The sequence below is a fragment of the Manis pentadactyla genome, chromosome X (assembly GCF_030020395.1).
Source record: "Manis pentadactyla isolate mManPen7 chromosome X, mManPen7.hap1, whole genome shotgun sequence".
Lineage (NCBI taxonomy): Eukaryota > Metazoa > Chordata > Mammalia > Pholidota > Manidae > Manis > Manis pentadactyla.
In genome coordinates, this window is record NC_080038.1 from 99,450,628 (window position 1) to 99,522,716 (window position 72,089).

Below are 72,089 nucleotides of genomic sequence, written 5' to 3' on the forward strand. Positions count from 1 at the left end.
CAAATAAAGGAAACCTCATTTAAAATGCAGTCAGGAATCCCTGAAGGGGTAACTCTCACACACTACCGCTTACTATAGGAAGCATACCTCACATTCCCTAAAAGGAAGAAGTTTACTTTACATACTCCAGCAGGAGGAAGGAAGAATTTCTTCCTGTCCAGCCACAACCCAGCCGATGAGAACTCAGTAAGAAAGTCCCTCCCAGCTTCCTCCTTTCCGCTTTAAAAGCAAGTCCTTCTCTTCTGTTCTCTAGACATGCCTATGGTTTGCCATAGTTTGCTTGTCCTGAATTGCAATTCCTCTGCTATTTGCAAGTAAGTTCATCTTGCTGGCAAAATAACTACCTCTTTGTTTTTCAAGGTCAACAGTTAATATATTTAGATCCATCTGATTCTTTTGTTGGATATATAATATTCCAATTTGGCCTAGATTTTATATTACTTATTCTATTCTCTCTAATGGCAATGTGTTTTCAGTTGTATTTTATTTGTTTTATTAGGAAATCCACAAAATGAATAATCTGTGGCAATGGTCAATGTCATCTCGGAGCACAGCAGAGAGATATCAATACATGCTGAAAGAATCACACACCCAATTCACATATGTACAAGTTGTTTACTATATAAGACTCACTTCCAGAGAGAGGAAGTAACATGAACTTCTGAACCCCAAAACTCCATGCTGGAGCTACTTACAGTTACAGGGGCTCCAGTCCTTCAGGTTATAGGGAAAGAAAGGGATGAAAGATACTATTTAAAGAAAGTTGGCCTTTTGAACTCTGGACTAATTGTGAGTTTTATGGAGAAAACTATTAAGGGACTATTGAATTAAGACAATTCTCTGTGGTGTTAAACATAGTCCCTGCAAAAAAGCCAAGAAGAGGAGACTAGGAATCAGGAAAGTTTTACTGAAAGGAAATGAGCTAGTGAGTTGCAGAACTGACATTCAAGCACTCAAACATCTTTCTGTATATTTTTTTGATTTGGAAGCACTGCTGTGAATGATCCTAATATGAAGATTGCCATATAAAATTCCTGAAAATCAATTAATTTGAATTCATAAAAAGAACAATTCTTGTTTTGTTAGCATGTTCCATGAAATATTTATTGTGCATCTGAAATTCAGCTTTAACTAGACATTCTGTAATTTTATTTGCTAAACCTGGCAATCCTACCAACATTTATCCTCTATGTTTAACTGTAAGACTGGAATGTGTGTCTTGGTTTCCTTTTCCATTTACTCCTTACTATAAAAAAAGTTTTGAAGCCTTGGGACTTGCCTGGGACATACCCTATGGATCCCAGGAGGTTTGAGATGGATTCTTCTTGCTTTTGAGTCCCTCAACTGACCGCAGAGGAGTCCCTTCTATACCTGTTAATAGGAGGTAGAACTGTGTCCTATGACAACTCAGTCTCTCTAACCTGAATAAACATATATTACAGAAACTGTGTGTGAGAAAGGAGAAAGGAAAATTAGTCTATACCATTTTGTCCTGGAACTGGAAGTCAGTTTATCTTTTTTGGAATCAGTTTCTTCATACTAGCATTTTAATAAACATTTGTCCAAAATTTAGCCCAGGAAGCTCTTCAGTGGCTGGTTTCCCTGATCTTTTTATCTGGAAGGTTAATATTCACTAAATTTTCTCCTCCCCATGCTGTTCTAAAAGTACCAGCCATCCTTGTATATGGCCTCAATGCACTCCTGAGTTCTGTAATCAGGTATTTCCATTATCAACAAGGATCTTGGTGGAGGGAAAATCTCATTCTACCTTATTACTCAGGTTCTGCTTCTTCATTAGTCATCTCTGTGTCCAGATTCTAACATTTTCTGCTCTATCTCCTTTATTCATTCATTAGCACTGAGCTATGATGCAAGGCTTTGAATTTGATAATAAAAGTGCAATAGAAAGAATATAGTAATCTTGTGAACCAGGTCATCTCAAGCTAATGAGTGTTTTGCACTGATTTTGAACTGTATGGATTTTGAAATCCCTTTTAGCACAAGTATCTGTTATTTCAGGGTCTAAGGTGATCCTAAATAGATATTGAAACCAGTGTTTCTGTGTCTGACAGGAAACCCAGAATTGATTAACCATCCTTTTCTTCCACTTTAACTCATTGTTTCAAAATTCTTTAATTTTACTCCAATGGTAAATTTAGGGGAGATTGCTGAAATAATCACTTCTAATATTTTATTCATTTATTCATTGCATTGATTCTGTGGATGACTTTGTACTTCACAGTTTCCTCCGAAAGCTAATGTAAAACTGTTATTCTGATAGTCTGTGGCAGTTTCTATGACGACTGGAATAAACTATCAAATGGTCAGAGGTAGAAACAGTTAGCAAGGATATTCATGGGCAGAAAGAATGGCAGATATGCATCTATAACAGGTTGAAGTCAACCATCACTCTGTAATTATGTATCTTTGTATGTGTGAGTTTGAGAAAGTGACTTATTTTATTGGAGTTATTTTATTAACTGGGTCTGATCCCCCCTGTAATTTGGGAGAGACTGTCAGCTCCTCTTGAGGACTGTGGTAAAGAGGTGAGTCACCAGTTACTTATTCAGTTCCCTTGTCTGTGTTCCTTAAAATAACCTGACACCTGTGCAGGTAAAGCCTATTTATCCGTTATTTCTTTCAATTACATTCTGTTGGTGGATATAGAGTAAACTTTAGAAGACCCCAGAGAGGATTAAATTAATTTATGATTTAAAAAATACATGCAATATTTTTAAGGTCAACATTATGTATTAAAAGGTCGCCTGACAAAATGGGCATAACTTACCAAAAAAAGTGAATGTAAGTAAAGATCTAAATTCTCCTTAAATCATCCTATGTGGGCATACCTCAGAGATATTGTGGTTTGTTCCAGACCACTGCAATAAAGTGAATATTGCAAAAAAGTGAGTCAAATGAATTTTTTGTTTTTCCACTGCATATAAAAGTTATGTCTACATTATACTCTAGTCTATTAAGTGTGTAGTAGCACTATGTCTGGAAAAAAACAATGTAAATACCTTCATTAAAAATATTATATTGCTAAAAATGTGTAACCATCATCTGAGTTTTTAGCAAGTTGCAATCTTTTGCTGGTGGAGGATCTTGCCTCAGTGTTGATGACTGCCAAACTATCAGAGTGGTGGTTGCTGAAGGTTAGGATGGCTGTGGCAATTTCTTAAAATAAGACTACAATAAAGTTTGCTGTATTGATTGACTCTTCCTTTCATGAATGATTTCTTTCATTAATGAACTTCTCTTTTAGTATAATAAAGAAATTTCCTTACTCATTATTTTTTGGCAATACTCCATTCCAGTGCCTTTAAATTTCCCCTGCTACATAGTACAAGAAGTTCTAAAGTAATAGCTTGGGATTCTGGTGATGTGAATTTGAGATAAAAGTGAAAAAAAATGAATTTCAGTCTATGAGTGTTGGTGTTCATGAGAGTCATTTTAAGAAATGTGCATTTACTAAGACAGAACTCCATACGAGGATTCCTTTCCTTACCTGGGTAAGTGATTATGAGAACATAGCTTCCAAAACATTTCTATAGACCTTGACTATCAATTGGATAACTGAAAACTACTTTTTGATTAGCGATTTTATTTGAACCTAAGCAATTGTGGAAAATGAAGCATTTTTGTTAAAAGCACAGGGATTAAAAACTCCTAGTTTGTACATTTTATTACTTTAAAAAACTTTATTTCCTTGTAGTAAGAATACTTAACATGAGAGCAACACTCTTAACAAAATTTTAACTGTACAATGCATTATTATTGACTATCAGTACAATGGTATATAGCAAATCTCTAGAGCATCTTCATCTTACTTAACTGAAACTTTATGCCTGTGGACTAATAACTTGACATTTCCCCTCCTCCCAGACCCTGGAGACTACCATTTCACTCTTTGATTCTATGCATTTGATTATTTTAGCTATCTCTTGTAAGTGGAATCATATAGTATTTGTCTTTCTGAGACTGGCTTTTTTCCACTTAGCATAATGTTCTCAAGGTTCATGCATGTTGTCATATATTGCAGAATTTCCTTCATATTAAAAGCAGATAGTATTCAATTGTGTATATATGTATATCACATTTTCTCTATTCCTTCATCTGTTGGTAGACAATTAGGTTGTTTCCACATGTGGCTGTGGAGAATAGCATTACCATGAACATGTGAGTGCTAAATATCTCTTCATGATCCTGATTCAATTCTTTCAGATAAGTACTTAGAATAGGATTACTGTTATTTCTATACTTGTATTTTTTGAGTAACATCATGCTGTTTTCCATAATGGCTGCACCATTTTGCATACCACCAATAATGTGCAAGAATTCTAGTTCTCCATATCCTTGCTAACATTTATTATCTTTTGTTTTCTTAATAGCCAATCTGATAGGTGTAAAGTGATATCTCACTGTTGTTTTGATTTACATTTTACTGATGATTAGTAACATTGAGCATCTTTGCATATACCTGTTGTCATCCCATTCTCTTCTGGCCTGCAAAGTTTTTACTGGAAAATCTCCTTATATTCTTATGGGCCTTCCCTTGTATGTAAAAAGTCACTTCTATTGCTGCCTTCATAATTATCACTTTGACTTTTGACAATTTGATTATAATGTGTCTCACTGTGGATTTCTTTGGTTTCATTTTATTTGGGCTCCTTTAGATTTCTTGGATGTAGATATCCATTTCTCATTCAAAATTTGGGAAGTTTTCAGTCATTATTTCTTTGAACAAACTTTACAGTCCTATCTCTCTCTATCTTACATCTGGTTCTCCCATAAGGCATAGTTTGTGTGATAGTATCTCATAAGCTTTCTCATTCTTTTAAATTATTTTCTTCTTTTTGCTCCTCTGACTAAATTATTTACAACTGCTTATCTTTGTATTCTCTGATCCTTTCTTCTGCTTGAACTAATCTCCTATTGATTCCTCTAGTGAATTTTTCAGTTCAATTATTGTGCTGTTCAGCTTCATGAATTCTGTTTGATATTTTTAAATGTTTTCTCTTTATTAAAATTTTCACTTTGTTCATGTATTGTTCTCTTGGACTTGGTGAGCAACATTATGACAGCTAATTTGAATGCTTGGTCAGTCTCTATAAATCATGATTCTCAATTTCATTAGGGTTAGTTTCTGGGGATTTATCTTGTTCCTTTGGAACATCTTTGCCTGACTCTTCATTTTCCTCGATTCTCTATATCAATGTCTGTGCATTAGACAAAGCAGGCCCCTCTCCCAGTCTTCACGGACTGACCTCTCACAGGAGAAGACTCCACCTATCAGTCTGGCCAGGGATCCTGGGGCTCTCTAGAAACTCTTTGCTTCCTCAAGGAGAGGCAGGCAGCTGTGTTTTCGTCTGCTCACTTGGTGCTCAGAAAGGGAAGGATCTATGATCTTCATCAGTATAAACTGCTATTCTCTCCCAGGTGGCTAGACTGAGCTAGAACCACCAGAGCTCCAAGACTGGAAAGTCAGATGCCATTTCTTTGGGAAGCTCTGGAATAGATAGAGTGTTGGATGCATGAATCAACTCCTTCCTTCCCAAGGGGAAGGTGAGAGCTGAGATTTTTCATTCACTCACTTGATGCTAAGCAGTGGGGAGGATCTTTGGCATCTAATAGTCTAAACTATCATTTTCATTCTCCCCCAGGTGGCTAGACTGTTTCAGACCCTTCAGAGGTCTAAGACTAGAAAGACAAAATCCTGTCTTCTGGGGATCCCCTGAGAAAAGCTGGGGTACTGAACACATGAACCAACTTCTTCCCTCCCCTGGGAGAAGTTGAGAACTAGGTGGTGTCTTCCTGATCATATGATGCTACACCAAAGGAAACTGAAATGAGGTTGTTCTCAATCTGCCTGCTGGCTTCAGTGAGTCTGGTTCCATGTTCAAACAAGGTGTGGGAGCATTTTATTCAGTTTCTACATTTATCACAAAGGGAATTTGTCCATGAATTGTTGCTGAATTAGTGTGTTTGCAAGGGGAAGGAGGGTATAAGACTCTCTAAACCACCACCTTGCTGATGTAACTTCTGGAAATTTCATTTCTTAATGATCATTAAAGATATGAATTTATGGGTTGTGAATTAGACAATATTAATATTTGTTCTTTATATTAACTTGATTTTGTATAAACATTACACCAGGTTGTAGAAGATCTGGAATAAATATTTGGATATTTGTAACAGCCAAAAATTTCTGAGATTTGGGGATACTTTAACAGGTTAGGTGTTGTTTAGTGCATGTAATAATGGTCAAAGAGAACAGAGGGAGAAATGAATAAATAAGAAAGTAAAAAAGAAAGAAAGGGGAAAGAAAGAAAGAAAGGAAAAAAGAGAGAGATTCCTATGGGTAAAGAAAATGACATTACTGGAAGTTTACATACAAACTTGGTAGTAGAGACTATATTGAGAGGAGGCCATTGGATGCTGTGCTAGTTCACTTAAACATTTTTTATTTAAGAGATTTTCCTATTATTTTTTTATATTAAGCATGCATCATTTTTTATCAGAAAAAAACAGATTTTTATATCTCAAAGGTATATGGAAAATACACCATCCACATGATCACACTTTCTAGGTGGTATTTATATATGATGAAATATGTTCAAATCTGGTGTAGAACTAAAAAAAATAGAATTTTCTTTTAGTTGTAGAAAAGAAGAGACTCAAATATTGACAATAATATTTTTATCTCATTATTATTACATTATCTGGTATTTTTAATGAGTATTCCTATGGGAGATACCTGCCTTCTTTGGTGGTTGACTATCCCGAGTTCAGATTTGGGTGCTCCACATCTCACCTGTGTGATCTTGGAACATAGCAGCTCTCCCCCAACCCCCTTTGTGCCTATTTCCTCAGATTCTGGATAGTTCTCATTTTGCCATTCTTCTTTGTTTTACCAGTCTTAAGAGGTAAAAGTACAGGATGTTTTTGCATTCCTTTATTATTGAAGAAGGTAACTTTAACTGTTAACTGACCATTGTCTTATTAATGTTTCCTCATGAAAATGAGGTTGTGCAATAAATCTAATTTTTCTTGTCTATGCAGTGTGTAAAAAAGTTTAAATAAACATCTAACTATTTATCTGCTGGCAATTTAAATGCTGACACTTGAAGCCCAGCATTTCTAGACTGAAGTCTAATGTTTCCATGGACTATGGTCAACTCCCTATTACCAGAAATAACTTTGGACTTTTTAAACATTTTTATTCATCCATGATATTCCTGATGAAACACAATGCACTTTTCTGACTTCTAATCAATCCTTGCATTAAAGAGATGTTGATATTTTGTCTATTTGTCAGAAAGGAGATGAGGAATCAAAGCAGCTAAGGAAAATGTTCATAGCCATATATTGCTTAAGTAGCAGAGCCACACTCAAACCTCATCTAGCTTTCCAAATGATTCGGTGATTGGAAAGCTTACCTATGGAACTACCTAGTTAACGCCATGTGAGCCTTGCATTCCTCTGTATCTGGAGAGTTTGACATCTCTGCCTTCTCCTATCATGGTGTTTATTCAGAGTATCCTGAGAGCTTGTGGGCATTCCACCCACATCAACCGACTTTCCCTCATGACAGCCTGTTATAACAATAGTATCGCTGATCACAACTTATGTATTCTTCAAAGGAAAAAACCCTTTCCCATATATTGCTTTGGCCCTGTGTTCCTCATAGTGCCATCACAATGTCAAGTTCTGACATTTTATCTTCCACTTCATTCATTCATTTGTAGCAATATGAGTCACATGTGAGACTTTGTGGCCTGGTACAATACTCATGCTCTAACGATAAATTTAACATGTCATGAAAAGCATTTGTTCATCTTGTGCCTTAAGTGCCAATGAAGTTTCTTATTGACTGGGGTTGCAGTGACTTATGCCTGGAGGTTGAGGTAATAAAGCAGTGTTAGACACTGACTGGGCCTTCTGTGCATCAAAGTCTGCTACCAAAATTCCCATGACACAGCTTTAGTAGAACTGAGTGTGTGTTTCTGTTGGCCACTTGAAACAAACACCCATAACCCTCCTGAGGCACTCACTGAAGGGCATCTCCAGTGCCTCCTCCCCATTCTTGAGTCCAGGGACCAACCATGGCAATTGAGTATTGGAGGTAATTTTGGAGTTTTGTGGATTTTGGCATCCCTTCAGAACCAAGCATGTGGTATTGTTGGATCCAAGTTAATCCTGACAGTGCATCTGATGAGAAATATGAGCTTATAAACAATCCTAAGTTTTCTGCGTGATTCCTTATTTAAAAAGTTTATTCCCTGACATACCTACTATTTAAAGGTTGTATGTTCCTTGATGTGATTTTTGTTCATTCATTTGTGAAAGTGGTATAAGTTAAAGTGGCTCATTTCTTAATTATGAATCTGACTCAGAGTGAATGTATATATTCCAATTTCCATATAATGCTATGCTAATGCAGGAAATTTGGTAACACTTTGGTTTTTATGACAACTGTCTATGCTGTTGTTTCCTAGTAGACAGATCTGATAGAATTACAGGCAGAAAAGGTGTAAAATCTGCATCAATTACAGGCCTATTCGAAGTCTATCATCATAGTGTGTATGTATCTGTTTGTGTTTGGGGTTTGAGGGTGTTTAATCCTTCCTGTTTTGTGGGAGACACTGGCAGTTCTTGCTAACAGGAGTCTGAAGAGTCCAAGTCACCAGCCAGGGTTTTTCCTTCCTTGATTCTGTGAACTAAGATGATAGGACCCCTAGGCTAGGTGGGCAATTTGATATATTTTTCATAAAACAGAGGTCTCTGCACTTTTCAAACAAGCACCCTTATTTAAGAAAGCTTTCTTCTAGTACTTTAAAGCTGTGTCATATGTTATTAAATATCTAAATAAAATAATCATTTCACACTTGAAGAAACATACACAAACTTGAAGCTATAACACAGAAATTGGCAAACTTTTCAGTAAAGAGCCAGATATTAAATACTTTATATTTTGGAGCCATACAAGTCTCTATCCCAATTCCTCAATTCTGTCATTGTAACAGGACAGCAGCTGTAGACAATAAGACAAAAAATGAGAGTAGCTATGTTCCAATAAAATTGACTTTTTTAAAAGAGGTAGCAGGCCAGATACAACCATCAGGCCTGAGTCTACTGACCCGTTATATAGGATTTGATTTTAAATATTTGAAAAAATCGAGTATCTTTTTGGGCTCCAATACATCATCATCTTGCTTACTGCTGACATAGCTGAGCATCACTTTGGAAACCCATTCTGTAAAGGAATATTTATGTCTTTTCCTACCAGTAATTTATATCTCAATATGGCTTCTCTTTACCTGTAGCATAAAGTACAAGTCCCTCCCTTACCAAATACTGTTTTATGACAGCTTGGGTGCCTGCTAGTGGATACTGTTGATGATGCAGTTAGTTAATTCATTTTATCAATCATGTTTTGAAAGAGATGCATAACTTATTGCTGAATTCCTTGAACAAAATATGATTTAAGAGGAAGCAGATGGTAGGAAAAGGATAGATATCTGAATCTCTTAGCTCAGCTTTCCTTAGAGTGTGCAGAGGTGCTGTGTACAGGATTCTGACATCCCTGTTTATCCTTTACCACTTGTTTGGGTCTGATCATGGAAAACACCACAGAGATACAGGAAATCAAGAGGAGAGAGAAACAGGTTGCATTTCCTTTCTGATCACTTTTGTTATCAGTCTCATCCCAACAAAAGCCCTTCCACCCAGTGTGCCATGTGGTTTCCACAGTTTGCAAATGTTCTTCTAATTCCAGGGACATTGGACTTCACATCCTCTCAGAAAATATGCCCAATGTCATTAATTACTAGGGAAATGCAAATGAAAGCCACATTGTCATATTACTTCATACCTATTAAATGGCTGTTATTAAAAAAAACAGAAAATATCAAGCATTGGCAAGAATGTGGACAAACTGGAATCCTTGTGCACTGCTGGTGGGAATGTAAACTGGGGCAGGTGTTATGGAAAACAGTATGGTGGATCATCAAAAAATTATACATAATTTTTAAATTATAAAACTATATATAAGATTTAAGATAGAATTAATAATTAAATAATGTCCTATTTTTATAGAATTAAATATAATTTTACAAATGAAAAATAAGATCCAGCAATTCTACTTCTGGATATATACCCAAAAGAACTGAAGTTCCATGTTTGCAGCAACATTATTTCATAATAGCCAAAATGTGGAACTAATGCATGTCAATTGTGAGATGAATTAATAAACAGAATGTGATATGTATATATAATGTAAAATTATCCAGCCTTAAAAAGAAAGGAGATTCTGACACATGCTATAATAATGCTGAGTCCTGTAGATGTTATTCTAAGTGAAATGAGCCAGTCACAAAAAGACTCATAATGTATGATTCCACATTTATGAGTAGTCAAATTCATAGAGACAGTAAGTAAAATGATGGTTTCCAGGGGCTGGATAGAGGACAAAATGGGCAGTTACTATTTAATGGGTGCAGAGTTGCAGTTTTAGAGGTTGAAAAAAATTCTGGAGATGGATGGCGGTGATAGTTGCACAATATGAATGTACTTAATGCCACTGATCTGTACACTTACAAATGGTTAAAGTGGTAAATTTTATGATATATATATTTTATCACAATTAAAAATATTCAATTGCTTAAAGTATAGGCCTCCAGCTTGGACCTGCATATCTTCATTCCTATATTGTGGTGTGGTTTAAAATATCTTGTTTCCCAACATCAACTGTGACTTTTTATAGCTGTAGAGCAAGGGGAAAATAAATTGTACCACAGAATTTCAACATAAAATGATTGCAAAAATATATTTGGTAAAATGGGAACAGTCTTACCCAATATTACATGATTTGAGATAGATCTAGTTCTGTGAGCTGGAGCTCTTGACTCTCCTTCCAACTGCTGACTAGCAGAGCTTTTAACTTGCTCAGCACTTCTGAAGTGCAATGCTCCTACAGGGCTCAAATTTTTACTTTGCACATCTCTATGTCTAGGTACTTTGCACATCTAATGTCAATCCATAAAATACAAAGTGGGAAGGAAATCAAACCAGTTAAACAGGTTGATTAATAATTTTCCCCACCCCATGTCTAGAATATATGGTATTTTGAAAGAGAAATGATAACTTAATCTCATCCACATTGTAGATATAATGTTTATTTTCCTCTTTCTGCTGCATGTTGAAATATTTCTATGTTGTGTTATTTAGTTCATGCTAGTCCATTCCTATCTCACAACAATGTGTACTACTGTTTTTCTATTAGCATCCTTTTTGGACACATAGATTTAATAGCACAGTGTGTATGTGTGTGTGTGTGTGTGTGTGTGTGTGTGTGTGTGTGTGTGACTATGTGTTTGTGTGAAACCAAACTGAGATCTTTGATATTAATGTATCTTTTATTTTAACACAACATTAAATCAGCTTACAAAGTCTATAAAATATGTAGAAACATATACAAAGACAGCACATTATAGATGTTCACTGTTAATATAAGGGTGCATATGCTTCAAACACATTTCCTATGCATCTGTATACACATATATGCATATATTACATAAAACTGAGTATCTTCCCTCGATAATAGTTGATACTTTTTCATGTAAATAAATATTTTTAACATCATTTTTAGTGAATCTTTTAAAAAAATTTCCTGAATGTATTTTTTTTTTATTTCAAGCAGTGCAGAAAACCACTATGTGAAAGATAAAATTGTTTTCTTGATCTCCCTTGCGACCTTCCCACTCAGATATACCATGTTAATTGGTTGACATATATTTTCCAACTTTCTGTTTACATTGTAGAAATATGTATTATAATTCACTTGTATATTTTAGCTTATACATTATCAAGTTTATGTGTTGAAAAACATTTTGTTTCATAATGTAAAAATTATTTCCATGATAAGTGCATATATGTATGTGCATGTTGGTTTACACATACTCATATTTATAATTTGGAATATGGAATGGTATTTAAACATATGTATCTTGGCAATAATTCCTCAAGCATTTTTCTTGGATGGGGTGCATTATCATGCAGATTAGAGGCCTCTCAGTGAACTCAGAGACAAATTAGTTTTCAAACTACAGGTGTCATCTGAGGACACAGCAAAAAAGGCAGAGGGAAAACTAGTGAATCAGTCACTTCAGGCTCTTCTCAACAGGATTTGTAAGCTTGTTTCACGTCGGATTGATCTGCCTCCAAACTAATACCTCCCCACACCTCAACAAGCACACACACACACACACGCACACACACACGCACCATGCTCACAATAGGCCTGATATATTGATGCTTATATCCCATGCTCACTGCCTGTACACATTTCTGCAAATATTTCTGTTTCCACTATAAATGTTATTTCAGCTTCACTTATGTACTTATTATGTAAGTACTCGTGGGGAAATATTTAAAATTAAATATATTTATATAAAGCATCACTATTCCAATCATTCAGGAATGTGTGTTATGAATATTTGAGTCCACATGCCCCAGACTTTTTATTGCATGTATCCTTATGTTTATATAAGATATGAAAAAGGCATTTGAAAAATTATGCAACCTATTTTAATATTTGTTTACATTCACATTTGCTTATATCTTTTAAAGTGTTAAACACTTCACTGGAGTAATTTCAACATGTAATTGAAATATCAATTATGGTTATTTTCTGATACAAAAGCAATGCATGCTTGAGAGAAAGAATCAGAAGGGAAGTATGTTAAATAAAAATGTTCATTTAACTATTCCCTTACCACATGTTTGACCTTTTATATATAATCTCACAGATATTTTTATTTTCATATTTTGTCCTAATAATAATACCGCTCTCTTCTCTTGGTCTAGAAGGAAAAATAGATACACACAGAGAGAGAAACACAAAGGAAAATAAAGATATATAAATATTAATCCTCTTTTGCACATCAGTACCAATGCCATATAACATTGAAACACAGCATACTAACTTTTTAAATAAATTCAATTTTTCACAGGTCCTTAAATATATAAAACTGTATCTGATATTTCACTTTAGAATTGAGCCAAACACCACCTGAACAGTGTGAATACACAATGAGATTAAAACAAAAGGGAAATACTATACTCGACAACCCTGAAATCTATAACATCATTTAGATCAAGAAGTAAATAAATTTTTCAGCTGAGTTGTTTAATTTTTTGAAGTTCCTGTTTTTAACTTCTCTTCTATGACATTTTCTCTTTAAAGAATCAAAAAAATTAAATGCAAATTAACTTTTTTCTCCAATCAACAGCCATGGATTGTGGAGGAATTATTTTGAAAACTCTAATTTGTTAACTCTTTTCTCAAGTGAGGACCTAAATCACTTGTGAGGAAAAAAATACAATCTTCAGCAAGGAATTCTCTCAAAATGAGGGTACTTGTCTTGATAAGCCTCACTACATCATTATCTACAAGCAGTAATTCATTTCCTCTCATATTCACCCCAGTGGTCCTTCCCTACAATTACTAGTTATTTAGTCTAGTTTCTTGTAAGCTCTAGGCTTTATAATTTTAAAGCTTCCAAAAAAAGTAGTTTTATAAAATATGAGCCACAACTTTCCTCTGTCAAAATAAAGACAGTTTATAAAATTAGTTTTATTAGGAAAATACATTCTTGCCTATTTTTGTACCTTTCTATTTAGATTAAATTTGGCATATACTTTCATATGTACTTCAAAAGAACATGTATTATTTCATTGGGTTAGTAGTAAATCTTTAGAACAACTGGCCAAGAATTTCTGCCTTAAGAATTATTCTCTTACATTGTTCACTAGTTCATGTATTTCTTCAGAGAGGTCATGCCTAATTTTAGGAGGGTTGTTTTTTGTACATAGCACTGAAATGGCAACTATTACAAACAGAAAACTCACAAAATTGCCCTCAGTGTGCTAATTAGAAATAAAAGTTAGACTTATTTCTCATTTTTCAAATTATATCATATGACCATAAATATGCATACACACATTTAACTTAACAAACGTTCAGTACTGAATCTCTGACTCTCAACATTTCCCTAAACAAATAACCAGTCACAAAATGTATTCTTCAGGTACACACCTTAGAAGAGATCTCCTAGTTAGAAAAGGGAAAACACGTGCACTTCAGAGAAAGAACTCTACAAAACTCATGGTTTAGTTTTGGGATATTATTCTAAGACTAGAGTGAATATCCTCCCTTTCAAAGCCCATTTCTTTACAAAAATCAGGTGTTTCTCCAGTCCAGTAAGCTAATTTTCTTTCAGAAGTGCTCTTTTAACCTTTCAACCCCTATTACCTTGACACAAGAAAGGCATTCAGTATCTACTTTAATTGTAATAACATTATGCATAGTGTTTTGGGTTTAAAAGTCAAGGATAACTTATTTTCCTGAAGATGAGACCTCCATAATAACTAATAGCCAAGTGAGAAAACTAGGAGTATCTTTCAGAACCTATTGATTTCCTTGTGTTATGCACAAGGATAAGGAGTTGCCCATGTTTACCTTGTAAGTTATTGCCTTGTAGTTCATTGCAGCAACAATGACAAATTTGTATGTAAGCAAAGTGCTATCCATGGGACAGACTAAAAAATTGATAGTGTAAGCCATCAAGAATATATTATTTATCCATTACAAAGACTGATGTAGGTCTAAATGCACTGATGTAGAGGAAAAATTGAGGTTAGTGTAGTCAATCAAGTTAGAGAACAATAAAGTACAAACTATACAGGTTATGTAAAATCCACACACATAGAGAACAATGTTATATATGCGTACCTTAGGACAAAAATGGGACAACATCTTGAATGGTAAACAGAAATCTGATAACATGGTTACACATGACACAAAAGAGTAACAAGGATGGAAATGGCTGATAAAGGTAGACTTGATTTTCCCTTAGCATATTGTAAAAAATTACAGAGAGTATACATTACAGACATACACACCTAAATATAACTTAACAGAGACTTTGAAAAGATATGAAATGAAATATCAGATATAAGTGATTAAAAAGAAAGCAACCATAGCAAAATGGTGCCATATAAAGAGAATGTAAGGAAAATACCTTTGAGAAGTTCGTAGGCTGATATTCTATACTGATCGAAAGAAATATTCTTTATTAAAATTTATATACTTAATCATATAAAAGATATCCAAGGAGTCTCAGAAGAGAGTCTAGGAAAGTCAGAATATTGGAAATAACAATAACTGAGAATTTTCTAAACTAATGAACAATATCAAATGGAATATTCAAAATGTGCTAAAAAAATACCTAACATAACAGTCACATACTTACCCAGACATATGCAATCACCCCAACACACACACACACACACACACACACACACACACACACACACACAGGCCAATTATAGTAAAACTCTTAGAAAGCAAAGGCAAAGGCAAAAACTTAAAAAGGAAGGGACAAAAGCAAAAACAAACATAATTAATAAGCAGGGGCCTTCTTTTCTTTTCTTTTAGTCAGAGTTAACATGACAGCATTGCTTTGAGGCTGACAAAGGCATAAAAGAAACAATAAGGTAACATGGAAAACAATAGTAGGAAGGAGCCAGGACATCTAAGTTTGGACAAACCAGGAAGATATAGAGTGGTTCTGAGAACTCAGAAACTTAGAGGATGGGTCCTTCAGACCCAGAACACAGATTCTGAAGAAAGGGGACTGCCCAGCTAGAAGTGGTTTCTAAGGAAGATCAGAGGCGAGATCCCTGAAACCTGAGACACCTATGTCTGATGATGGTGACCTGCTCTCTGCTCATGCCAAAGCATCAGGATCTCAGTGGAAACCACCCTAAAAGCTGAGTCCCAGAGCTCAAGAGAGAGTTCACCAATGTGCTGGTGGTGGTCTTTCTGAGGGGACCCAATGTGGAAAGTCCTTCAAGTTTGGAAAACTTTATTTTGGACATTCTGCCGCTACTGAAATCATATCGCCTTGTTTTAGTTTTATTTTATGTTGAGGCCTTTATTCAGCTGATATTGAAAGGAACAGGAACAGAGAGGAAGGCACATTCTGCTTCTCCTTCCTCCACACTTCTTGTCTCCCTTTGGTAAACCTGACTGGCAGAGCTTAATGGGGATCAGGCTGGTAAAGGCAAAACGGGCTTGACAGACTCCCAGTCTAGTATGAAACAGAATATAAGACATGGAGCCAAGAGACTTAGATATCCTTTAGATATATTTAGTTATGCTTAGATAATCTGCTTCTTCCTAAAGCACATATCCTGACAAATAATATAATAGCAAGTCTTTTAGATGCTATGTATTTCTTTTGAAACATAATAAATACATAAGAAATAACTGTAACATCAGCAACATCCCCTTTCTAAGATGCAAAACCAAGAGCCAAAACCTTTATTAAGGAGCTTGTACTTTATGCTTGTATAATAAATGGAGAGCTACTTACAGATTTCAGTTAGTGGTGTGATGGCAGGAAACTTGTTTATTTCCTTTGCTGAGAATAAAAATAATGTTTATTGAGGATGTTTATTAATTTGTGTGTCAGTGATAAATGATGAGCACAATATCGTAAGTGCCGCCTGCTGACCAGAGTGTGGCTTTCAATATTTATGCAGGGGGTAAAAAGAAAAACAAAACACTTGTAGTGAGGAATTCTCTTAAAATGTGACCACTTCTCTTAATGCCACCCTACCTTGAAAACATGTCAAAGACTCAGAAATAGGCACAAGAGATTACCAGGGCCTTACAGTGGAATGTTGGGCTATGGTTAATGGGCCCCCCACGGATTAGGTCATTCTATAGAGGTATGGCTTTTTAATTGCCTTTGGTTGATTAGACTACTTTACCAATCTTTAAGTGACAGAAATTGACATGTACAAAACTGATAATGTTGTTTCCTCTCCATAGCAATGCAAATGATTTCTATTCTTGGCAATGCACATACAAGTTGCCTTATAGAAAAACAATACTGGTTAACTCAATTCTTATTTGAAAAGTGTTTAATAGTTTACTGGTTCCCCTATTAATTATCGAGATAAGTAATTTGGATAAATGTTCTTTTAATGATAGCATGAGAGTGTCAGCATCACAGAGCAGTATAAGATTTGATGCTATGAGGACTTATATATCTTTAGATAGTACCTACTTCTTTCTAGAGCACATATCCTGATGACAAATGCAACAGTAAATGCTTTAAATGCTCTTTCTTTTGAAACACAATAAATAACTATAACATCAGCAACAACCACTTCTGAAACCACCAAAGCAAAAATCAAAACCTTTTTTAAGGAGCTTGTACCTTATGCTTATATGATAAATGGGAAGCCATTGACAGATTTAAATTAGTGGTGTGGTGATAGTACATTTGTCTTTTAAAAGAGTCTTTCTTAATCCATGTGTCAGCTAATCAAAATAGCACTATGTCAACCCTAAAGTTCCACAAAGTCACATTAGAGCTTCCACCCCTACTCATTTAATCTTACCATATGTTGACTTCAAATTTTCTCTCCCATAAAGTATACACAATGATTTCCTGCTAGAAGTAGATATAAAATAAGTATAGTACATCCTTAAGGTTACAAGCAGAAATCTTTTTAAAATAGGAGTGTAAGATCAGAAATATTTGGAGATCTCTGCTTTAAAGAATTCAGATCACAATGCCCTCGCACAACAGGTGTCATCTTAGAACACACAAACACAGAAAGGTGACTCATCACCTCAGGGTCTCTTCAGTAGGAACTTCCAGCTTCTTCAGTAAAACAGGAGGGCTTATAGCTTCTAATCATCAACTGAATATCTCACTTTCCCAAAACATACATACATAAAAATGCATACAGCCATACATTCTCAGTGATAGTAGACACCTATTAGGCTCCATATTTCTGCTACTAGTCCAGCCTGTAAATATCCTTGTTAAATGTTTCTGCCTCCAGTATAAAATGGCACATCTCAGTTGTCATAGAAATCAAAATATCATCAGAACATTCTTTTTGGTGTAAGCTTTCTAAGGAAACCAGGAAATGCACATACATCCTCAGAAAAAGCGTTGCTCTTGAGCTCACTTATACCATGCTCAATCTAATGAATGAATGAATGAATGGAATATTTGAGAAAATATCTGAAGTTCTCCACTGAATAGACATTTAGAGAAAGAAGTGCAGTTCCCCTGTTAAAGACACAGACTCATGTTCCAGTTTCTGTTACAAACCACTTTTCAGGCTGCCGTAACATGAGAAGAAGAGGTGCATTTGTGCAGGGGGAAGCCTCTAGATTGTTGGTCACTTTAAAATGATCTTCAGGGGATAATGCATCTGGATGTCAGGGGAATGCAAACTAGAATATCAGGTTTTGCCAGAGTCATAGAAAACTAGGCTTACATTTATACAAAATGTGTGTTATTGGGTCCTGAGGACCAAATGGTTCCTGAGAAGAGAAACGACCCCACAAAGCACACTTGCCCTAGGGCAACAGGGAGATAAAGGTAAATATCTCACATTTGGGAATTGGCTCTGCCTGCTTAATGCTGAACCCATACTGTCTGTGAATATTGTGCTTAGAGGTAGGTTTCTAATAACCATGTTAAGATTTTTAAAAATTTGTAAAATTGATAATTGCACAAAATTATCATCGGGGTACACAAGAACACACAATTTCTGTCATACACATTCATGTCAGAGATAGAACTGTGCTATGATGCAACACTTTCTCCCATAGTAAGCTTAAAATGGATGCCTGTGAGGTCAGTCCTGGGCAGTTATGTGCATAAAGGCCCTACGGAAAGGAGGAGTGTAGTTCTGGTTTCCAGCATTTCTAGGTTTCCTAGTCTAAAATCTCCCACCATGGCCTACTTATTAGCTACCTAGAAGATGCCATTGAATGCTGAATTGGCCAGTAATGTAGAGAATCAGCTCTCATGAACTGATTCAAGCCAGCTTCAGCACACGACTCGATCTACATACCCTAGAGCAAAACAAAGTCATCCTGCTCTATGTGGGATCCACAAGAGAAGGGCCATGATGGATTAGAGATAAACCAGTGTTCAAACTACATGAACGACTTCAACAAGCTCTTAAGACATAGGAAATGGAGATAGTTATCAAGACCCACAGTCCAGCCTGTCTAGTTTCTATCTAGTTTTGCAAATAGTGGGATGTTTTCGTGGTCACTCATTATAAATCAGAGACTTTCAGAAAGATAAATGAAGGTTTGAGTGTCAACTCTGCCACTCATCAACCTTATGACTTTCAGCATGCTGCTTAAACACCCTGTTGCCTAGTTCCCATTTTGGTGAAACAAAATGATAATGTCTCTACCTTCAAAAGGTTGATCAAAAGTTCACTGAAGAAAATGAAAACTTTGTTTCATAAAGCATGTTCTTTTTATTGAAGCAAAAAAATAGTTTAACATTTCTTTTTTAAACAAATAATTTAAAAGTTCTTAGCATTATTTTCTAATTTTCAATTACTGACAAACATAAGGCACTTAAAACCTTTGTGGGGTTTTCATAACAAAAAGTTTGAGAACAACTGTTTTTGTAGAATTCAGGAAGGTGGCCATAAATCTGCATCATACAGTCTCACAAGCTGACTTTCAATTCATCAACTCTCACCATTTCTCTCCAAAAAAATACAACACATGTATGGTTTCAGCATGCAAAGTGCCTTCTGCATTGTCAGGTAGTGAGAAATTAGGTCTACTACATTCCTCATGTCTATGTGCAGCCTACACGAATGCTCAGAGGATCTGTCTTCAGTTAATGATAAGGAGGCATGAGCATCTGTAATCCATTTCAGTGGCATTTTCCCCCAAAATTGTGTCATTCAATGCATGTTATTCTAGAATTTTCTTTTTTCATGCAACTTAACATCATTCCATATCACTACATAGCATTCTACCTCACTTTGTATACACTGCATTATTATTTAATTGGATTATGAATTTATATATGTTTGTATTGTGCCCCATGTTGTATTGTAAGCATCTTTTTCAAAAAGTATATTTAATACCTCTCTGTTCTGAGGAATCAAAGGAATATAGATAAGTGCCACCTGCTGACCAGACTGGTATTCTGCACAGTGAGACTGAAAGGAAAACACCTAGGAACTGTAGGGCAACTAGAGGCAAGCTTCAGAGGTAAGACTGTCCAGCCCATGGGATATTCCACTGTCACCTAATGACAAAGCTAGTCTGTATGCCTCTGTGTCTTCCCCTCAGAACAATGTGCTGTGTATCACAATGGCAGATATTATTTCTTTTTTTGTCCCTCTTCATAGGAATGCTTATTGAAAATTCTAACAATGGATTAAAAGGTTCAGTGTAAACTATATGTGTCTATTCCTCCGGGTTTTGTTCTATCCATACATACAGTTTTATAAACTCTATGAATACCCTTTAAAACAATTCCACAGCATATTTTCACATTCCTTGGAATTCTCATTTGTCTAATCTTAATATGAATCACTTTGATGAGGTACATTCCACAAACCCTAGAAATAATAATTTGAGTTATTTTTCTACTGAAAAAGTAATATATTTCTCATTATAAATAATAGGTAAATCTTTTAAGTAAAACCATTAAACTTCCCTGTCACCTCATTCTTTGTTTCTGTCTCAATATATCCTCTGCTGCTAAATTCATACACACCTTTAGAATAACATGATGATTTTAGGATACTGAGCATCATCCAACCAGTTTTACTCTATCTCCAGTTTCTCAGAGAAACAAGTATCTAGTACTTCAACTTATCTTGGAATAAAATATCTAAGCCTGTGAGATAAGAATTCACAATTAAATCAACATGAAGGGCAAATATTAGTACTAGAAATTTTCCCACACTAACTCCACAGTCTAGAGGATGATCAAGCAATGAAATTCTGAAATGAGTATTTTACATTTTCTAATATATTTTATAACATTGAATTTTGCCACCTTTGCTCTTAGTTAAAAATTGAATTCCTATACAATAAATTAGACTTTCAGTCATGTAAGAAGTATCCATGCCTCTCCAATATACAAATTTGGAAATTAGATTCTGATAATCCCTTTTTCAAGCATTGGTTTTAGATATGTCAAAGACTTAGTATAATAACCACGGGATTACTGGGGGCACTTTCAGTGGAATGTTGAGCATTGGCCAGTGGGCCCTATAGGAGTATCCCATTGTACATAGGTAAGCCCCTTTCATTGTCTTTGATTGATTAGGCTACTTTTCCACTCTGTAAGAGACAAAAGTTAACTTGTGGAAAACTTATAGTAATGCCAATGTTTCCTGTCCATTCCAATGTAAATGATTCCTATTCCTGCCAATGCACATATATTTTGTCCTATGGAAAATAATGTCAGAAACCAAAATTCAAATTTGAAAGGTTTTTTGTAGTTTGTTATTAATTATGGAGTTAAAGAAGTGGCAAAAGTGAACACCCTTGTCTTATTTTTTATCTTAAAGGGAAAGTTTTCAGTCTGTCACAGTTAAGGCTGCTATTAGCTTTGGGGTCTTTTTAAATGCCCTCTATTACATTAAGGAAGCTTCCTTTGATTTCTAGCTTGTTGAGTTTTATTTATCATGAAAGGGTGTTGAATTTTGTCAAACACTTTCATTCATCAACTGAGATGATTATGTGGTTTTTTCCCTTCATTTTACTAATATAATGTGTTACACTGTTGTCTCACCCTCACATTCCTAGGAGAAATCCCAATTTACAGTGGTGTATGGTCCTTTTAATAAAATGCTAGAATGGCTTTGCTACTATTTTGGAGAGTACTCTTTCATCTATATTCATAAGGGTTATTGATCTGTAGTTTTCTTTTCTTGTAATGTCTTTGTCAGTCTTTTGTATCTGGGTGATACTGGTCTCATAGCATGAATTAGGAAGTGTTTTTTCCTCTTCTGATTTTCAAGGTGTTTGAGGAGAATTGGTGTTAATTTTCCTTAAATGTTTGCTAGAACTCACCATCAAGCCACTTGTTTTGAGCTTTTCTTTGTTGGAATTTTTTAAAATTACTGATGAAATCCCATTATATTTATAGTACTGTTCAGATTTTCTATTCTTGAATCAGTTTTGTTTGCATATTTCTACAAATCTGTCTATTTCATCTAGGTTATCTAATTTATTAGAATACAATGGTTAACAGCATTCACCAATAATCCATCAGTAATTTCAATCTAATCTTTTTTTGGCCATTATAGCTAACAGTTTGTCAGTTTTATTAATATTTTAAAAGAAATAATATTGGCTTTGTTCATTCTATTTTTTCTCTGTTTTGTAAATATCCACTTAAATCTCTATTATTTCATTGCTTCTATTGGGATGGGACTTAGTTTGCTCTTCTTTTTCTGGTTTCTTAAGGTAAAAAGTCAGGATATTGATCTGAGATCTTTCTTTTTTAATATATGTGCTTATGGCTATAAATATCCATCTGAGCACTGATTTTGCTGCATCCCACAAGTCTTGGTACATTGTTTTCATTTTCATTTGTCTCAAATTATTTTCTAGTTTCCCTTGTGATTCTTTTTTGACTCATTGGTTTTCTTTAAAGAGTGTGTCTATCACTTCACATATTTGTGAATTAACATGATTCCCTTCCATTTTTTATTTCTAATTTCATTCCATTTTGGTCAGGGAACACACTTTACATAATTTTAATCTTTCTGAATTTATTGAGAGTTTTTTAGTGGCCTAACATATGGTCTCTTCCTGGAGAATTTTCCATATGTACTTGAAAATTATGTGTATTCTGCTCTTGGTAGGTAAAATGTTCTATACATGTCTTAGTCTACTTGTTTTATAGTTTGGTTTAAATCATCTATCTTCTTGTTTATCTTCTGTCTACTGGTTCTGTCCATTATTAAAAGTGGGGTGTTCTTGATGTTTTTGTGTCTATTATTATAAAACTATTTCTTTAGTTTTTGTCAATTTTTTTTGCTTTGTATTTGTTAGAGCTCAATTATTAGATGCATATATGTTTATAATTGTTATATCTTCTTGATGCATTGATCTTTTTTTTTTTTAATTATTTTTTATTGAAGGGTAGTTGATGCACAGTATTACATTACATTAGTTTCAAGTGTACAACACAGTGGTAGAACATTTATATACATAATTCTAGGTTCCAGCTATCACCCTACCAAGCTGTTACAATATCTTGACTATATTCCTTATGCTATACATTACATCCCAGTTACTTATTTATTTTACCATTGGAAGTCTGTCCTTTTTTTTTTTTTTTTGTGAGGGCATCTCTCATATTTATTGATCAAATGGTTGTTAACGACAATAAAATTCTGTATAGGGGAGTCAATGCTCAATGTACAATCATTAATCCACCCCAAGCCTAATTTTCGTCAGTCTCCAATCTTCTGAGGCATAACAAACAAGTTCTTACATGTAGAACAAATTCTTACATAATGAATAAGTTACATGGTGAACAGTACAAGGGCAGTCATCACAGAAACTTTTGGTTTTGCTCATGCATTATGAACTCTAAACAGTCAGTTCAAATATGAATACTCATTTGGTTTTTATACTTGATTTATATGTGGATACCACATTTCTCTCTTTATTATTATTATTTTTAATAAAATGCTGAAGTGGTAGGTAGATACAAGATAAAGGTAGAAAACATAGTTTAGTGTTGTAAGAGAGCAAATGTAGATGATCAGGTGTGTGCCTGTAGACTATGTGTTAATCCAAGCTAGACAAGGGCAATAAAACATCCACGTATGCAGAAGATTTCTCTCAGAACAGGGGGGGTGAGGTTCTAAGCCTCACCTCTGTTGATCCCCAATTTCTCACCTGATGGCCCCCCTGCGACTGTGCCTGTCTTAGGTTGTTCCTCCCTTGAGGAATCTTACCCGTCTCTGGCTAACCAGTCATCTTCCGGGGCCATACAGGGAAATGTAGAGTTGGTAAGTGAGAGGGAAGCCTTATTGTTTGAAAAGGTTAGCTTTTTACTTCTTTGCATATTTATGCCCTGTGGCTTCTATGCCCAGCATTTGTCTTGAGGTATCTTTACCACTTGGAGGAGTTATGATACTCGGTAAATTTGATATGAGGCACGAATTCTATTTAAGGGTTGTAATTAGGAAGGAAGAAGAAAAGCTATAGAAGTAGCAGGCAGAAGAAAACATGGGAAGATTGATTATTTCTTTGACATATCTTCTTGTAGAGTAACTTCAGCATGTATAGGTTTTAAGCTACTACTTAAATTGCGCACACACATTAACATAATAGGAGTATAGTTACATAACCAAAGCATATCTGTAATTACCAGCCGTCTCCAGTGAAACCAAGAAAACCATTAAGGCACCTTAGGCATTTGTGAAAACTTATCTATGATATGGTGGATATTGTCCAACTGAACTTGAACAGTCTGAGAGAAATCAGACAAATTAAAACAACCCATTCCTGGGGACTGTTCACATGCCATATGTTCTTTTAACAGTAAATAGTCTGTAGTTGTAAGAGTTTGGAGCGCTACAATTTGCACTTCTCCAAATTCTTGGTTGAGTTCCAACAGTATAGATCCAGTCAAATTTGTTGTTTTACTGTATGCACAGGCCAGCTTAGATATCTCCTTCCTCATTCCCATGGCAAGTCCAGGAACTGGTGGGATGAGTGCATCTACAGCTGTAGCAGTGCGTGGATCTTTGTTGGGGTTTTTTGATGATCATCTTCTGGCATGAGTCTTCCAGAGAGTGCAGATGTTGGAAGTTCTTTTTCATATCGTATCTTAGTTCATTTTCGGGGTAGCCCAATTAGGCTTTGATCCTCTGTATAAACACAAACAGACCCTTTGCCTACACTTTTATATGCCCTTTATACCCTTGTGTAGAACTCGTTGGAGGTTACCACACAGGAACTGCCCTTTTTTTTTTTTTTTTGCTTTGTTTTTGGTATCACTAATCTACACTTACATGACGAATATTATGTTTACTAGGCTCTCCCCTATACCAGGTCTCCCCTATAAACCCCTTTACAGTCATTGTCCATCAGCATAGCAAAATGTTGTAGAATCACTACTTGCCTTCTCTGTGTTGTACAGCCCTCCCTTTTCTCCTACCCCCCCATGTATGTTAATCTTAATACCCCCCTACTTCTCCCCCCCTTATCCCTCCCTACCCACCCATCCTCCCCAGTCCCTTTCCCTTTGGTACCTGTTAGTCCATTCTTGAGTTCTGTGATTCTGCTGCTGTTTTGTTCCTTCAGTTTTTCCTTTGTTCTTATATTCCACAGATAAGTGAAATCATTTGGTATTTCTCTTTCTCCGCTTGGCTTGTTTCACTGAGCATAATACCCTCCAGCTCCATCCATGTTGCTGCAAATGATTGGATTTGCCCTTTTCTTATGGCTGAGTAGTATTCCATTGTGTATATGTACCACATCTTCTTTATCCATTCATCTATTGATGGACATTTAGGTTGCTTCCAATTCTTGGCTATTGTAAATAGTGCTGCAATAAACATAGGGGTGCATCTGTCTTTCTCAAACTTGATTGCTGCGTTCTTAGGGTAAATTCCTAGGAGTGCAATTCCTGGGTCAAATGGTAAGTCTGTTTTGAGCATTTTGATATACCTCCATACTGCTTTCCACAATGGTTGAACTAACTTACATTCCCACCAGCAGTGTAGGAGGGTTCCCCTTTCTCCACAGCCTCTGCCAACATTTGTTGTTGTTTGTCTTTTGGATGGCAGCCATCCTTACTGGTGTGAGGTGATACCTCATTGTAGTTTTAATTTGCATTTCTCTGATAATTAGCGATGTGGAGCATCTTTTCATGTGTCTGTTGGCCATCTGTATTTCTTTTTTGGAGAACTGTCTGTTCAGTTCCTCTGCCCATTTTTTAATTGGGTTGTTTGTTTTTTGTTTGTTGAGGCATGTGAGCTCCTTATATATTCTGGACGTCAAGCCTTTATTGGATGTGTCATTTTCAAATATATTCTCCCATACTGTAGGGATCCTTCTTGTTCTATTGATGGTGTCTTTTGCTGTACAGAAGCTTTTCAGCTTAATATAGTCCCACTTACTCATTTTTGCTGTTGTTTTCCTTGCCCGGGGAGATATGTTCAAGAAGAGGTCACTCATGTTTATGTCTAAGAGGTTTTCGCCTATGTTTTCTTCCAAGAGTTTAATGGTTTCATGGCTTACATTCAGGTCTTTGATCCATTTTGAGTTTACTTTTGTATATGGGGTTAGACAATGGTCCAGTTTCATTCTCCTACATGTAGCTGTCCAGTTTTGCCAGCACCACCTGTTGAAGAGACTGTCATTTCGCCATTGTATGTCCATGGCTCCTTTATCAAATATTAATTGACCATATATGTCTGGGTTAATGTCTGGATTCTCTAGTCTGTTCCATTGGTCTGTGGCTCTGCTCTTGTGCCAGTACCAAATTGTCTTGATTACTATGGCTTTATAGTAGAGCTTGAAGTTGGGGAGTGAGATCCCCCCTACTTTATTCTTCTTTCTCAGGATTGCTTTGGCTATTCAGGGTCTTTGGTGTTTCCATATGAATTTTTGAATTATTTGTTCCAGTTCATTGAAGAATGTTGCTGGTAGTTTCATAGGGATTGCATCAAATCTGTATATTGCTTTGGGCAGGATGGCCATTTTGACGATATTAATTCTTCCTAGCCACGAGCATGGGATGAGTTTCCATCTGTTAGTGTCCCCTTTAATTTCTCTTAAGAGTGACTTGTAGTTTTCAGAGTATAAGTCTTTCACTTCTTTGGTTAGGTTTATTCCTAGGTATTTTATTTTTTTTGATGCAATTGTGAATGGAGTTTTTTTCCTGATTTCTCTTTCTGTTGGTTCCTTGTTAGTATATAGGAAAGCCACAGATTTCTGTGTGTTGATTTTGTATCCTGCAACTTTGCTGTATTCCGATATCAGTTCTAGTAGTTTTGGGGTGGAGTCTTTAGGGTTTTTTATGTACAGTATCATGTCATCTGCAAATAGTGACAGTTTAACTTCTTCTTTACCAATCTGGATTCCTTGTATTTCTTTATTTTGTCTGATTGCCGTGGCTAGGACCTGCAGTACTATGTTAAATAACAGTGGAGAGAGTGGGCATCCCTGTCTAGTTCCCGATCTCAGCGGAAATGCTTTCAGCTTCTCGCTGTTCAATATAATGTTGGCTGTGGGTTTATCATAGATGGCCTTTATTATGTTGAGGTACTTGCCCTCTATTCCCATTTTGCTGAGAGTTTTTAACATGAATGGATGTTGAACTTTGTCAAATGCTTTTTCAGCATCTATGGAGATGATCATGTGGTTTTTGTCTTTCTTTTTGTTGATGTGGTGGATGATGTTGATGGACTTTCGAATGTTGTACCATCCTTGCATCCCTGGGATGAATCCCACTTGGTCATGGTGTATGATCCTTTTGATGTATTTTTGAATTCGGTTTGCTAATATTTTGTTGAGTATTTTTGCATCTACGTTCATCAGGGATATTGGTCTGTAGTTTTCTTTTTTGGTGGGGTCTTTGCCTGGTTTTGGTATTAGGGTGATGTTAGCTTCATAGAATGAGTTTGGGAGTATCCCCTCCTCCTCTATTTTTTGGAAAACTTTAAGGAGAATGGGTATTATGTCTTCCCTGTATGTCTGATAAAATTCCGAGGTAAATCCATCTGGCCCGGGGGTTTTGTTCTTTGGTAGTTTTTTGATTACTGCTTCAATTTCGTTGCTGGTAATTGGTCTGTTTAGATTTTCTGTTTCTTCCTGGGTCAATCTTGGAAGGTTATATTTTTCTAGGAAGTCGTCCATTTCTCCTAGGTTTCCCAGCTTGTTAGCATATAGGTTTTCATAGTATTCTCCAATAATTCTTTGCATTTCCGTGGGGTCCGTCGTGATTTTTCCTTTCTCGTTTCTGATACTGTTGATTTGTGTTGACTCTCTTTTCTTCTTAATAAGTCTGGCTAGAGGCTTATCTATTTTGTTTATTTTCTCGAAGAACCAGCTCTTGGTTTCATTGATTTTTTGCTATTGTTTTATTCTTCTCAATTTTATTTATTTCTTCTCTGATCTTTATTATGTCCCTCCTTCTGCTGACCTTAGGCCTCATCTGTTCTTCTTTTTCCAATTTCGATAATTGTGACATTAGACCATTCATTTGGGATTGCTCTTCCTTTTTTAAATATGCTTGGATTGCTATATACTTTCCTCTTAAGACTGCTTTTGCTGTGTCCCACAGAAGTTGGGGCTTAGTGTTGTTGTTGTCATTTGTTTCCATATATTGCTGGATCTCCATTTTGATTTGGTCATTGATCCATTGATTATTTAGGAGCGTGTTGTTAAGCCTCCATGTGTTCGTGAGCCTCTTTGCTTTCTTTGTACAGTTTATTTCTAGTTTTATGCCTTTGTGGTCTGAAAAGTTGGTTGGTAGGATTTCAATCTTTTGGAATTTTCTGAGGCTCTTTTTGTGGCCTAGTATGTGGTCTATTCTGGAGAATGTTCCATGTGCACTTGAGAAGAATGTATATCCCGCTGCTTTTGGATGTAGAGTTCTATAGATGTCTATTAGGTCCATCTGCTCTACTGTGTTGTTCAGTGCTTCCGTGTCCTTACTTATTTTCTGCCCAGTGGATCTATCCTTTGGGGTGAGTGGTGTGTTGAAGTCTCCTAGAATGAATGCATTGCAGTCTATATCCCCCTTTAGTTCTGTTAGTATTTGTTTCACATATGCTGGTGCTCCTGTGTTGGGTGCATATGTATTTAGAATGGTTATATCCTCTTGTTTGACTGAGCCCTTTATCATTATGTAGTGTCCTTCTTTATCTCTTGTTACTTTCTTTGTTTTGAAGTCTATTTTGTCTGATATTAGTACTGCAACCCCTGCTTTCTTCTCACTGTTGTTTGCTTGAAATATGTTTTTCCATCCCTTGACTTTTAGTCTGTACATGTCTTTGGGTTTGAGGTGAGTTTCTTGTAAGCAGCATATAGATGGGTCTTGCTTTTTTATCCATTCTGTTACTCTGTGTCTTTTGATTGGTGCATTCAACCCATTAACATTTAGGGTGACTATTGAAAGATATGTACTTATTGCCATTGCAGGCTTTAAATTCGTGGTTACCAAAGGTTCAAGGTTAGCCTCTTTAGTATCTTACTGCCTAACTTAGCTCGCTTATTGAGCTGTTATATACACTGTCTGGAGATTCTTTTCTTCTCTCCCTTCTTGTTCCTCCTCCTCGATTCTTCATATGTTGGGTGTTTTGTGCTGTGCTCTTTCTAGGAGTGCTCCCATCTAGAGCAGTCCCTGTAAGATGTTCTGTAGAGGTGGTTTGTGGAAAGCAAATTCCCTCAGCTTTTGTTTGTCTGGGAATTGTTTAATCCCACCGTCATATTTGAATGATAGTCGTGCTGGATATAGTATCCTTGGTTCAAGGCCCTTCTGTTTCATTGTATTAAATATATCATGCCATTCTCTTCTGGCCTGTAGGGTTTCTGTTGAGAAATCTGATGTTAGCCTGATGGGTTTCCCTTTATAGGTGACCTTTTTCTCTCTAGCTGCCTTTAACACTCTTTCCTTGTCCTTGATCTTTGCCATTTTAATTATTATGTGTCTTGGTGTTGCCCTTCTTGGATCCTTTCTGTTGGGGGTTCTGTGTATTTCCGTGGTCTGTTCGATTACTTCCTCCCCCAGTGTGGGGAAGTTTTCAGCAATTATTTCTTCTAAGATACTTTCCATCTCTTTTCCTCTCTCTTCTTCTTCTGGGACCCCTATAATACGGATATTGTTCCTTTTGGATTGGTCACACAGTTCTCTTAATATTGTTTCATTCCTGGAGATTCTTTTGTCTCTCTCTATGTCACCTTCTATGCGTTCCTGTTCTCTGATTTCAATTCCATCAATGGCCTCTTGCATTCTATCCATTCTGCTTATAAACCCTTCCAGAGTTTGTTTCATTTCTGCGATCTCCTTTCTGGCATCTGTGATCTCCTTCCGGACTTCATCCCATTTCTCTTGCGTATTTCTCTGCATCTCTGTCAGCATGTTTATGATTCTTATTTTGAATTCTTTTTCAGGGAGACTGGTTAGGTCTGTCTCCTTCTCTGGTGTTGTCTCTGTGATCTTTGTCTGCCTGTAGCTTTGCCTTTTCATGGTGATAGGAATAGTCTGCAGAACTGGGACGAGTGACGGCTGGAAGGACTTCCTTTCTTGTTGGTTTGTGGCCCTCCTCTCCTGGGAGAACAGCGGCCTCTAGTGGCTTGTGCTGCGCAGCTGCGCGCAGACAGGGTTCCTGCTTCCTGCCCGGCTGCTATGGAGTTAATCTCCGCTGTTGCTGTGGGCGTGGCCTGGCTCGGGCAGCTACTCCAAAATGGTGGAGTCGCGTTGGAGCAGGAGCTGCTGGGAGGCTATTTATCTCCGTAAGGGGCCTCCCTGCTCCCTGCAGCCCAGGGGTTAGGGTGCCCAGAGATCCCGGATTCCCTACCTCTGGATTAAGTGACCCGCCCTGCCCCTTTAAGACTTCCAAAAAGCACCCGCCAAAACAAAACAACGCCCACCAAAAAAAAAGAAAAAAAAATTTTTTTAATTAAAAAAAAAAAAAGTTTTTAATTAAAAAAAAAAAGGTGGTCGTTCGTTTTTCTTTATTCTCCGATGCCAGCCTCAGGCCTCTGCTCACCGGTCTTTCTGCCCTGTTTCCCTAGTATTGGGGTCCCTATCCCTTTAAAACTCCCAAAAAGTGCTCGCCAAAACAAAACAGCAAAAAAGCAAAAAAAAAAAATGGTCGCGCGCTTTTCTTATGCCCTCTGTCGCCCAGCCTCCAGTGCCTGCTCACTGTTCTTGCTGCCCTGTTTTCCTAGTATCGAGCGCCCTGCACTCTGGCCCGGATGGCGGGGGCTGGGTGCTCGGCAGCCCTGTGCTCCGTCTCCCTCCCTCTCTGCCTGCTCTTCTCCCGCCGGGAGTTGGGGGGAGGGGCGCTCGGCTCCCGCGGGGCCGGGGCTTGTATCTTACCCCCTTCGCGAGGCGCTGGGTTCTCTCAGGTGCGAATGTGGTCTGGATATTGTCCTGTGTCCTCTGGTCTTTATTCTGGGAAGGGTTGTCTTTGTTATATTTTCATAGATATATGTTGTTTTGGGAGATTTACGCTGCTCTACTCACGCCGCCATCTTCTGCCCCTCCCCATTGATCTTTTTATTATTGTATGATGTCTCTGTCTCTTATGAGAATTTTTGTCTTACAATGTATTTTTTTTTTTGAGAGGGCATCTCTCATATTTATTGATCATATGGTTGTTAACAACAATAAAATTCTGTATAGGGGACTCAATGCACAATCATTAATCAACCCCAAGCCTAATTCTCAACAGTCTCCAATCTTCTGAAGCATAACGAACAAGTTTTTACATGGTGAACAAGTTCTTACATAGTGAGTAAGTTCTTACATGGTGAACAGTGCAAGGGCAGTCATCACAGAAACTTTTGGTTTTGATCACGCATCATGAACTATGAACAATCAGGTCAATTATGATTATTCGTTTGATTTTTATACTTGATTTATATGTGAATCTCACATTTCTCTCTTATTATTATTATTATTATTATTATTATTTTTAATAAAATGCTGAAGTGGTAGGTAGATGCAAGATAAAGGTAGAAAACATAGTTTAGTGCTGTAAGAGGGCAAATGTAGATGATCAGGTGTGTGACTATAGACTAAGTATTAATCACAATGTATTTTTTCTGATATTATTAGAGTAAATCCTACTTTTTGTTGGTTACCATTTTCATGAAACATCTTTTTCCATCCTTTTACTTTCAACCAATTTGTGTCTTTGGATCTCCGAAGGTTATATGTAGATAGCATATAATTACCTCCAATACTCAATCACCACAGTTGACTCTTGGACTCAAGAATGGGGAGGAGGCACTGGAGATGCCCTTCAGTGAGTGCCTCAGGAGGGTTATGGGTGTTTGTTTCAAGTGGCCAACAGAAACACACACTCAATTCTACTAAAGCTGTGTCATGGGAATTTTGGTAGCAGACCTTGATGCACAGAAGGCCCAGTCAGTGCCTAACACTGCTTTATTACCTCAACCTCCAGGCATAAGTCACTGCAACCCCAGTCAATAAGAAACTTCCTTGGCACTTTAGGCACAAGATGAACAAATGCTTTTCATGACACATTAAATTTATCGTTAGAGCATGAGTATTGTACCAGGCCACAAAGTCTCACATGTGACTCATATTGCTACAAATGAATGAGTGAAGTGGAAGATAAAATGTCAGAACTTGACATTGTGATGGCACTATGAGGAACACAGGGCCAAAGCAATATATGGGAAAGGGTTTTTTTCCTTTGAACAATACATAAGTTGTGATCAGAGATACTCTTGTTATAACAGGCTGTCATGAGGGAAAGTCGGTTAATGTGGGTGGAATGCCCACAAGCTCTCAGGATACTCTGAATAAACACCATGATAGGAGAAGGCAGAGATGTCAAACTCTCCAGATACAGAGGAATGCAAGGCTCACATGAGTTAATATCTGGGCCCAAACAGACAGATTAATATATGGAAAAATATGTATGAAGACAATAGTGAGAAAGAAAAGAGTCCTGACAAGAGATTGAACTCCCATAGACTTCCCTGTGGTTGGCAGTCACTGAGAAATTAATCTGAATCGGTAACATTTTGGAATCTGCTTTCTTCAGGCAATGCTAGAATTTACACATTTGCCAGTAATAAGAAGGTTCAGTTGTATGACTCTTACAGATAGGATAAGTTAAGAATCTTAAAGAGAAATCTAATGAGGATTGATAAGGAGCACAATAATTTATCAATGTACACAAATATACGGTTTCTGCCACATATATTCAGTTTAGACAGACACAACGGCTCTGTGATACAGTTCATCTCAGAATTAAACAAAAAGAAAGCTCCCTTTGTGGTTAACCCTGAGGTTTTTTTTTTAAGAAGCCACCATGCTTTTCCTAGGATACACAGGAGTAAGGCCACAATGGACAGTCATGCCTGTATATATGTGAAACAAAGTCTGCAATAATTTCTGTATAGGAGAAAACCAAAGCATGCATCATGACCCACATTCCAGCCATTATATTTTCTCATGGATTAAAATTAGGTGGTTCCATGAGTAAGCTTTCCAATCACAGAATCATTAAGAAAAGTAGATGAGGTTTGAGTGTGGCTCTGCTGCTTAAGCAGTATATGGCTGTATGCTTTTCTCTTAGCTACTGTTACCTAGTTTCCTTTTCTGACAAATAGACCAACAATCAATATCTTTTCCTTGCAAGGATTGATTAGAGGTCAAACGTGCACTGTATTTCGTCTGGAATATCAAAGATAAATAAAGGTGTCAAAAATGTCCAAAGTTATTTCTGTTAATATAGAGACCCCTCTTCACCTAGTCCATGAGAAAGTCAAATTTCAGCCTAGAAATGCTGGTACTATCACCAGCATTTAAATTGCCAGCATATAAATATTTAGATATCTATCTAAACTTTGTCACAAATTGCCTGGGGAAGAAAAATGAAATTTATCACACACCCTCATACCTAAAATAAGGAAACATTAAAAAGACAATGGTCAGTGAATAATAAAACTTACCTTCCTCAATAATAATATAAAGAATGCAAATGCAAAAAGCACTCCATATTTTCACCTCTTAAAATTGATGAAACAAAAGAATGGCAAAACACAGGATTGTCCAAGGTCTGAGGAAACAGGCACCTGAAAGTTGCTGTTTCCCAAGGTTACAAAGGTGGGACGTGAAGCACCCAAATCTGAACTCAGGTTACTCAACCACAGAAGCAGTCAGATATCTTTCCCCAGTATTCATCACCATAGGAATGCTCACTGAGAATGCTAAAAAATAATAATAAAAAGGTAAAAATATTATTGTCATCGAGTCTCTCTACTTCCCGATATTTTCCTCTTTGTCTTTTTATTTCCACAACTGAAAGAAAAGTCTCTAAGGGTTTTAGTTCTACACCATATTTCAACATACTTTATCGTTAATTTTTTTATTATTTAGAAAGTGTATGTTGTGTTGATGCTTTACTTTCCACATACATTCAATATATAAATGTCAGGGTTTTTTTTTTAATAAAAATGATGCATGCTTAATATAAACAAATAATTGGAAAATGTTTTCATTAATATCTAAATTTAGCACAGTACCCAATAGCCCCTTCTCAATATATCCCTATTACCAAGTTTGCATATAAACTTCCAGTAATGTTGTTTCATTTTTTACATGCATAGGAATCTCACTCTCATTCCTCCCTCCCTCTCTCTCTTTCTCCCTCTATCTTTCCTCCCACCACATTCTCTTTCTCCTTTTCCTCCTCTGTTTCTTTCACACACACACACACACACACACACACACACACACACACACACTCTTAACCCTTTTTGTTCTCTTTGATGATTAGTGCATGAAACTCAACAATACCCACCTATGTCAAACTATCCCCAAATTCTCAGTTTGGTCACTTTCACAAATAACCAAGTATCTCAATTTAACCTGACATAAATTATCTTCCATGTGTTGTATGTTAAAATACATAATCTGTTTCACACTCATGCTCAATCATTTGCTCTAAGGACTCAAGGAAATTAAAAAGCTGATATGCCAGTTACAGTTTATTACAGTGAAAATTCAAGTCAAATAGGTTAAAATATGCAAAGAGAAGAGGTACACAGGGTGAAGTCAAGGAGAAACCAGGCTCAATCTTCCAAGTGTCCCTTCCTAATGGATTTTCACAAGGACATGCTCAAATTCCTCTAGCAACAAAGTGAGACAACACATGTGAAGTGTTGCCAATGAAGGACCTTCATCTGAAACTTGGTGTCCAGAGATTATCGGGTAGTCACACAGGCACGTTGATAGACCTTACCTACCCAGATCCCCATTCCTCTTCTTATTCCCAAATCAGAAGAGACCTTCATGGGTATAGTTTCTTACAGTGAAAGAAAACAGATTAAATCAGCAATAGAAAAAGGTACATGGGGAAAAACGCAAGAGAAACCAGAGGCAAGCTTCCAAGTATCCCTTCCCAGAGGAGTCACGGGCAGATTCACCTAATTTTAATAGAAATGACATGTGCTAACCAGGCAAGTTAACTTGAGCTTTGGAGACTTTTAATGAAGATCAGTCATATAACCATGCAGTGCCTGTGTGACTGATCACAGCCACTCAAGATTCCAGTCCAGTAACCAGAGCAAAAACAGGAATTCACAATAAATCACATTGTTAGGATTAACTTAACTGGTCAGATAGGTACAGCATGGTCCAAAGACTCAGACATCAGTCCAGACTCAGATTCGGTCCAGAAGATAGAAGATAGGCTGTTCTTCAAAATGTGCACGGTTTGAACAACCCAGGATTGCTGAGTTAACCCTTTATGGCCAATAATAAAACTAACATAAGGAAAAATGTTAATCATTCCAAATCCATATTTAAAAAATTAAAGACTTTCCAAGGATTATCAAGATATAAAACATCCAAATGAGGAGTTTTTAATTCTCAAGGCTTTAACAAAAATAATGATACATTTTCTACCATTTCTCTTAGGTTGGAAACAAAATCGCTAAAGAAAAAATAATTTTCTGTTATCCAATAAGTGGGCATGCCTTACAAAAAAGTATTAATTTGTAAGTTATATTCTAATAATCCCTACCCAGGTGGCTAGTCAACATATACCTAAAAGAAAAGAAATCCTAGGCATGGAGTTCTCTCTAATAAGAATATATTTTTTAAATGACCCCTATGAATGCAAGAAAAGATATACACATATGCAATAAGGACATGAAAATCAGCTCGATATCATGTCACTAGAGAAATGCAAAGAAAACCACCATGTGAAGCCAACGCACACTCACAAGGATGAGTATAATGGACTTCTTTTGTCAAATGGAAATTAAAACAAATTGACCAGGATGTGGAAAAATTGGAACCCTTGCACAGTATAGTGGGAATGTGAAATTCTTCAGTTACAGTGGAAAGTAGTTTGGCAGTTCCTTGGAAGTTAAACGTATAATTACCGTATGACTGACTCAGCAGTTCCACTCTTAGGTATAGACCCAAAAGAATCTAAAGCATTTGTTCAAACAAAAATGTGTACACAAATGTTCATAGCAGCTCTGCTGACAGTAACCAAACCAAACAGGGGAAACCTCCCAAGTGTTCATCAACTGATGAAAAAGTACACAAAAGTGGTATATCTGTACAGTGGAATATCATTCAGCCATAAAAAGGAATGAAATATGGATACATGCAACACCATGGATGAAACATGAAACCATTATGCTAAGTGAGAGAGGCCAGACACAAAAGGTCACATATATTGTATGATTTCATTGGTATCAAATATCCAGAATAGGTAAATCTCTAGAGATAGTACATTAGTGGTTTCCAGAGCCTGGGGGCAGGGGAGGGGAAAGTGGGATGGCGTTTCCTTTCGGGGTGATGATAGACTTTGGAACTAGACACAGGTGATGGCTGCAAGACATTGCAAACACACTAAATGCCCCTGACATGTACCCTTTAAAATGGTGAATTTATGTTATGTGAATTTTACCACAAGAAAAAAAGACGCTGATAGGGTTTACACCTGTACGAACAGATTGTGAATTAACTTCAAAATCTGTTAAAATGCACTATTTAGGAAACCTTTTTGTTCTTGATTGACACTGGGGCTCAAGTTATGGTAATACTTGAGTATCTCACTAAATTTTAAAAGGAAGACCCCGTAACCTTAGAGGAGGTACTGAATAGCCTTTCCTTATGGGTTGGAGTACTACCTTGACTCAACTGCCCCTGGTTATAGCACCCATTGTCCTAAAATATCCTACAGTGCACCCATTGTCCTAAAATATCCCACAGTGGCCACAGGCACTCTGACACAGTGGGTAATGATGTTAAATTAAGTCTTTGCCACTTATAAATTGGCTTGACCAAACGGGACCCACCAGATGAACTCCACTGAAAATACTTACTTTGGGCTACGGAAGAATAAACAGTGCCCCAAGGGATTGAAACCCATTATGTAAGTTCTTCATAGAGAAGAGGTGATTATACCCACTACTTTTCTATTTCACCTTCCCGAAGGGACTGTAAGGATTAAAATCGAACATGTAGGTCATGCAGAGAATGGGCGATTTAACCCACTTCTCCTCCATTTAACCTTTCCCAATTTGACCTGTTATTAAACTACAAAAGAATGAGTGACATCTCAGTACAGATTATGACAGACTTAATACCTCAATACCATTAAGATCCCACACCCAGAGTTACTGAAAGTACTGCCTCCAAACAATCAGCAACTGGTAAAGGCTTTGCTATGATAGATTTGGCTCATGTGTTCTGTTCAGTGCCTATAGCAACAGGACCTCCACTGCAGTGTCACTTCACCTTCACTTCGGAAGGGACGTGATGCACATTTACCTGGCTACGCACAGGGTACCTGGGCAGCCCTCAGGTAGGGCTAGGCCACGGCACCTCGGTTAAATTCCTGAAGATTATTTGGTAGACCAAGGGCTGCTCCCTCACTAACACTACCAAGATGAGTTACTGACCCTCTTGGCACCCACAATGTTAAAACAAACCCAACATTTGATAGACCTTTGTGGGCTCAGTGGGCAAGTCCTCATTTGCAAATGTTACATAAGCCCATTTTAAATGACGCTGCTATTTAAAAACTGGCCCACCTTGAAAGGGCCCCCTACAAGCAAAAGGCACCAGAATTTTTCCAGATACCAAAACAGCAGTCGCTCCTGGTAGGGACTCCTGGAGAGTCCTTTACTGTTGAGGTTTCAGCAGCCTCCTCTTATGCCTTCTGGAATCTCTGACCCTCCTGTGATGACCATAAGTTGTCCATGGGATTCTGTGGGAAGAAAGAAAACACTGCTCAGCCCCAGGATACAAGACATTAGAGGGGCCATGTTGCCCACATATTGAGCTCTCCTGACATTAGAAGTGCTCACAGGCCTGGGCCTGTGACGCTCAGTAGCCAGTTGCCCATTAGGCCCTGGGTGATAGTCGCAGCACCCTCGCAAGTTGGGCGAAGCCACTGAGGCCTCCTTGTTACAGATGGAGGCAAACCTGGGCCCTCTGGCATATCCATCCCACTAGCAGGAGGGCTTGACCTTCCCCAGCATCATTCCCTTGCCACATGCCACAGTGTTGGACGAGTTCACCTTCTCTCTGACCCCTTGGCAACCAGGGGAGCCCCTTGGGACCAGCTGAGTGAACAGCAATGGGTGTTCCTCCATTCTGTGCCTGGAATCGTCACCATCACTCTGGTTACCAGTGATGGAGCTCTCATCCCTCAATCAGGACATCTCTACTATGATGGGTCTCTGGGACCCGAGGGTCAGTCAGTACAGTTGATGGAACTTTAGGCAGTCATCTCAGCACTGGATGTCCTGGCCAATAGTCAGCCCCAACAGCACATTTTTACAGATTGTCAGGCCATTGTCATGGGGCTGGCCGTCTGGTCCAGCCTATGGCAGTAACAACAGTCCCTTGTCCAGGATGGTCCCCTTTGGGGCAAAGAACTCTGGGACTCTCTCGCCCCACAGACTTCCAAAATATAAGTCAAAGTCACACATATGAGACCTCACCAAGACACTCCATATCCTTTGCAGTTCCAGAAATTATTGATAGTGACTGAGGCATTCATCTCACTGCTCAGGATACAGAACGCTGGGCTATCGAGCAGGCAGGTAGTGGACCTTTCGCCTCTCTATCTGGCCTCAGGCGGCAGGACTCAGAGTTCCATAATGGCTTGCTTCAACAAGGACAAATTCAGTTAAAGGAAAATGGCACATTTCAGCCACAGCCCCATGTCAGGGGTGGACTGTAAGCAAGTGCCTGACTCCATGTCTTGAGATTTGCCTGCTGAGGGCTCTTTAGCCTCAGTCCTCCCTCTTTCCAATGCCCCACATCTGGATGGATACACAAAAAAGCCCACGTGTTCTCTCCTTCTGCACACTGACTGGGAGGGAGGAGGGGCAAACTACACAAGCCCCTGCCAGCACACAGGAACCCTTGTGTTGCCCCATCCACTGACCAGAGTGAAACTCCCAACCCGGTCTCCTTACTGTCTCTCTCAGGCCTTTTTTTTTTTTTTTTTTGGAGGAGTCTGCAATACCCTCTCTTAAAGAGGCTCATTATGTAAGCAATACACTTTTTGTATCCGCTTGATAGTGTGTGTGTGTGTTGTCGTCACTTGGGGCATCTGAGCCAAATTTTGAATAGGGGTGCGTAATGATCCCCAGAGTTGCCACAACAGCTTCTCTCACCATCATTCTAGCAGCACACTTGCCGAATGTGTTCTTTCCATCCCTGAAACTTCAGGGTGGATCCCAAGAAGGTGTACCGCCTGTAAGGCACAAAGTTTTTGTTTTACTGAACTGCAAGTTATAACTAACACCCAGTCTCGCCTCTGTGCTCGGTGACAATGGTAACTGGAATTAGCATAAAATGTCTGCTGGTGTCTTCTTAGTTTTAGGAATCTTTACACGTGAAGTGTTGGCTAGGTGGACCTGAGTACGACAAAACCTCTCAGACTGCCGACTGAGAAATCTTCCTGGCAAGTCTGTCCTTTTAAAGTCTTCCATGCGTCCACTCGGGCTGCCACAAGGAAACGCCATAGACAGGGTGTCTTAAATAACAGACACTCATTTCACACAGTTCTGCAGTTGGGGAAGCCCAAGCTCAGGGGTAACAGCATGCTCAGGTTCTTCGTGAGGATCCTCATCCTGGCTTGCAGACAATGCCTTCTTTCTGTGACTTCACTGTGTGGAGGGGGCGGGGGGAGGGTGGAGAGCAAGCTCTCTGGTCTATTCTTTAAGGGCACTCATCCCACAATGTGGACCCCATCCTCACGACCTCATCAAAGCCTGATTACCTACCAAAGACCCCATGTCCAAATACCACCACATTGTGGGCAAGGTTTTCAGCACATGGCTATCGAGGGCACACAATTCACTCCCTAGTATGTGCACAGCCCAGTACTGTAAAAACTTCTCTCTTTTTCTTTATTCGCCATTTACAGTCTTGGGTTGGGAAGCATGCGTGAACCACCCTCCAGCTCCAACTTTAGTACTTCTTCCACTCTCCATTCTCACAGCATCCATTTCAACTTTGTATGTTCTTTTCTAAGTAGCTTGAATAACGTTTAAACATCCAAATTCTCCTTCTCTCTTTTGAGAGTTTTTTTTTTTTTAACCATGCTGATATTTGGTCTATACACTTTTGTTTCCTTCCTGAAATAACTGTGTCTCTGCTGGCATGAACCCTCCCAAGGTGGAAATTGGGGAAAAAAAGCACACTTGGCAGATGTCCACTACATGGCCATTTAGAGAACAAGTTCATCCCCCTGTACAGGATGCACTTAAAGTCACCTTTCAGTTCTAGGATTCTGTCTCTTAACAAATAGTACATTAGAGATTTAATCGTCTCTTCTCAGTTCATTGCTTATGGTATGCTTTAAATATATAGGCCATTTATCTGGTCTTATAATACAACTAGGGTTCATACTTTCACAAAAGATATAATAAATTCACCAATTTCACATCTGATATTCAGCTTTTATTTTAGCCAAAATCACAGAATATCAATACTTTGAGTATTATTAATAGAGCAGTAGTTCTCAACCTTTACTCTGTTCCTGCATATCTGACAGACAGGATGTATTCTTGCTAGTTGCTCTCTGTGGCAACAAGCCCCCTTAGGAAGGGCAGGGAGACTGAATACGTTGCTTCTCTAGGGTGGGTCCGAATTCCAGGGAATGTGGGTGGGTCTCCCTCAGATGATTTTGAGAGGCTACCTCCTCCCAGCAAGGTTCTATAAGAATCACTGGGTCCAATACCATGCATCTTAATTCTCCAGATTTTATCTTTGTATTAGAGAGCTAAATACTTGGATTATATAACAATAATCAAGGTGAAAATATACTCCTTTACAGAAATGCTATACTATGAGTTGAATACTGATTATATTGAAAAAATATATAATAAGTTTGATGCAAGAACCAATCTGAGGAGCATTTCCGTATATTTAAAAGGGAAACTGTAATGGAAAAACTTTAACACATTTGTTATTCTATGCTATTTGTACAATAACCTCGTATAGTAAGTTTAGACTTGAGTTTTGTTAGAGGAGAAAAACAAAAGGTCGCCTATATGTGAGTGTTTGTTTTCTCTGCAAGAGAAGATTATGTTCAGAGACTCAGGAGACATGATTCCTAATCATGGCCTGGCTTCTACTTGGCCGGGGAGTAGGAATGGAAGATATCCAAGGTTTTTTTAACTTTAAAATTAAATACTTCCTCAGGAAAAATCCCCTTTCTTCCTTTCTGTCAGAAAGTTCACAAGAAAATTACCGACAGGTGGTAGGAATTTGATGATTTACAAGTACCTAGTAACACCTACTTTTTCAGTTTCCTTAGAAATGTTCTGTTTTGTTTTATCCATATGTGGCTTGTGACTTACTGTCTTTTATCCCTGTAAACCCTCTTAAGTCCTTGCAAACCGGTAGGATATAAAAGAGCAAAGTTCTAACATGGATTCCAGCTCGTTGGCCAGAATCACAAGTGTGTCTTCTTCACATTTGATTCTTGCTTTTGGGTGATGCAACAGCCAAAGCTACAAAGGTTTACAATTACTTGTAAGATAGCTGAGATGTTTAATGGATTAGTAACATGTTAAAAAGAAGAAAAATATCCAATTCTTTTTCCAGATGAACTCATGATTTCCATGGTTACTTTTTGTGAAGTATGGGAAATCTTTACTATAATCTTTGTTTCCTAGATATAAAACTATGATTGATAAACTACCCAAAAAGAATAAGTTATGCAGTCTAGTAAAAGGAAGCATTTGAAACTTAGATCTGAGACTGTCTAACAGAGTCAGCGGGATTCATACTTCCCATAAATTATAAACGTGTTTGCAATCACATGTATGTACATATTTATGTGTAAAGAGGTGGGGAAGAGGAAGTGGGAGAGACTAAAGAGAAAAAAGGAAACTACATAAAGGTCAAGTAATTTATTCTAGTACCTTAGATGTAAAAATCTATGAAATAAGTTTTCTTTCAGGCATTAAATTAATTTGCTAATGACTTTTTCTCATTCTTTCATTTTAAGACAACAAGACCTTATTTTAAAATACAAATACAAATAAAAACTTTTCCTTCACTCTGAAAATCACTCATTTTGGCTAAGATTTTATTTTAGAATTAATTTTTGTCTATATTTTTCTTTCCTTAGAAGCAAACTTAAAAATTATATATAGGTTTAAGAATGCATTGACTCCTTTAAATTTCTCTAAGTTCTATAACTACTTCTTAGTTTTGAACCCCAGAGGAAATCAGTTTATTTTCCCTTATCAGACAGGGAAGCTTCTGCAATAGTTTCTTTCTATTCTTCCTGAGTAACTTAAGACTTTTGTTCAAATTCTCAATTCAGGGGCTAAACAGACCTCTGTACATGGAAGCTTCTCTTGATGAGTACCCCTTTCTCTTTAGCCACATTACCCTTCAATAGTTCAAATGACTGAGAAAGAGGCAGAGAATATGGGCAAGAAAGTGATGGTTTCTAAAGGCGAACAGAATCAGTTTTCGAAGTAGTCAGGTAGTGGTGGGGAAAGTTCCCTTGGTTTCCATTCTCCCCAAATACTTTCCAAAGACTTGACAATTAGAGCTTAATGTATTCCAGAATTAGTTTGAGCCAAACAGGAGCTCTCCTTCACTATAATTTTTTTTTGGGGGGGGACGGGCACTTAAACTCTTAAAGCAAAATAGCATCATCTATATTTAAAGTATTAAATTAATAATACTCAAAGATAAGAACAGTTAAGTTACCTAGGATGGTTACTTCAAAATGTCCAAGGCTTCGGGCGCTCTTAAATTCATCAAGTGTTGGGAGCCTTCCTTCTGGTGGTATATATTTTGCAGGCTGAGAATTATACTGCTGATTGAGAAAGTTTCTGTGTTCAAAAATAAATTTCCATGGAATACTTTCAGGATAAACAAAGCTGTAATGTAGGTGTTGAATTAAGCCAAACTTTTTCTCTCTCCATAGCTGACCTTCCCACTTATCACTTATAGTTTTCCTGGCTTTCCTGGCTTTCCCTGGGGTACCAGTGCTTGCGCTTTCTCGACCTGTTAAAGACACAGTGAGATAGACACAATTAACCTATAAACCAAATCAAGTCATTCACTACAAAAAAAGCATAGACTACTGAGGAATAGTTTAATAAACTTTAAAAATCAAACCACTACCTATAAAACGTAAACTGAATGTCCAAAAGATAATTCTTACTAAAGTGAGAGAGGAAATAAATTCACTTTCAAAATAAACTTTTACTTCCAAATATCAACAAGTGGTATTGTTTTATCATACATCAACTTTTCCATATTTGTTTTCTCTGTTGCTAGAATTATGGAGGTAATGTAATTATCTCCTATATACTTATTTTATATTTTCTAAATGTTCTTAAATAAACATATGTGCCTTTTATATTCAGTAACAAATCCAAGTTAAGTCAAATTCATGAGAGTAATCATCTTGAGAGATGGCATCACTACTCACTGTTGGTGGAATTCAAGCTTAAAATAAAATTTTGTTCATCTTTGCTGAAAGTAGCCTGAACAAATCCAAATACAGTCTTTTTCTTGGATATAACTCTCCTTCAAAGAGATCATTTATTCATTATGTATGATACTCCTTTCTGAATTAATAACATGTGAAAAGCAAAGAGGGAACTACATTGAGATGAAAGACTCTTCAATTTTGATTATTCTCTATCAAGTCAATTTCTCCTTTATGTACAATTTACCCAACACATTTAGTTTCTAAGGAGAATGTAATTTCTCCCCTATACTTTACGGCGTTCATTCAGCAAAAAACTATTGAGCATTTATTATGTACCAGATACTGTGACAAGGAATTTGGTAAAATAATATTTTAGTTGACTTCTTTGTCATATATTAATTGACACTATATGTGTAGGCTTACTTCTGGGCTTTCTCTTCTGTTCCATTGATCTATGTGTCTACTTTTGTGCCAGTACCATAATGGGGGAGGAGAATGGGTAAAATAGGTGAAGGGGATGAAGAGGTACAAACTTCAAACTATAAAATAAATTAGTCACAGGGATGAAAGTACCGCATAGGAAGTACAGACAATAATACCGCAATTTATTTGTAAGTTCACAGATGGTAACTATACTTACTGCAGTGAACACTTAGCAATGTATATAACTGTTGAACCACTACGTTGTACATTGGAAGTGAATATAATATTGCATATCAACTATATTTCAATGAAACTTAAAATTTTTAAAATATTTTAATTGAACAATACAACCTAAGAACTGAAGACATATGACAGCCTCAGAAAAAAACAGATTTTGGACAACACTCTCATGTTGTCAGTTCTGCTGGCTGAGGCAAGTTGACAGCAAGTGTTTCAGAGTTCCCCGAGGTTGGTGAATTGCTTTCCTGTAGGCTACCTATGCTTTGGTGTTCATTATTACCCTAGCATAAAAACAGTTGCTGAGGCAAAAGAGAGTTTCAACAGTAATGTTTAAGTGTGGTCAATATACCACTTTTGTTTTTCAAACTTGATTCCATATTCCTAGACTACTTTCTTGGTTTCTTAAAGCTAGCCAGAGGACTTGCTGAAAATTTGTTATGGAGTAAAATGTTACGCTGAGTCATAACAAAAGATGAAGAAGTTGAACACATACTCACTCACCAGTAAGAGATTTTTAAAATTATGCATAACTATACTTAACTTCCTATAATAATTCTTGATAACAAAAAGGATAGAAAATGTAATCACATGTGAAAAAGAAAGGAATCAATCAAAGCCAAGAGAAAAACTAGAAGCTAGTGGACTAAAGTGAGTATCGGGTAATGATTAAATCTTTGTCTTCTAGAAATTAACCTCCCCTCTGTAAACAAATAAAAATATGTAATTAGAAGAGTAACAAGTAGCTATCACAATGATTCAAGTTATTCTGAGCACTCCTGACATTCAAAGAACAAGTTCTAGGCTATTCCAATTATTAAAAATTAAGTAATTACATGTACCTTACAGAAAAAAATACTATGATTAACTTTGTCAGGAGTACGTCAGAATATTTTCTATGCCTGTTTTCTTATTTAAGTGTTGAAACTAAGGACTGACAAGGTAGAGATGTTTATAGGAAACGTTCCTCTGAAAAGTCATGCTGTGTTTTTTAATTTAGTAACTTGTAACTGTAATTACCTACCCCAATTAAATGAACAAAATTAATTCAAATGGGTATTAACTCAATAGAAGTGATAATGGAAGTCACTGAACAGCAAGATTTAAAAGGAAATAACTAGAAAAGAAACAAAATACATCTCAGAATTCAGGTTTTTCTAAAACTAAGATGGAAAATTATTAACTAAAAGTCTTTTATTTTTAGTTTGAATAGTACTAAAATTACCATATGAAACACATTATGTTTCAAGCCTGATGCATAACTAAGATACAGGTTCATTACCTAGCAAAATTATATTTTTGTGAGTACGTATGACATAATGATCACTGTTGTTTTAATGATTCATTTTATCCTTATTTCTGGTGACGATTTATGTTTTCCTGAGGAAAAAATTTAGGAGAATACCACGTATATATATGTTTTAAGGTAAAAAAAAAGACATTACAAATGTATGTATGTAGGCATGCTGACTTCATTTCTTCAAAAAATCTACTCTGAGCATTTCATTATGTGGATAAGAGTGATGGGGTGTATGTTGGCATGTAGGAGGGAGAACAGCTATTTTCTTTGTCTATTCACCCCTTGCTTTCACTGACCCCACCCTGGGTCAAGATCTATATGCCTAGAAAGGAACAAAAGAACAGGTCTATGCTTGGTAGCAAGTGTATATAAAAGACTTTTTAAAGGATTGTGTAAGGCAGAGGCTATCTGTAATGTTTAATAATCTCAGCAGTACTATTACTGATTATTTTAAACTTTTCAGTGCGTGTCTTATCTACTTATCCAAGTTACCAGATATAAAGGATAAGATGTTAAACGCTGTAGTCTTCAAAATGCACAGCACAATCAAACCACACACACAAATTAACATGTATTCACAAAATGACTGACTTTTTAATTTACACACATAATTTCCAAACCTATCATGAAACATCTCTGGGAATATACTTTTAGCCATGTTACACATATAAATCTAATTCATTAATTAAACTGCAGTATAAAAAACAAGTGGGACTACATCAAACTGAAAAGCTTCTGTACAGCAAAGGAAAGTACTGACAAAATGAAAAGGCAACCAACTGAATGGAAGAAAATAATTGTAAATCATATACTGATACGGGGTTAATATCTAAAATACATAAATACTCATTCAATTCACTAGTAAAAAAACAATCCAATTAAAATATGGGGAGAGGATCTTCATAAATATTTTCCCAAAGATGACATACAGATGGCCAACACGTAGAGGAAAACGTGCTCAACATCACTAATTATCAGTAAATGAAAATCAAAACTGCAATGAGATATCAATTCACAACTCTTAGAATTGTAATTATCAAAAGACAAATAACAAGTGCTGGTAAGGATGTGTAAAAAAGGGAACACTTGCACACTCTAGGTGGGGATGTAAAAACTGGTACAGCTGCTTTGGAAAACAGCATGAAGACTCCTCACAAAAGCAAAAATATAACTACCACATGATCCAGCAGCTTCACTTCTGGGAATTTATCTGAAGAAAACAAAAACACTAACTCAAAAAGAAATATGCAGCCCCATATTTACAACAGCCGAGACATGGAAACAACCCAAGTGGTCATTGATGGATTAATGGATAATGAATATGTGGTATATGTAAATGGATATTCTTCAGCCCATAAAAATAAATGAAATCTTGCTGTTTGCAACAACATGGATGGACCTTGAGGGTATTACGCTAAGTGAAAAAAGTCAGACAGACAAAGACAAATACCGTATGATCTCAGTTCTATGTGGAATCTAAGAACAAAAAAACAAAAACCTGAGCTCATAGATACACAGAACAGATTGGTGATTGCCAGAAGAGAGCATGGAAGGTGGATGAAATCAGTGAAGGGGGTCAAAAGATACAAACTGCCAGTTACAAAATGGGGATGTAATGTACAGTAGGGCGATTATAGTCAATACTGTATTGCCTATATGGTAGTTACTCAGAGAGTAAACCTTGAAATTCTCACCACAAGGAGCTATGTATGGTGATTGATATTAACTAGACTTACTGTGGTGATCATTTAGAAAGACAGAAATATCAAATCATTATGTTGTACAACTGAAACAAATGTAATGTCATATGCCAATTATGTCAGTAATAAAAAAGAAAAAAAATGAATGCAAAAGAGCTTTGAAAATTATGGAGAACCACTATCAACTTCATTTCTAAGCCACTTCTTGAAAAACTACCCTGAAACAGAAATGGCATACTCAGGGCTTGGGACACAAACAGAATAGTTTGGCGTCTGCTCATCAATGGAGATAATATGGACTCTAGTTACATTTCTGTAGAAGTCTTGCTTTTTATAAAATAATTAGGACCACTTACTTCTCAGTTTATTTAAAGATTTCTCCCAAATAACTCAAAGTTATCAATATGTTTTCAGTATTGTTAATAGTCAGGGAAGAAACAAAGAGAGATGAAATTTAAAGGCAATTCTTCATACTGATTGGGTGAAATCATTTATTGAGAAAAACAGAATGTTCTCAAAGAGTAAAAACTAAACGAGTTATTCATGTGGGGTTAACATAACCAAGGGCCTATACTCATATAGTCTGTAAAAATTAAATGAATATTTTTATTTAGTTCTTAGATGTATTTTTTCTACAGAGGGACTCAATACATATGATGACTCAGTTTAACATTTACAGTTTAGAAATTGCTTTCAAATAAGCATTTGTTAAAAAGCCTTAACCTAACTTTGTGAGGCAAAAAATGGATGCAACCCATTTTATAGATGAATAAATTAAGGCATAGAGTGATTGAGTGACTTACCTCTGTTCAGACAAGTAAAAAAACTGCAGAGAGAGCGGTCCAAGATGATGGCATAAAATCATCCTGAACTCACCTTCTCCCAGAGACACAACAAATTTACAACTACATTATGGACTAATTTCCTCTGAAAACTGCGTGAACAGAGCTTCCACGAAAAGGGATAAAAAGGCAGCATCAAAATGGGGAGGAGAGGCAGAGAGAGAGTTTGCCAATAAAAAACCAACCCACCCCAGGTGTGGTGGTACACAATCAGGAGGGATCTCAAAAATATGGAATTTTTCCCTGAGAAGGGAAAGGTCTGTTCTCTAACTCAGGCACCCCACCCCTAGATCCTGCACAGGAGAGATAAACTCCTAAAATGCCTGGTTTTGAAATGTGTATTACATCTAGGAAAATCATAGAACTATAGGGAACCAAGAACCTGCTCCTAAAAGGCTCATGCACACCTAACACACTGGGACTCAGTGCAAAAACACCAGTTTGAAATGCGCCTAGACAATATGTGAATGAGGCCCACTTATTAATCTTGAAGTGTCTGCTAGAGAGGCACAAACTTCATGGGACTCTCTCTGAGGATGAAGACACTGGCAGGGGCCATTTCTGCAATCGAATTCTGACTTTGGTTGTTCTGACACTGGCAGGTACTATTATTTAACTCTTTTTCTAGCCTTTTGTCACCAGTGGGTGCACCCCCCACAGCCCTACCCAGCCCTGTGCTGAGGCAGCTCCTGGGCTGGGTGAGAGTCCTGCTCACCCTCACACTGCAGCCATGGCCCCACTATAGCAGGCAGGCTCATAAAGCTTACACAGGAGACAAAGACTGAGGGCCTGACACTGGTGGTTGGTGGGCATATGCTTCTGAGTTTTATGGGACATCTGCTACACAAGGCCAATCTTTCAAGGCTGGGAGAGGTAGCTGATATGCCTAATATATAGAAACAAACACAGAGAGTCAGGGAAAATCAAGAGGCAGAATATGTTCTAAATGAAAAAAAAAGACAAAACCTTTTTCTAGACTCACAAATCAAAAAAGAGGGCTCAAATGAATAAAATCATAAATGAAACAGAGGGTATAACTGATACCACAGAAACACGAAGTATTATAAGATACTAATATGAATAATTATATGCCAACAAATTGGACAACCTAGAAGAAATGGATAAATTCCTAGAAATACACATATTACCAAGAATGAGTCATGAAGAAATAGAAAGTCTGAATAGATCAATTTCTAGTAAGGAGGTGGAAACAGTAATCAAAAATCTTCCAACAACCGTTGGAAAAAATCCATTGCCAGACGGTTTCACTGGGGAATTCTACCAAACATTTGAAGAAGATTTAATACATACCCTTCTCAAACTCTTCCAAAAAACTGTGGAAGGGAACACTTACACACTTATTTTACAAGGTCGGCATTACCCTGATACCAAAATCAGACAAGGATACCATAAAAAAGAAAATTACAGGTCATTACCCTTGATGATCATAGATGCAAAAATCCTCAACAAAATATTAGCAAAACCAAATTCAACAAAGCACTAAAGCATCATACACCATGGGCAAGTGGGATTTATTCCAGGGTGGCAAGAATAATTCAACATCCACAAATAAACCAACATGATAAACCATATTAGCAAAATGAAAGGTAAAGATCATATGATCATCTCAATTGATACAGAATAAGCATTTGACAAAATTTAACACCCATTTATGATATAAACTCTCAATAAAATGGGTATACAAGGAATATAACTGAACATAGTAAAGGCCATATCTGATAAACACACAGATAACATTCTCAAAAGTAAAAAACTGAAAGCTTTTCCTCTAAGATCAGAAAAAGGATAAGAATGCCCACTCACAAATTCTACTCAGCAGAGTATTCCAAGTCCTACCTACTGCAGTAAGGTAAAATAAATAAATAAATAAATAAATAAAACAAAAGGCATCCACATCAGAAAGGAAGGTGTAAAACTGTCACTCTTTGCAGCTGACATGATCCCATATAAAGAAAACCCAAAAGTCTCCACTGAAAAATCTGTTAGCATAAACAAATACAGTAATGCTGTAAGATACAAACTCAGTATAAAGAAATCTGTTGCATTTCTATACCCCAGGAACAAACTATCTATCAGAAAGAAAAATTAAGAAAACAATCCCATTTACAATTGCATCAAAAAGAATAAAAATGCCTAAAGAATAACTTTTACCAAGGAGGTGAATGACCTGTATATTAAAAACTGTAAGATATGGATGAAAGAAACAGAAGACATGAATAAATGGAAAGATATTCTGTGCTCATGGATTAAAAGAATTACTATTGTTGTAATGCCCACACTACTCAAAGCAATCTACAGATTCAATGCAATCCCTCAAAATTCCAGTGACATTTTCCACAAAACAAGAACAAGTAATTCTAAAATGTGTATGGAACCACAAAAGATCCTAAACAGCCAAAGCATTCTTGAGAAAGAAAAACAAAGCTGGAGGTACCATGCTCCTAGATTTTAAACTATACTACAAAGGTATAGTAATCAGGACAGTAGGGTATTTGCTAACAAAACAGACATATAGATCAATGAAACAGAATTGAGAGGTCGAGAAATAAACACACACATATACAGACAATCAGTTTATAACAAAGTCAAGAATATGCAATGGAGGAAGGACAGTCTCTTTTACAAATGGTACTGGGAAAATTGGATACCCACATGTAAAAGAATGAAACTAGACCACTATCTTATGCCATAAACAAAAATTAACTCCTAGGTATATGCCCCTAAGAACCGAAAACAGGGACCCAAATACCAGCTCACTAATGTTCACAGTAACACTATACGCAATAGTGAAAAGAGGGAACAACTCAAGGGTCCGTCATCAGATGAATGGATAAACAAAATGTGGGGTGTGTGTATGTGTGTGTATTTCAGCCATAAAAAGGAATAAAGAGGAACTTTAGATACACAGAGAGGCCAGGGATGTGTGTGCACAGAGAGAGAACCATGTGAGGACACAGCAAGAAAAGACAGCCATCTGCAAGCCATGGAGTGAGGTACTGGGCTAAAACAAACCTGCAGACACCTTGATCTTGGCCTTCTAGCATCCAGAACTATGAGAAAATAAATTTCTTTTGTTTAAACCACCCAGACTGTGGCATATTTTGGCAGCCGTAGCAAATTAATACAATTGCCTAACCCAGCTAGAATACCGAATCCACTAAATTAAGACAGGATGTAGGTAAATGAGGCATCTATGCTGTATTCCTGGCTTTTATCATCATCGACTTGCTTCTCTGACTCTAGAGTTGTTTTTCTTAAATTGTCCTCCACATAGTGGTCAGAACAAGCTATTAAAATTAAAATCAAATTATGCCAACCACTGCTTAATATCTTCCAAAATTTCTTCCTTAATTTCTAGAGAATAAAGCCCAAATTTCTTCATATAGCATATTAGGTCCTCCATTGATGCTGACCTTTAATATTTGTTCAGCCATTAAACTATTCCGTGCCTCACACTTTATGCTCCAGCAACATCAGAACAGTTGGTAGCTCCTTGAGGTTTCCACGAAATTCCTTATCTTTGTACCTCTGAAAACTGTTCTGTGCCTGTATATACGTGCCTAATTTGGCAAATCTCTACTCATCTTTTAAGAGTTAGTTCAGGGATCACCTGTACATGCTATGTTTTGAACCTACTCTTTATTCTTTCTTTTTTAAGATAGAAAAACTGAAAAAATGCAAAGAATAGCATAGTAAATGCCAGTATACCCCACACTTGGAATTACACATCTTCAGACTTTTATTCTGCCATCTTTGCTTTAAACTTTTTTACTGTGGAAGTTTTAAAACTACAAAAGTAGATAGGAGAGTACAATGAACCCCACAATATCCTTGAGGTATCATTTCATTCATAAACACTTCAATATGTGTCTTTAAATGATAAGGACTTTTTAAAAGAAAATAAACACGATATACCTCCTAAATTATTCATAATAAATAAAAATTTTAAAACATTTTCAAGTATTTTGTTCAAATTTCTCCCATTCTCTCATAAATTATTTGCATTTAGCTTGCTCATGTCAGGATGCTTCATATTAAACATGAATAAAATAATAAAATATATAGAACATTGAAGTTGTGGTTTAAATTTCCTTTTTCACTCTTCCTGATCACATTCCCCTCTTCTTTCCTTCCTTAGAGGCAGCTGATATCATTAATTAGCTATATGTCTTTCTAATCCAAAGTAGACTCCTATATACATCAATGAAAAATAATAGTTCGGTTTTTGGATGTTTTTAGAAATATGCACAAGTGCTATTACAATATTTGTTCTCTTGTGATTTTTAAAATGATTAGTACATTGAAACTTCTATACTCTTACTGTTTTACAACTTTATTTGTAGTTTTCTTTTTTATTCTTGGTCAATACTGCTACATGTTTCCCTATTGTGTATGTTTTAAAAGAACTGCCTTTAGGTTTTGCTGTTCTCTATTTTTTTGTTTTATATTTCAGTAATTTGTTTCAAATTTTATTATATTTTATTGTCCTAAAATGCTGTGAAGTGTAAAAACACCACTATTTTATGCGCCACTAAGAAAGACGGTGCCAATTAAATCATGATGTACAATTTATTACGGAATATGTGTTCTAATTTCAGAGATATTAAAATATGCAAAAATGGATACCTTGGAGTTGATGACATACAGAATATCGTTCCATCTTTTTTATTTGGGTTTATTTTTTTCCCTTAGGTTCTTTTAATTTACTGAGACTTGTCTTATGGCCAATATGGTCTATCTTGGTAAATGTTCCATGTGTACTTGAACAGAATATGTATTCTGCCATTGTTGGATAAGTGTACTATAAATATCAATTAAGTCAAGTTGGTTGATATATCAGGTTAGTTACACTTTTGAGGTTATTTAGATGTACATACATTTAAGAGTTGTTACTTTATTGATGGAATGTCACTTTTATCATGTATATTGTTCTCCTTATCCTTACAGTTTTGCCATATATTTTATCTCATATTAACCATTTGTTTAGTATATATTAGGTATATCTTTGGCTGTTTCTTTATTTTCAACCATTTTTTATAATTTTGCCAGAGCTGCGAGCCCAAGCCATTTATGATGTAAAAATCCCAAATCAAATACTTTGAAATCCAATATAGCTGTATGCCAAACTGCTTCATAACCAAGCAGTATTCTAAACGTCTTGTTTGGGAGGTAGATATTATAAATTCTGAATAATTCTGGAGATTGTCACAAAAGTATAAGTTTGAATAATTTTGTTAAAACATTAGGGGAAAATATTAGGGGAAGCCATTAGAAGACTATGAATGTAATGTGTAACTTCTAAAGCACTAGAAGGAAAAACATTTTAATCCTGCAAAACTAAAAAAAAGATGGAATACAGTAAATATAAAGTAGGATTGCAAGAACAGATTATAAACATCATTAATCACATTAAATTTAACTGGATTAAATTCCTCTCATAAAAGGAAAACAAGTGGTTTGGGTTAAAAAGCAAAATCTTACCTATATGTTTCTTAAAAGAGACAAACCCAAAAGAAAATGGAAATAAAGGGATGAACAAAGATACATACACTAAGCCAGTTGTTCTCAAAGTGTGGCCTTTGCACCACCGGTATCATTACCACTAGTGAAGTTGTTAGAAATGCGCCTTATAAGACCCTACCACAGACCTACTTAATCAGAAACTGGCAGTAGGGGCTAGCAATTTTCATTTCAAAATACTTTGGATTTTAAAATAATATGGATACCCACTCACATTTGAGAACCATTGCCCTAAATGTTAACTAAAAGACAGGGGAAGTGCTAAATATTACTATCAGAAAAAATATAATTCAAGGCAAAAAGGGACACAAAGACAAATTCCATATTAATAGAGTAAAATCCACCAACAAGACATTACTGTTATGAAACTTTACACAGTATACAACATCTAAATCAAAAACTTTTAAAATTATAAGAAGAAATGAACAAAACCACCATCATAAAGAGAAGCCAATATTCCTGTCAGAGAAAATGGGCAAGTAAAATTGATTAAAAAATTAGAATATGGAATATTTTAATTAAAATTCAAAAACTTGGTATAATAAGGAACTTCATATCTAATAAGTAAGTTTTTCTAAGATTTTGGTGGTCAAAGAGGAACTCAAATTTAAAATCAGAAGATAAGGGTAATGAGGAGAAATGAAATCTAAGCAGTACCCACATGAAATTTCAGAATTTTAAAAGCTTTTGAAAGAAATAAACAAGCAAAAATAAACCAAACATTAAACTCAAGAAGGTAGTACAAAAAAACATGTGAACAAGGGAAGTAAAAGGAACTAAAGATGATGGTAAAAATAAAGTAGAAAATATTTCCCACTCTAGACTTCTTAATTAGCAAAGCCAAAAATTTTTCTTTCAAAAGCAATAAGATAGACAAACCTCTGGCAAGGCTGATCATAAAAAAGGGTGAACACACAAACATTAGGAATGTAAAAGGGGATGTACCTAAAAAGATAGAGATGAAGAAATACAGACTATTTTGTAGAACTTTGAGACCTAGGTGAAATGAGATTTCCTAGTAAAATATTAACTCTCAAAAATGGACTCAAGAAGCATTATTCATTTCATTACTTTTTCTACAAAGAATTGAAAAGGAGTCATTCTTCCAACCCCCAATCCTGGACCATGGTTTTAGGTTCAGACAGTTTTAGAGGTAAATTCTACCAACCCTTCAGTGAACACATGATTTCTGTAAATACAAGAAAAACAGGGAAGTTTTCCAGTCCATTCTACTAGGCTAATATTAATTAACCTGATACCTAAATTGGAATAAAATAGTATCCCCCCCAAAAATACAAAACCTGTGGATGAAATTCACTTCCGTAGTTTTTCAGATGTAAAAATAACAACCATGACCAAGTAGAGATTCAAAAGTAGTTCAACATTAGAAAATCCATTAATGTAATTTCATTCATTCATTCCTTTATTCAATAAACATTCACTGAATGCCTACTATGTGCCAGACATTGTTGTGGGTATAAAGGAAATGACCCATAGCAATGAAAAAAAATAAAACAAGAGTTCTTGCCCTCATAGATCTTATAAACTTGTGGGAGGAGAAAAAAACAGAATAATTTCAGAGTGCTATAAATTCTATGAAGGGCAATTGAATGGTGATGCAGTAATAATAAAGGGGAGGGAATATATGTTTAAATAATCCTTTTCTAATATGTTTTATATCTTAGAGTTATAACCTAAGGATGGAAGGGAACATTCCACAGAGAGGAAAGAGTAAGAGCAAAGCACCTGAGGCAGGAAAGAGCTTCGAGTTCTGAGGATCAAAAAGAGGGCTGGTTTTCTGAAACAAAATGATGGGGATTCTGAAGAGCAGGGGTTGGCAAACTATGGCCCCTAAGCCAAATCTGGCATACTGCCAGTTTTTGTAAGTAAAGTTCTATTGTAATATAGCCAAACCCCTTTCTTTACATATTGTCTATGGCTGTTTTCACTATGCAATAGTAAAATTGAATAGCTGCAACAGAGATGGTACGTCCAGCAAAGACAAAAATATTTACTATCAGGCATCTTTACAGAGCATACTGACGGTTGTAATCCCATCTGCACCCTTGTAGAAGGTCTGCGTCGCTTTCTAAGTGCAATGGAGAGTCATGGAGAGATTGAGGCAGAAGAGTTTAAGGCATGATCTACTTCCATTTTAAAAAGCTGGCTTTGAGATTATAATATTGGTTACTTTTGGAGTAGGCTATTGACCAGAAGAGGGCATGATGGAGCCTTTTGGCGTGCTTAAAATGTTCTGTATCTTAATCTGTGTGTGTGTATACATATATGTGTGTATGTGTGTGTGTATATATATATACTCACCTGTATTTGTAAGACTTTCCTACTTTACTGTGTACACAGTATACCTTAATAGGAAAGCTCTGAAAGCAAAAAAGCACACCATAAACAAAAGAGAAAAGGGGCAGTGTGAGAGAAGAACTTGTAATACATACACAAAAACTTAACACCCATTAGCAAAGAAATCCTGGAAATTCATTAGAAAAAGTCAAAAAGACATAATTAAAAATAGTATGATATGGGGAAATGGGAATGTTAATTAGTACAACCTTTTCAGAACGTGATTTGTCAACATCCATTAGATTAAAAATTCAATACTCTATAACCAGCAATTTCACTTCCAGCAATACACCCATTCAACAGAAATACATGAACATAATGAACAAATATGTATAAAACCTAATGTTGTTCAGCACTGGATCTAAACCTGAAAATCAAATAACTGCTATAATGACAAATTACTCATTCACATGGGCATGATTTTATATAATCACTGCCTCCACACTGCAGAAGAATATATGTATGGATGTACATTAAAGATGCCTGGGATATTGGGAATACTAAATCATGCAATACCATACAATTATTTTTTTCAAAGTTATACACCAAACTGCTGACAATTTGGAGTTTTGAAAGTTGAAGGCATAGGGGGAGGTAAAAGGGGTCTTTCACTCCACCCCAACATTTTATTTAAAACTTTCAAACACACAGCAAACCTGAAAGAACACCAATACACCACTTCTAGATTTTGTCATTTTACTATACTTGTGTCTTACATTTTTAATTCAATATATTTATAAATCTGTAGTTTGTATTTTTTAGCACATGGCTTTACTTTTTGTAGTAACAATATGGTTTCAATAATGAATAGATATTACTTTCATAATCAGAAAAATAAAATATTTTTACAAATTATTTCCCCCTTAAATCTTCTTCTACATACTGATTTTTAATTTATACAACCAATTCTAAAAATAAAATGATCAACACTTAGAGTAGTATGGCCAGGCAGCCTTACTCCATGCTTGACACAAAAATCATTCCGTTATGTCATCCCTGAAATGATGATCCTGCTTTTAAAGCTTAAGTTATTTAAATTACCTTTGGCTACACATTTCTAAAAAACCTTTTCCACCTTATAACTAGATATTACTTTAATTGCACATTTTGACCCAGTCATCTTTTCACTTTCAGGTTCGTTGCTGTTACACGTCACAGTAACGTTATGATCTAGCATTATGACTATAATGCGTGAAAAAACCACCTAAAAAGCAGTAAATACAGAAAATTATCATCTTTCTCCCTTCAGTACTTTCGCTTTCATTTTTTGCATTTTATTTCCTCCATATTCCGTATTCATACATGCCAGTTGTTACTATCATTCACCTTACTTCATCTCTAAGACATGAAACACATTTTAGAGCAATTGCTGATGACGAGCTGGCATTTTCCGGTTAACTTCCTACTTCTGATACAGAAGAACTGAACGTCTCAGATCACTACTATCCGTTCTAAGAAATAAGAAACAAAAACATGAGAATTCTAAGCCTTCCCGCAGAAATCACACATTCAAAAAGGCACTATTTATATAAATGCTACACTCAAAGACACAATGGCATTTCATTAATGTAAACTATTAAAGAATAAATCAAGAAACATCCTTTTTGAATTAAAAAGGTTTAAAACATGCAAAACCCACAAATATTTACAACTTTTATGCCTAATTCAAATCTACGCACTCTCCAACCGACACCGAAAGTACTATTTCCACAAATGGAATGGCAATGAAACTACGACTAATTCCACTGTAGTCAAAAACATAATGAACACATGCGGAATACTGACTGCAAATCAGGATGTTTGCCAGATCAGATGTAAGCTGTTTCAGGCATAAAAGCCAGCCTCAGGCTGTGTAAATTTCATTAAGCGAGCGCCTCTCTGTTATTCAGGAAAATTTGTCTCCTACCACTTGTGGCTTGTAATACTTCAACAATACCAAAGCACCTCCTTTTCCTTTCCCATTAACGCCAGGCTCCTAAAAACTATTTTTTAACCCACCGTTGTTGCCTCTAATTCCTTACCATAACAACTGTGTTCCTCAAGTTTCTTGTTCCTTAGCCGGATATCTCCATACGGGTCTTCCTTATTCCACAGCGCCAGGTAAATGACTCCTACCGCCCCTTCAAAGCCTCTTTTGTATCTCCTCGTGCACACTCTTACTAAAGGAAGTTTCTAAAGAAATAGTGTCCAAGGTCTTCCCACAGTGGATGCTATCTATGCACAGGATCCCCTGGCCTGTTCTCTCGTTGTGAAGACACGACACTCTGGAAATTCTCATTTCTATGCCAACTTTCAGAATATTTTTGTATACGAGATCGTTGAGGCTGAGGACCAGGTAGCACTTCTCCTGGTACACCCCGTCGGAGATCGTCACATCAAAGCAGTAAAGAGGCGGTTTCGGTATCCCGTCGCGTGGCTCATCCTCTAACAGGTACCTTTGGACAGCCAGCACAGCGACAGGCACCACCTCCGAAGGGGTGATCCACTGGAGAGGTTGAGTCCGTTCTTTGCTCAAGAACATTTCGGATCCAGGACTTGGGCCCTTGGGCCACGGCCCTTCGGATCACCCCTCCCGGGACGCTAGCCCCACTTCTCTCAAGGTTCGGCCGGTCTAGCCTAGCATGTGTGGGGCTGGCTTCAGGCCGGCCTAACTCACCAGACGTGATCGTCAGGCCACTGACTACCCTCTTCACTCCCCAAAGCTAATTTTCCCAGTTCAAAGGGAGAGAGTAAGAAACCGCGCGCTTGGGAGACAACCGCTACTCAGCCTGGTCGACTGAAAAGGCTCCTCCCCCGAAGGGGGCTGCACGTCGTTTCGCGAGTGTGCGTCGGCTCTCTAGCCCCGCCCCCAGATCGGCGCACTTCCTTTGCTCCGGCGCTGTTACTAGGCAGCCACAAGCGCGGTTACGTAGCGGGTCCTCGGTTCTGGTGCCCGCGGGATTGCCACGGGAGGGGTAGCAGGAAAAGCATTGGGCGCCCTGGTTCCTAAAGCGTAGCAAGAGGGAAGGGAAGGAGCGCTCGTGGCCCTTCTAGAAGGGAGGACACCGAAAGGCAATGGAAAAGAGAAGGTGTACGTACGTGCAGTGCAAGTAGTCATAGCTCAGGGGTTTGAGGGTTTGAGCCATGGACCACCAACAGAAAGTAAATCACAGTTGGTATACTGAATATATGTTGAATGTGTATATACCTTCACTGGTGTGCTCTGATATATAGTGCACGTATGTATCACTGAATGTGATAATATGGGTTTCCTTTAGTATGAACAAAACCAGATAACGTATGCACAGCCTAGCCCAGAAAGTCCTCCCTTAAAGTATTTTGCTGAATGCAGGGTTGGTGAATTAGTGAGTACTGCAAATGAAAACAAAAAATTGTAGAACTGGCTTGGTAAAGAGCTGCCTTTGGGTTAGACTTCATAAAATGTACTTATGTTTTAAAGGATACCTGGCTTAAAATACAGCTAGGGTGTGCAATTTCAGAAACCACTCCTAAACTACAAAGAATGTATATGGAACGAATGTAAAGTGAAAAAGCTGTAAGAATACTCGGAATTAATAGTTAGATGTGCGAATATACACAAAATGTGGTAAGTTTCCTATGAATACTTTTCAAAGGTGGTTATAGACTTGTTTTGATTACTCTCCCTTTGCTATTTCATGACTGTTCATTTACTATGAAGTACCTAGTATGAGGCAGCACTGTTTTAGGTCATTGGGGATAATAGTAGTCGGGCTCCTTTATCAAGCTTCTTCTCATAGCCTAGGATGAAGAACCTTCCCATTATTAATCTTTAACTAATTCACTCACTCTGCACATATTTCTTGAGTGCCTGCTCTGGGCAAGGCACAGTCTTGCTATGGACACCAAAGAACGTAATAAGGGGAAAGGCAGCTGAGGGGGCAGAAGTTAATATTTTATACAGAGTATGATTAAAGAAGGGTTCATTAAGAGATTGAACAGAGCGGAGACCTGAGGAGGTGAGGAAGTGTGTATGTGGGTATCTTGGGAAAGGGCAGTTGAGTCAGAGGGAACAGCAAGAGCAGATTCCCTGAGAGCAGAAGAATACTTGGTATTTCCAAGGAAATGCAAAAGCCAGTTGGCTGGAGTGGAGGGGTGAGGGGGAGAGTGCCAGGAGATGAAGTCAGAAAGTAGCAGTGTTGTAGGCTTTTCTCTGTTTCAAGCAGGAGGGACATACTTCAGCTTGAGCCACATTTCTATCGATAAACATTTCATTCTAGAATGATGTTTCTCTTATCTCTGTCACCTTGTTACATCACTCATTTACCATTTGTCACCTAATACTGTGATGAACAAAATTTAAATACTGTGATTAAAACAAAACATTTAATGTATATAGTTTGTCTGTCTAACTCAGGGTTTCTCAACTTGACATTCTTGACATTTTGGGCCAGAAAATTATTTGTTGTGGGGATGTCTTGTTCACTGGAGAATGTTTAGCAGCATTCCTGGCCTCTAACCACTAGCTACCTGTAGCACTACCCTCCCCTACAAGTTGTGACAACTAAAAATATCTCCAGACATTGACAAATATTCCCTGAGGGGAGGACAGTATCAACCCTTGTTGGAAACCACTAATGTAACTAATTTAAGCCTTTTAAGAGCAGAAACTGATTTATTCTTTAGAATTTCCCATAGTTCTTTCACTACTGCTATGCATAAATAGCATCTAGTATTTTAAATAAATAAAATATATAATTCCCACTTTCTCTCCACTTAAGGGAATATATGTATGTGTCCTCTCTATAAACAATACAATAAACAAAAATCCAAACTTAGAAAACAAAAAATAAGTAAGCTCCCTGAGTTTTGGTACTTTATGTTCACTGTTGAATCTCCAGTGCTAAAATAAGTATCTAGCAGATCATAGGTGTTCAACAGTAATTGTTGAATGAAAAAAGGAAATGACAGATTTTTACTGCATTTACTGACAGAGTCATTAAACATCAACTACCTCTATTGTTTATCCAAGAAGAACTGGTTTGAAATCTTCCATATCTGCTCCATCACCTCTCCCACACTATATATTCAGTGGAATTGATACCTAATAATACTGTATCATCATATTCTGGGGCCTTCCAGCTAATTCATAGAAGATGAATTTAACATCTACTTATTTTGGGTAATTACTGGAATTGGGAGGAAATAGCACCCATTTTTTTAAAATAATACTTCACACAATACAGATATACGGTGACTGAGGGCACATATTTGGTGTCTTTTGTATTGCTCTACCAACAATCTGCTTATAATATATCTCCCCAAGATATCTACTTGAGTAGTTATCACACCTACATATGAATGTCCCCTGATGTAGTATTATATTAAAGAACCTGCTTAAGATTAATTACACAATAGAGTAAGAGAAAAAAGTTTTTGACCCAATAATACGTTATTCATTTTTTCTCCCCTCAGATTCCCACAATTTGTTATAGTGCCCCCCAGAGCTTAAAATAGTAAAAGCAGGCAAGATAATCATTGTACAAAATGGCTATGTTCTAAGATACTCAAAACACATAAATACATCATGAAATTTATTTTGTGGTCCACTATAAATTTGGTACAGATATCAGCCATGTTAATTTTCCTCAACTTTAAAACTGCACTAATAAAAGTAATCACAGTTGTTGAAAACAGTTATTATGAATAAAGTGCTTAAAACACTAACACATACCAAGTGTCTAGCACATAACAAGAGTTCAGTAAATGCTAGGTACTGTTACTATTATTTTAAAAGAAGGTATAACATAAAAATAACAGAGTGCTGGAATATTAGATACCCTCTAGTTCAGAGTTCTGCAAATTGTGGGTTGTAAAGCATTAATGAGGTGATGAAGTCAATTATTGGGTCACAGTCATCAATTAAAAATATGAAAAAGAACAGAAAATGTCAGTATATCACGCATAGTATGAGTAAGGATTGCTTCATAATACTTTTGTTTCAGATTTCTTGGCATGTATATGTGTATATTGGATTATGATGTACAATGTTTTTCTTAGTATAGACTCTGACCAGAAATGTTTAAAAACAATTGCTATAGTTTGGCCCCCTCTTATTATAAAGACAGAAACTGAGGCTGAGAAAAGGGGACTTCCATGACCAAGATCACATAGCAATAAGTGATAGAGCCTCAGGGCTACTATCCAAGTCTGATTACAAAGCCAATATCCTTTCCATAACATAAAGTTATTATCCTGATCATTTCTCAATATATACAAAAAAAAATATGTGCACCCAAAATAAGCAGTCCCAAATATATGAAGCAAACGTTCGACACACAGGAAGGAGAAATAGTAACACAAAAAATAAGAGGGGCTTCCATACCTAGCTTCCAGTTATGTATGAAACAGCCAGACAGAAGATCAACATGGTAACAGATGACTTGAACAACATGACAGACCAATTGTACATAACAGACATTACAGAGCACTCAGCTCAGTAACAGCAGAATACACATGGAACGTTCCCCAAGGAAGCCCACAGCACAAGTCTTAACAAATTTAGGAAGATGAAGTCCTTGGTATTGTTATTTAACTTACTGTAGGTCTGGCAGATTTCCTGTATAAATTTTAAACTTTGTTTTGGGGTACATAAGAATTCATCATGAGAAATTCCTTTTATATTTTGAAATAGCCTTGGAAGTACAATGAAAGGTATTTTCCTTGAATTTTATTTTATCTAATGATAAAATTGCTATACTTGTTTGGTTCATTTTTTGACATAAGCCAGATTTATCTTTTCCTGTCTTTGTATAGTATTTTTTAAGTAACATTTAGCAAAATATGTAAAACATCAATTTGATGCCAGGGTTCTTGTTCATGAAGCCGTAGAATGAGCTTCACAAACACTCAAGGTAGGAGAGCAAGGTACAGGCTTTTATTTAGAAATAAAGTGAGAGGGAAGAGTTCCTGGCTCATGCCAGGAGGGGACAAGAGAGCCCGTAGTGGTACATTGTCTAGGGGGTTTTACAGGCAGTTGAGGATTTTTCAAGAACATGAAAAAATCTTAGGGGTGTGGACTTGCATCACCTGCCCTGTCCTCAAGGTGGGCTGGGTCGTAGTCTGATTGCTAGGGCTGACAGCAGAGTCACCGGTTATGCTGATACCCTTGCAGAACACTCAAACATTCCAGGCCAAGTTGCTCCTGGCCTTTTGAGCTTTAACTAATCTCACTGAAGGTGTCTATATTCTTAGGTATCTTTCCCTAGAGAATTAGTGTGACCTTGACTTTGCATAATGCTTAGCACAGAGTTTCAATAGGGACTACTTTGCCCATTGCTACATTGCTCTGACTGTAAATATTCTGCCCTGCTTTTCCTGGAGGCCCTCACCCTACTCTGACTACACCCACCGTCCCTGTCTCAAATTGGCTGTCCTTGTGAAATATTTAAAAAGTTAAAGGAATTCTAAGGTTTCATTTCTCCAAACCTCCCATTGCACTACTCCCCTGCCTTCATATTCAACTATTTCAACAGTTTACTGTATATGCTTCAAGTTCTCTTATCTATGCTTTTACCAGTAATTATGTCTTAAGAAGAAATATACAGCACCTTTTTCAATATGTGTGATTTATGATATATGATATAATTTTTTACTTAATTCTATAATTTTATTTTACTGTTTTTCTGTGTTAATACATTTAAACTCTCCTTATCTTTATAATGGATACATAAAATTTCATTTCCAAATAGGCCAGTTTGCTTTTCCTCTTCTTGTGACAGCTTTCGTTTTGTCTTTTTTTTATTGTCATAGTGCATTTTACTATAATGATGAATACTGTAAATATTAATTTTCCTTAAGAATATTGAGGAAATATTCTTTGAATGCCAGGGTTATGGTTTCAGGTTCTGGCTCTAAAGATAACTTTAGGGTGTCATAAGATGGAGAAGTTAGTCTTATGACTTAAGTGACAATCTAATTTCTATGATGAATGATATGTGCTGCATATTCCACAGAGACAGAGATCTTCAGCAAAGGCCTGTGCTGACAGGAACTGAAAACCAGCTCCTGCTACTTGGGGTTCCAAGTGACCCTTGCTTGTGAGTGAGGGTGCTAGTTACAGGTAGACAGAAGAGTTCTGTTCCTTTCTGCCATGTGATTCACACCTGAGGCACTTACTGCAGGGATATGACAATGTCTCAGATATGCTTCCCTTCTCTTTCTCCTTGAGAACTGGCATCATTAGAGCCATGTGGAAATGAGAGTGGAATTAGGATTGAATGACTTCTGAGATGTCCTTGAGCCCCAGCATATATTACGGACATCTTGTAAGAGTATGCTGAGCTGGGACTGGAACACAGGTGTGTGTCTGACACCAAAGCCAAACTTGTCAACACTTCTGTTTAAACACTGATTCCCCAAACCTTTGTATAGAAATATTTTCACTGCAATACATATCCACTGATAAGTTTCTGGTGTTTCTTCTAATATTTATCATCCATTTAGTGGATTGGGAGGCTTAAGTGTCTGAAGTAGAGATTACAATTGTGCCTCTGAGGATGAATTCACACTATCCAGGTGCCATAAAGAACTGACGTTAACCATAGAAATATGATGTACTTTTTGTTTCTGTGACACCTGGACTATGCCATCTTACCATCTTACCCTGGGAGGAGAAACACTTAACTTGGATGTTTACAGACAGAGAGTATGTGATACCCACATCAAAGTAAGATAATTTGGTTGCTTACCATCACTACGAGTGTTTGTGTATGTAAGAGCACTGGCGTAGTCACTGAATATATTGTTGCAAGTGTAGGGGCTGATTACTGCTGTTTTTGGCGGGAGGTTGGCAGTCACTGCTGAATGCAAACTCAAAAGACTGAGTCACTAGCTTTTCCATCTCCTCCCCTGTTTCTGTGTCCTTGGATGGCACCCATAGTGTGAGGGCTTGTGACTTTGGGTTCTGTAAAGCTAAAATTAATAAATGTTTTGACTATGCATTCCTCTCCATGAAATATTTTCGAACCAACCATAAAAAATGCATATTCAGTTATACTATGCCTACATATATTAAGGAACCTTGGGGAGGGTAAATTATGAAGGCACAAATTTTGAAGCCAATGCATTGTGAGGTACAATAAACACAACGTAAACACATTTTTTTTCCGGGATGCCAGTGGATTATTTGCACACGTCCTAGGTATCTGAATACCACTTTGGAAACTACCACTCTAAAGGAAAACTTTCAACTTATTATATATCTAATTAAAATCTGTAGACAGCTCCCTATTATTATATGCATAACATTCCCTAATAAAGCTTCTGGTCTCTGTGGTTGAATTTTGATTATGGTTTTGTTGATGTAACCGTTTTTTTTCCTATTCATTGATTGAGTTACAAAAGAAAGGCAGGGTGGGAGTGGAGCACTGTGGAGGGCAAGCTGTCTGGTCTCTTTTCTGAGGGCAGTCATCCCACAGTGTGGACCCCAGCTCACGAACTCATCAAAGCCTGATTACCTTCAAAGACCCCATGTCTAAATACCACCACATTGCAGGAAAGGATTTCAGCACATGGCTGTCGGGGGCACACAATTCAGTCCCTTGTATGTGCACAGCCCAGTCCTGTAAAAGCTTCTCTCTTTATTCGTCCTTTACAGTCTTGGGTTGGGCAGCATGCATGAACCACTCTCCAGCTCCAACTTTAATACTCCTTCCACTCTCCGTTCTCACAACATCCGTTTCAACTTTGTATGTCCTTTTCTAAGTAGCTTTAATAACGTTTCAACATCCAAATTCTCCTTCTCTCTTTTGAGTTTGTTTTTTTATTAACCATGCTGATATTTGGTCTATACACTTTTGTTTCCTTCCTGAAATAACTGTGTCTCTGCCGGCACGAACCCTCCCAAGGTGGAAATTGGGGGGAAAAAAAGCACACTTGGCAAAACCTGGAGTGCTGCCACACAGCGACTACATAGTTTTACTAACAGAACTTAAAGGTAGAAAGTAAAGGAGAAGACTTGCGCAGGCTTGCAGGATAACCCAGTCTGGTCTCTAAGACTCTGAGTGAGGCCGGACAAATTGATCACTCACTGGACCGCGGCAAGTCAATCATCGACACTGAGCAAATGAGCTTATAGCTCGCGATGACGGAGGCGTCCCTTTGTTGACATTTCCACGCTCCACCTCCCGTTTCCGGCCTGCCCGAACCTTTCCCACCCCATCCCACCCCCTCAGACGCAGGCTCCCTCCCGTCTCACCTCCCCCGTCCCTCCACTTCCTGTCTCAGACTCACGTTCATAGACTGTGGTCCCGTTTGCGGCCATTCTTTCTGCCACCCCCAGCACCTCCCAGCAGGCCCAGCTGCCAACAGCCCCCCTCAGCAGCAGTCACCTCCTCGGCCACCAACTTGACTGAGATTGTCATCCCAGCCTGACAACTGCACCGCTTGAGGCACTGACTTGCAGGTGCCTCCTGCCATGTCTGCCGCAGGGAAGCGAGCCCCGGCCCCAGGTCGTAAAGGCAGAGAAGGCGGTGGGAAAGGCAGCGACCCCACACCCCTCAGGGTCGGGGTGTTACCTTCCGAAGGGCTGGAAGAATTTGAGGGGCGCATGGCCCTTGTGGCCCCCCAGGGGCTCTCCATATCTGGAGCCTTCTCCTCCAGACCACAATCCCCTGGGGTCTTCAGCCCCCAAACACCCTGCTACTCCCAAATCTGCCTATATCCCAGGTCCTCCTGATGCCCCTGGATGTCCCCCTGATCCACAGAGCCACACTTCCAAGGAAGAGCAAGTATTACCTCCAGAGCGAGTCTGCCCCCTTGTGGAGGCAGCCGGGAGTTTGGCCCCGCTTGTGCATAAACCCTGCTCTCTCACTGAACTTAAACAACTTCAAGTAGACCTGGTAACCCCTTGTTATTGTTATCTGTAATAGCTCAAATGAAATTAAAAGAGAGTCCTTGATGGGCCCTTGGTACTAGACCTAGAGCAGATTTCAGGCGATCTGAGCCTGGGCTGCTAGCTTCAAAGCTGCCTCCCCAAGACAAAAATATGCTTGTGTTAAGGGGTTGAGTTTGTTCTCCTTGGTTTTTGTCTCTGCTGCAACAAAGAATTCAAAGGCAGAGACACACCAGTGAAGCTGAGTGAATGTTTTATTTGAATACACTCCAAGGGAGGAACAGGACATCATCCAGGTGGATAAAGGCAAGGAGTTGCGTCTTTGACTGACAAGGTGAGGTTGTTTGATTTGCAAGTCTTTCTATATCGTCATCCCTCTCAGTCAGCATGTCGGTTCCCCAGAGTGCGGTGTAATTCAGGTAGTTCTTCGTTCCGTTCGACTGTTCCGGTGTTGAGATCTGGTTGGGAAGGAAGTTATCTCTCCGCAAAGCCTTTGTTGTCTTCATGTGGGACCCCTGACTTAGACAGAGTCTGGGTGGCTCTTCCCCTGAACTTTAGCTGGGGGACTTTGGGCTTTGTCTTTGAGCCTTATCTTCCCTTTTCTAGCTGCTCATGTCTATCTTTTTACCTAACATCCCCCCTTTCTTTCTTGCAACAAGAGCAAGGACCATCTCCAGTAACAAGTTCACAAAAGGGCTAGAGACCCTTGGCTCAGCCCCTCACTGAGGACCGAAAGTCTTTTGCCAGAGAGTGAGTAAAATGGTCAGGGGGTGGAAACGAGATTTCCAGGAATCCTTAATATACACGCCTTATGCCAGTGGTAACAAAACACATTGGTGAAGCCCTGACCTGGGTAGCGATTAGACTGAAAGAACATAAAAATGTAAGAGTCAACAAGGTTATGAAAGTTGGAAAGTTTAAACAGGCCACAAGAAATTGTGTCTCCTTTACCTGGATATTTTATGAGAATGGATATTATGTCATGTTGGGACACATGCCCCTTACTTGGTATTGTGAAACCAAGCATTTGATGAAGTCCTAATAGAGGCTACAGTTAGACATGTAAGGGTAAATGGAATCAAGGTAAAAGTTTGTAGGAGACATGGTGTGTTTGAACAGGCTTTATGTGAAGTGGCTGTGTTACTGGAGATGGGTTTTTGGTCTCACTGCAAGAAAGAATTCAAGAACAGACACAAAGAGCCACTGAGCATTAAGCATTTACTTAGAGAAGAAACTTTCAGAAAAACACAAAGAATACATGCCTGAGAGCTGGGGTGTAAGCAGACCGAGAGAAGGTGGCACCGAGGGAAATAAATCGGGAGCCGTTTTTTATAAGAAGGGAGATGAATATTCACTAAGTGAGATTAGGCTTCAAAGGGGACAGGTGGAGTCTCCCTGGAGTTGGGGCTTGCTCCACCCTCATGTCAGGTGGGGGATTTTGACCATAGTTGGTTCTCTTTGAAACTGTCCTGTGGTGGTGCCGTGCAGGGTGGCATGGTTTTTACTATGCTGTGATGGAGGGTCATGAATTCTACTATGTCAATGAGTGCATAATGTATTTGGAGGTTAAGTCACAATCAACTTCTCCATGTTGGAACCAGCCTGTCTAGGCCTATCTATTATCTGTATCCTCACCCCCATCCCTTGGGAACTGCTTCTACAGAGTGCATAAGCAAGCAACCAACTGAAGTCCTGCTCCCCCTTCCCTGCTTATGTCTAGCTATCTGTGTACTCTAACAGCAGCATCTTTTTTATGTGATTGTATTATGGGTCCTGGGACATTGTATCTGACTGGGGAATGTTTTCCCAACCTACTATTGTAAAACAGAAGGCATTTAAATCCACTCCTCAAGCAAAGTTAATTTGGCACGTTCAGTGGGAAAGAGGAAGATGGCCTGAGTCTGCACAGTGTGGAATAGAAACTGGAGTGCTGGTAGGGTCAAATTCCCTAGGACATACGTCCTCAGAGACTGCTCTGTACAACTCCAGGGGCTACCATTCACATTTATATAGGACCCCTTAACATCACCCCTTGGGAACAGGAGCAGGGATGGGGGGTTGACTCGAGGGCAGCCATCATCAGCCCCACTGAAAGGCAGGGTATCTAGTGGCAGCTAGGACTCCAGTGAAGAGGTAGAGGTCTATCCATTAGTGCACTGAAACCCCCTCCCTCCGTAGGGTCTCTGTTCCCTGGGCCTATCCCCCTCTGCTACACTGAGCTTCTAAAGGTTGGTTTGTAAATGTCAACCTGACTTGCCCAAATACAGTTGATCATTTTGCAGCATATACAAATATCAAATCATTACGTTGTACACCCGAAACTAATATAATGTTATGCATCAATTATACCTCAATTTAAAAAGTGGGAAAACATTAGATACATAAAAAGGCCCATTTCAGTTCGACCATGAAAACTGAGGGCCTCTGGTGGCTAGAAGTGGTAATGACAACCGCCCTTCCAGATGGGAGACACAAATTACCTGATGGAGGGGAAGGAAGGAGTGAGGTGAAGGCCAAGCGCCAAGAACTTGGGACAGACAGGAATTGCCTCCTGTCAAGGTTGTCCCATTAAGAAACAGGCATGATGAATACCTACATATTTCAGGTGAGAACACTGAGATTGGGAGGCTGTGACACTAAATATTCAGATTTGTGGTAAGATGCCCTGTTTGGGGTACCGTGTTACTCATCTCTGGGATAAAAGCCTTAAGAGTGAGTGGACTGTGTTCTCTGTTCCTGCCCTTCCATGGTAAGGGAGGGAGACACTGCTAGAAGATGCTCTAGATGTTAAAAGACAGATTTCTGCAGGCTTTGGGGAGAGAGCTGTGACCTACGCAAATTGTGACTATCCAGCAAAGGTGAAGAGAAACCCTACAAAATCAGAATAAAATATCCAGAAATCTCTCTCTGTGTGACACTGGGTCAAAGTTGTTGGTGACATTTTGCATACCACAAATGAAGACAGATTAATGTTTTTACCAGTGGACAGCTTTCTGATTGGCTTTGGGTTAGGCAATGGAGGTGGCTTTTCTGCCCTCCCAGTGAGACAGGGACCATGGGTGTAGTCAGAGTAGGGTGAGGGCCTCCGAAAAAAGCAAGGCAGGATATTTTCAGTCAGAGCAATGTAACTACATTCAAGGAAAACCCCCTACTAAAACTCTGTGTTAAATCTTCAGCTCTAGAGTCATTCTTCAGTGAGATCAGTTGGTGTACGCCAGATAAAGAAGAGTAGCACATGTTTATTTTATGCTAATTATTTATAATCATGTGTAAGATTCACTTTAACATGCTAAAAGGCCCAGGCCTATGTGCCGTCTTTCCTCCTTCAGATCTAATGAGGTGATTTTGCCAACTGGGCAAACTAATTTAGCATGCAAGCCCAGCCATAGCACAGTAAAAGGCAAGAAGGATTCCACCTTAAAGATAAGATTGCACTTAACTTACTCTTTAGCAAACAATGCCTCAGCCCACCTTGGGGTCAGGCTGAGCAGGTGGCCTTGTTTAGTATGCCCCCAGACCAAGATGCAGGTATCTCGGGGGAGAAATCAACAGAGCAGGAGGTTACTTGTATCAAGTTACTTGTAAATATCCTAGGGCCACTTAGTAAGTCCACACCCCTAAGCTTTTTTTCATGTTCTTGAAAAATCCTCATCTGCCTATAAAACCCCTAGAGAAACGCACCACCTGGACTCTCTTGTCCCCTCCTGGCATGAGCGGAAGCTCTGTCCTTTCACTTTATTTCTAAATAAAAGCCTCCTTCTTGCTCTCCTACCTTGAGTGTTTGTGAAGCTCATTCTGCGGCTTGGTAAACAAGAACACCAGCAACACCAGTATCTTCTTCTTGGAGAAACAGTATTCTATGGGGGCCTGAGGAGTCCTTATGGGTGCCTATAAGTGTTCCTCAAAAAAAAATCAGTTAGAGAAGGGTTTTGAGCAAGACACTTGGAATTCTTCTTAGAAGAGCCGTTCTTGGCTTAGCTTGTTGTCAGGAAATTTCAGAGGTTCAGGGGACCACAGAATCTCTGGTACAACTTTCCATATGAAGAAGGGTTTCTACTGTCACATTCCTGACAAGCAGCCATTTGTGATTTGTATGAATGGCTCGAGTAACAAGAAACTCCCTTCCTTGAAAGATAACCCATGGCATTTTTGGGTCTTTGCACATATAAACCCCTGCAGGAATTCTATGCTGGCCAAGCAGAGATAGTCCAGTGACTGAATGCACCTGGTCAAGCCTGAAGGTTGTACTAGCCCACCCTGGGAGCCAAAAATGGTTCATTTGATATATTTTTCCTTAGAAACGGAGTGAACGTTGGGTGGAGGAGATAAATAGAACAAATTTCTACATAGGTTTGTAAGAATAGAAATAGGTTAGCATAAGAGTAGCCATCTTAAGGGCCTAGAAGCCATTTTCTGAGTGTGTGTGACTTAAAAAGAAAAACTGGAACTGGGTAAGGCCTAGAAAAACAAGTTAATCAATCATGAACACCGGAATAAGGCAGCGGTGACCCTTGGTCAGCTAACCTTGGTCAGTTAATCCTACATACCAAGCTTATCGTGTGGAACCACCCTGACAATTGAGGAATGGTCTTATCTTGCTCTTGCCTAACCCCAGGATGTATGTCTTGCAAGAATAATGTATAGCTGTGGGAAATTACTATGAGTTAATGCTTTGAAAATGCTATATAAACCCTTGGCTCTGAGTGCTCGGGGTCCTTGTTGAAACCCGCTGTGTCGGGCAGACACTTGGACCCCAGCTAGCTGGAATAATAATAAACCTCTTGCTTGTTGCATCGATCTGCCGTGGCCTTCGTCTCCTCACTGGGGGGAAGCGCAGACCGGAATAAGGCCGTTGGGTCTTACAGGTTCTCCTGTGTTTGCTTTCTCTTCGAAAGTCATACAAAAGCATATTTCTCTAGTTTTAGACCTTAGCTGCTACTAGCATTCCATTCCTGTATTAGGGTTCTTCCGAGAAACAGACCCATAGAATATGTATGTATGTACATATGTAGGTAGGTAGGTATTTACTGATTCTAAGAACTGTCTCACGTGGTTATGGAGGCCAAGAAGTTCTGCTGTCTACTGTTTGCAAGCTTGAGAACCAGGAAGGCTGGTGGTGTAATTCAGTCAGTCTGAAGGTCTGAGAGTCAGGGGGCTGATGACGTCAGGCCCAGTCTGAGTCTGAAAGAGGGAGGACAGGAGCATCAGTGTCCAAGGGCAGGAGGTGGATGCCTCAGATCAAGTAGAGAGAACTAGCTCATCCTTCCCCCACCTTTTCGTTC

The 72,089-nt window shown here is 37.7% G+C and overlaps 1 long non-coding RNA gene across 1 annotated transcript; it reads right to left on the minus strand.

Annotated features, from left to right (window-relative positions):
- Window positions 1-34,333: 34,333 nt before the first annotated feature.
- Window positions 34,334-58,718, minus strand: LOC130681990 (uncharacterized). Its single transcript, XR_008995296.1, has 3 exons — window positions 57,977-58,718; window positions 42,822-43,121; window positions 34,334-37,839 (listed from the first exon to the last, which is right to left on the minus strand). It is a non-coding gene; the product is annotated as an uncharacterized LOC130681990 (long non-coding RNA).
- Between the last annotated feature and the right edge of the window lie 13,371 nt (window positions 58,719-72,089).